Here is a 54,348-nt window from a genome sequence, read left to right as displayed (position 1 = left end):
GCACTGCCTTCTATGACTAACTTTGACACTGTTATTTTTGTTATTTACAATCATCTGCAGCCAGCAGAAGTTTTATGCTGACAGGCAAAGATGATATGCTGATATTAAGAATTCCAAGACAGCTGATATTTGAAATGCTATCTCACTTGCCTGTAAAGTCTTTCTTTATACAGAACTATTAAAATGTTAAACATATCAGGGTATTTTCTCAATGTAAGCAACTTGTCATAAGCTACTTGTGCACAACCACATTCATACAAACAATATGTTCAGTAGTGGTATCTGAAAGTTGTATCTCACTAGATATATCTACTTTGCATTTGTCTTGGTTGCTACTAAATATCACATTTGCATTTAGAAGTGCAGCTAGAGTTATAAAGGGATCACTGCATGCAGCGTCATGCAGGCAGTGCATGCAGGCAGTCTTTAAGAACGTGACCACGCAGGCTTTCCCCAACAATCTTCTACTCTGCTCTCTTCATACCTAGGCAAATCCAGGCATGGAAATGCTGTATCACACACATCAGCATGGGCAAAACTTGGTTCTCATTACAAGAAATGATGAACCAGAAGGAGAGAACCCAGTTTGAAGCTCAGATTCCAGAGTTCAAGATTTGCAGTTCAAAAAAAGGAAGAGTGTGTTTGAAAACAAATTTTCAAAAGTAGCTGTAGTCTTGAGCCAGACAGCTCTTGAAGTGTCACAACATTAAAATAAATTTGAAGAATGGGTACTATCAAACCAGAAGCTGATTTAATTTACAGTGTCTGTCTAGGCTAGTGTCATCTTCTCTCCTAAGGGACACACACATCACCACAGTGGACAATTGGGAAGTGAACTGCATTGCTAGAAAACTATCATATGCCAACAGTAATTAGCTGAGGTCCTGAAACACAAGGGATTTTTATCCCTTATGTGTTAGTTAACTAGAATCTTCTCACAAGCTATGTAAATATTTCTTTAAGTTTCCAAGGATAATTGGGCTGGAGGGTTCCACAGGCTATTTATACATTGTACAGTATTTAATGTGTGCTGTTTTCTTTTTTTTTTTTTTCCCTGTAGTCTGAATGTTCTTGTATCCTGTGAAAGAACAGATAGGAGGTTTCAATTCACTTCTCCACACTTTTTGCTTCTTTAGATATATTTTATGGCATTCCCTCCCACTTATTTCCTCTCTAAGCTAAACAATCCCAGCATTTCCAGCCTCTGCTTACCCAAAACTTCTCACCTGTAACTGCCTTTTTGAAGCTCCCAATTGGACTCACTTTTGTGCTGCCAACTATTTTGCAGACATACTCAACAGGATTCCAGAGGAGCAGAGTCCCTCAGCAGAACCCATGCTGTTTTGGCCTGCTCCTATCACATGAATCTTGACATTATACACTTCCTAAAATGAACTTTTATTCATTACCACAGCCTGGTCAGTTTAATTCTAAGACACCAATTCCTTCCTGACTGAAGAACTCATTAAAATAGCGGGGGCAATACCTGTTGACTTCACTGTTGTAGGGGCAAGCACTGATTTGGATTAGCTGTGGATGAAGCTGTTAATACAAGAACCTGCACTCACAAAATCTCTGAATGTTTTCCAAGTCTGCTGAAAATATCTGAAGATCTCGATAACAACTTTGCAACACTGCAGTTGGGGAATACATCCTCAGTAAGTGAGGAGAAAGGCTTGTGCACTCTTGCAAGTGTATGGGAGAACATGAAAGCAGTACACTAGACAGTAGTAGTCCTGGTTGTAAATTCTGTACTTTCTGTTGTCTCTGCAGACAACCAAGTACATTGTTGTCTTAATTACTGAATGCTATCTTCATGTCTTTATATTTAACACCCTTTTAGTAGAAAGGGTAACATATCTTCCAGGAAGAAGTTTTTTGCTGGGGTGAAAAATAGCCTCATAAAGCCATACCTTTCTGAAGACAAAGGATGTATGTGTCACAAGAGCGGCCAATCCATGAAGCACACTGAGCCAGCACCAAGACTTGGAAACCTTTTTCCAGACAAAGCCCTTAACAAAAGATTGTGTGTAAGCAACATAATCTACAGAGGAAAAACTTGCTACTTTTTTTTTTGCCACAACTGAGTTACATTTACTGAGCACTGCATGATTCCTTCCTTACAGAGGAGTAGCCTTTTTTGATCTTTGTCCCCTCAAAATACGTGCTGAAGTAGCTTCTTCCAGCTGGTGTCCTTATTCCATAACTTTTCTATTAAAGGGGCTCGTGAAGCTTTCTGAGTGGTCATCAAGAGTAAAGCGTTCACGGAGCAATTCTTGCTTTCTTATTAGCTCCTCTGTTGCAGCTTCAGGGGCCCAAATCTACAAAACAAAGGTATTTGTAGTTAATTTGGACATGACTTCCACAACTGAAGCATTAAGAAGATACTGTTAGCCAAACGCAGCTATGTTCTAGCACTCCTTTCCATCCTGAGACACAGACAAAAACTAGTGCAGCCTCCCAGTGGAAGATACCACAATGATTTGTGTACATATAAGCAGAGCATTCTTTTGTTGTCACTTCCAATCTATAACATGCCATGGGCTCAGACTAGGGATAATGTGGGAAAGAAGATCCAAAGCTAATTGTTTAGAATGACTGACTCGGGCCCAAGATCCTCAGAGTGGAAAATAGTAATTAGCTGTAGAGTCACTGGCAATGTAGCCTTATTCCCCTGAGACCACGGCAGAAAGTAGCACAAATCAGGGTTAGGGAAATGGTAAACAAACTCCAAATAAAACTTCTCTGTCAGCAATGGTTTTCTTTTCCTTTTTAAGAAGAAAGAAAAATATTTTAAAAATTACTTCTCTGTGATAATCTTTTTCTGTTTCTCAGTTATTTGTGAATGAGTATTAACAAGTCCCTGATACAAAAATTGTATTTCCAGTATTATAACTCTAGAAAGTAGATATTTAGTGTACTGTGATCCATTTAGTTCAGTAACTGTCACTGACATAAGTAATCATGTGATAACTAACTGAGAAGGCAAGTTAGAAGTTGGTGCTGATCCCATGCACAAGGACTCCTATTCTTTAAGTGTGGGAATGTAAAAATCCATACCATCAACGTAGTGGCATTTGTATTTTGCTGCAGGTCCACTTTAATCCTATTTTAAAACCTGATAAGAACTTGATTTCCATGACAATTCGTTTTATATAAATATATGTGTATATACTATATATAATACATATACCCATATATATGAGCTCTTTACTGTTGTTTTGTGGCAATCTCTCTAGCCTGTGTCACATCATCTATAAGCTAGTTGAATTGTGAAGTCATTTCATCAGATTGTTCTGGTTTTTGATCTACAGCAAGATCTAGCTTTAAATGAACGTGACACTGAGCTCATGTTTTGCTACTGTACATACTTTTCTGGGTTTAAATGCGATGTCATCTTTCTTGGTAGCACCACTGGTTATCAAAGAGTTCAGATAAATAACACTGTCCTTAAGAGAATGTGTTGTCTTTTCAAGAATGGATTTTTCTACAGCTGGCAGAGATACCTGTGAAGTCTGAAAGAGAAGATGTTATCAGTTATACAAATATATCACGTTCGGAAGCAAGGCACACATCCTGCACTTTCTGATACTTCTTTTCCCATCTATTTACTGTCAGTGTGTTTTTCTTTTTCTGTTCAGAATCTGTTTTTATTAAATCTGGTTGTTTGCGGGTTTTTTTTATAACCAAAAATTGTGAGGGGAAACCTTTTAAAAGGTAGAGGATGACTCTCCTTGGACGCTAAAACATTAACTGCTCTTTAAGACTCACAAGACAATTGCCTAGTACCGCAGGTGATTCCATCCTGTGCCAGGAAGTGAATAAATAAGCACCTAAGGCTGTCCTCGTCCTGCCTATGAAAGTCCTATACTATCCCTGACATACAAAACATTTTTGAAAGGGGGAAACTGACCAGTGGCTACTGGACATATTTACTACACCGTCCGGGGCAGGGCTGCTGACGGACACTTCCAGCAATGCAGATACAACTGCATTTTCTTTCTTAAGAGCATCTCGGGTCTGACTAACAAGTACTGCTGGTAAATCAGGAAGATCTCATCCCCAATAAGACAACCAGGATGTGGTCACGAATGCTGATGTCAGCTTGGGAACTAGGGCAATGGTGAGGTACTCGAGGCTCCCAGGGGTGCAGGAAAGGCATTCAGAAGTACAATGGCCAAACATCAGTGTGGGATTTGAGAATCAGGACTTGGCCAACAGTAGAAGAGGAAGGATGTGAGACAACCTGGGAAATGAGAAGTCAGCAAGCCTGATATCACCTCAGTGAGTTGGATTAGCAGAATAAAAAGACCTTTCTACTAATTCGAAGGGCCTTGGTCTTATCCTGTGAAGAAACAGCTGCTCCCTTTAAGAAATTACGGTTACCAGTTTTTCAGTATTTATCACAACAGAGCTAGATGATCATAAACTGAAGTTCATATAATTAACAAGCTAAAATTTCAACCGATGAACAAGTACTAGTACTGGCTTCTGAAAAGACTCACTTTAACAAAACTGCCTGATTTATAGCTGTAGAGAGACATGGATGGCAAATAAATGAAAGAAGCAAGCACTCTACTAACTATTTGCAAATCAATCCTTTGTTACCATCTCTCATACCTCTTTTTTCATGGCTTGTACCTCTACAGGCATCAGTGTAGAAGGTGACTTTGGCTTCACAACTTTCTCTGCTTTTTTTTCTGGTGATTTTGGCAAATTTTCCAGTTTATTTTGGAGCAGATCAATTATTCTAGAATCTGCAAATACTTTAGCAATATCAAGAGCATTCCTTCCTGTATTTAAAAAAACAAATACCTTTATAAGCCATGAAAATGGCAATTGTTATTGCAACTGGACAATGACACTACAGTCAACTGAATTTAATTAGGCCTCTCTTTTATTAACCATTCAGTGTGCCAGCAGCGTGCCTGACATTGGTGTGACAACTGGCAGTCATCAGCACTGCTTGCAGAAACAAGCCTTGACACCAAATATTGCAGGAATTCTTGGAGTGGTTGCTTTGCTCTTAATGTCCTGACATTTGCAGCTTAATATACTGGTCATGTAGGCTGTAATTTTGATCTTCGAGAGCTGCAAGCATTTAGCACTAGGAGATGGCCAGCATAGTACAAGGTTAGGAATGTAGGGCAAGTTATTGTAGGTATCTACCTCTTCCAGTGCCTGCTCTGTGGCTGGCAAGGAATCAAGGGAAAGCCCTGTGGTTTAAATAGTGCTGAACACCTTCAGTGCCTAAGAAAGGAAAAACTCCCCTGGATCTTATGAGGTGAGACCCTGTGGCTGTAAAGTAGTTGCGAGACTAAATTGCCATGTGAATTGGAACTTCATATGGCAACAGAAATGGAGAATACACATCCCTTCTACAGGCAGGGTTTCGCCTGTAAGGCATTTTGGGAAGGGAAGTCTTGTTACACAGCAATATTGCTTCCTATGTTACAGCAAGGGCTTAAAATGTGATAAATGTCAACTATTTAAATTACTCTGAATATAGAGGAAATAATACTGAATGAGGGATCTGCTGCAAGCAAATAACACTTCAATATCAGTTCAGATTTGTTTTTCTGTTAAATCAATTTTTTTTTTTCTTAGGGAGTAATATTTATGTGCTAAGCAGCAAGAAATTTTTTTTAACCAGCGCTGCCTGTGCATAAAAATAAGGGATTTAAATGGTAGCAGAGTACACACTGGCCACAACTAAAATCTAATTTTCCATTAAATAAGGTTAATAACTAGCTAGAATTTTTTTTCATTAAAGACACTTATAACTCTGTATTTATCCTGTGAGGGGCAATAGCCTCCTTAATCATGTAATTAATCATGTTACTTTATTTTCTAGATGCATAAACCCCAGGAAAGCTGAGTCCTTAGAATAGTGACTCCATACTGTAGAAAACTAATTGAACCTAACTCTTACTTTCATCCCGATCCTGACAGCAATCATAAATTCAGAACACTTCTCGAAGTGTTCCAAGAGCTTAGGTTTTTTAATAAAACATGTATACTCATAAGGAAATAGGCCTCTCCTTTTGGGGAGACATTGATATTTACCATTGCTGTTTGTCATTTGGATGTCAGCACCCGCACTGATTAAAAAACAGACTATATCCAATCTGCAGATCTCAATGGCTCTCATTAGTGGGGTTGCATTGCCTATTGCAGGTGCATCCACTGCCGCTCCAGCCTTCACTATCAGTTCAGCAACATCTATGTGTCCGTTATAGCAAGCGTGGTGGAGAGGAGTCCACATGAAATTGTCTGTTGCGTTTACATCAGCCCTACAAAAGAGTTAAGAAGAGCCGTGGCAGATGAAGCTAGCTACTAGATATGGTAACATCCACAGCTCCAAGTACAATCAACATTAACTGCCTGCTGCAATGGCATAGTCAATGTAAATAAATATTTTCATATTGCTACTGCTACTCTGAAACCATTTTAGTATCTGATATTCCATGACAAGCTATATATTAATTGTAAGGGTGTGCCTGGGTGGTGATCATATCCCTCTCTAAGCCAACACAGTGTTTTCTACATGGAGGTTTTCACAGGTGCAGAGAAAAATAGGCATTCAAACAGGTAAGTCCTGTAAAATGCTGCCAGTGTTTGTGCTCCAGCTTCACTGAGAACGGCAAGAAGCAGATTAAGGAATTGAAAAAAGAATGCTTCTGGGCCAAGAACAGGTGCTCTAAAACCCATGGCAAAATTGCCTACTGTCCAATTTACAAATGAGTTAGAGAAGGTCTATCTCATATAATCTGAGCATTTAAAACTTTTTCAGCCACTGTGCCACTGGACTAGATCCATTTCTGCTCCCAAGTTAAAACTGGCATGTTCTGGAGGATGCAAGGGCTAGTTTGGGGGAGATATTTGCAATGCACTGCCTTCGGATGAAGCTGAGGGGAAAAGCATTATCAGTCCTTTAGCAACTGGCTGCCTTGGGAGCTTTTGGGCTGGAGTGATGCAAAAGCAAGGCTTGGGGAACAAGAGCCACTAGAGCCCCTTGATGGTGTTAAAAGGGAAGAAATATGGTTCCCTCATATCTTTGAAGAAAGCACAGACCATGCCCAGATCTGCCATCTCCCACATATGCCATGCATGGGTTCAGAAGGGGTCAAAACCTCATGAGGAGATTCCCTAGTATTCAAGCAGAGTGAATTACTTTGCAGTGTATTTAAGACAGCCTAGAGGTCACGGTCCCATTTACTCTAGGGACAAAGAGCTGATGTCTTCCCAAAAGACATGGAGGGAGGGAGAAGGAAGAAAGATTATGAAGGAAGCTGCTTCCAGGGATAGCTTTTTTGCTCTTCAGATCAGATGGTTAATATTTAACTTGACCAAAAGAACAGATTTATCTGTTTTTCTTTTCCTGTTTAAATTTTTAATCTTTTCAGAACTCTGCCTTTGGTGAGATGTTAACACAGTAAATTCCCCCAACCTACCAGTTTTAACTTTGTTACCGTTGAGTTGCTTAGCCATTATGGTTTATTCATATGCAGTTTTAATTTCCTTTATATTTCTCATTAAACTAAGTGGTTCCAGTTATTCCGCTTTCACTCTCAACCCAGCCTCCATGCCTGTACTGATAGTCTGTCTGCCCCTGAATCCTTTTTGCTAACTTCATTCTATCAGAAACAAACTGATCTAAGGGAACAGAGACAACACAGCACTGACTTAAAAATTCTTCAGCATTTTCTCCTGATCAAGCATTGAATTTGCCTTTAGCCCAAATTTACTTTACTTCTGAGACTTTCTGGAACAAGATAGAAAGTAGATACCACCAATTCATGTTTAAACCTCAGCATTTTCTATAGCTCTGGATAAATGTTTTGGTTTCTATTTGATATGGATTTGTGATACCATACTGAAAAGGTTATATTGTAAAAAGTATTTGAACTCCCATGCCAAACTGAAAGTGTCTGAAAGTCCATGCTGTTGAAAGATGCAAAGCTAAACACTGTACTGGTAACTTTCCTCTCCATTTCTGATTTCTGTCAATTTAAAAATCTCAGAATTGGTACTATTTTTTTTTTAAACTAAGTTACTCCATTTCTAGGTCTAACTGTTAAATAAGATGAGATGTGATTCCAGTGCTGTCTAGTGAGGCTTGGCGAAAGCAGTAGAGATTAATTTGCTAACTCTTGCATCCTTATCTTTGGAAGACCTGAATGTACACATTTACACAGCTTTCCATATGCTCTAGGAATGTCCGTGTAATTACCAGGGTGTGTAAAGATCCGTGTGCTGTTAAGTCTTTGCAGGAACGGGAGCAACGACTACAGCCACTTATCCTGAGAAATGAATGTTAAAATGAATTCTAGCTATAGATAGAGAACAAAGCTAATGTGAATATATTTGAAAAATGTTCATTTAAGCGTTTATGTGAATGGCTGTAGGACTACAGCAATCTGACAATAAAAGAGATTATGCTATTACAGAAGTATGACTGAATCTTTCTTAAATTGCTTTCATTTTTAAGCTGCCGTTGAGATTTTTCACGAGTGTGTCTGTAGGCTACAAAATTGCTGAAGCACTTCTAAAGTGAGGAACAGACTAAAAAGCAGCACGCGCTTCTGGTGTAAATCCTGCTGCCTCAGCCTGCTGAGGCTGCAGAGAAAAATGATTAGAATGCTTATCCCCTTAAAACATTTGCATGCAAAGGCCCTGGCATGTGGAACAGGGAAGTCCAGGATTGCCTTGATGATTTCAGGCAAGTCACTTGAGCCTGATTTCCCCAAAATCATTCATCCGATTTTGAGAGTTCAGTTTTGAGGAGGCACTATTTGAGACGTGGGTATGAACTAATTGCAGTTCCAACAGACTGGATGTGTAGGTACTCTGCATCTGACCAAGATGTTGGCAGCCCAGACACCAAAAATTTCAGACGTGGAGAACCTCTTGGGTGTTTCTATTTCTCTGTTACTAAAATGTGAAAAATAATAAATTAACCCTCTGTAACTCAGGATCTTATGGAACTAAATTTAATACTAAATGTTACGTAAATAAAAGCCAAACCATAGTCTGTTGCATCCAAATGTTTACTGGAAATTTATGCTTTTCAAAGCCCTTCTAAAATAGCAATTTAAAAACAAATCTCTGAAATTATCTTACCCCTTTTCCAGAAGATACTGCACAACATCTATGTTCCCACTTGCACATGCAGCCATCAAAGGTGTTTTGTAATACTTATCTTTTATGTCTACTGGCACACCCTCCTCAAATGCTTTCTGTAGAGACAGAATGTCTCCTGCTCTGACAAGGTAGTTAATATTCATGTACATTTTCCTTGGCTCATCTATATACCAGGTACGGTCATCGTGCACAGGATGAGCAGATGGGTGGTCTCGGTTAAAATGGTAGCTCTCAGCAATGTTCTGAATAGCCTCAATCATGTACACAGGGAAGCCATCTTCCCTACGCGGACATGCGTTCTTTGGGATAACACAGATTGGCACAGGGATGGCGATGGCTCTTTTGCCTCTTTGTTTCTTTCCTTTCTTCCCCTTCTTCCCTTTCGGTCCAAAGGATGTTATAAGACAGCTTTTCTGCAGGTATTTAGAGCCTTTAAAAAATTCTTCAGTGTTGATTCCCTCAGGGTGAGATCCTCCGTGCATTTCAGCAATAGTTTGTATTTGTTCAATGTCCACAAAGGCACACTGCTTCTGAATAACTGATATAAAATCATCTTTAGCCACTGTCCCATCTCCTTGGTCAATGGCCTGAAACTCCTTGCGGAGGGCAGCCTGGTGCTCTAAGGACCAGTCGTACAGCCTCAGTGCCCAGCGGGGGTTGTCCTCCTTTGCCCCAGGCTTGGACTGTTTTATAAAGGCATTTTCAATTTTACGCAATTCTGCTGCTGCTGCTTTAAAACCGCCTTCCTTGGCAACAGCTCTTGGGGTCTTTGTTAACAAGTTTGTCCATGTAGGATCACAGCCTAAAAATATGGACACAATTTCACTGATAATGCAGTGGAATTCCTAATTATGTAATAGAAGAGACTTGTAATATACATGCAACTAATCGCCACAGGTCTACAATTCTATACTGCCTTAACTAGAAATAGCGATACTAGATGGAACCGCATCATTGATCCCAGACTGGAAGGTTAGTCACGTGTCCGTATTTGTTTCCCAAAGGGAGATTCATTGGGCAACCCATGCTTTACTTATCTGTCCACTCATGAATATGTATAGAAAGGCAGAAGTTCAGTAGAAACTTTGCATTTTTACTTGAAGTGGTGAGCAAGGTTAAGAAGAAACAAACTAAGATTAAAATATCCCTCAATGTTCTATACCCCAACCTTGCAGTTTGGTGATGGATCACTAGTTAAATGTTTGAATCACAAGAACAGAACACAGGATTTTGCATGGTCCTCTTGAATCAAAGCTTGAAGTGTTATGATCATCTGACTAAGAAAATGATCACAACTGCTTTGGAGTATGTTTCAATACCCATGGGCATGAAGTTTTCCCCATGACTATATAGAGATCTTTTTTTTAAATTATCAGCAAACCAAAAATTAACTTTCAGTTGGAAGTTTCAATACTATACATCTAAAAACAACTAAAACCAGAACCACTTAATACAGTCCAATTCTAAGTTATACAAACTTATGATGTTTCTGCTGCTTTCTTTGAGAAATGTTTTATCTCAGCCACATGAGTAGAAATAAGTCATAATGCCCTATGTTAGGCACTTATTAATGAGAATTACATTTGCCACATGATACTTGAGAGTCAAATCCTTCATAGGGAAGAGTAGCTGGAAAGCTGCCCAGCAGAAAAAGACCTGGGGGTGCTGGTTGACAGCCAGCTGAATATGTGCCAGCAGTGTGCCCAGGTGGCCAAGGCGGCCAACGGCATCCTGGCCTGGATCAGAAATAGTGTGGCCAGCAGGAGCAGGGAGGTGATTGTTCCCCTGTACTTGGCACCGGTGAGGCCGCACCTCGAGTACTGTGTTCAGTTTTGGGCCCCTCACTACAGGAAAGACATTGAGGTGCTGGAGCATGTCCAGAGAAGGGCAACGAAGCTGGTGAGGGGCCTGGAGCACAAGTCTTATGAGGAGTGGCTGGGGGAACTGGGGTTGTTTAGTCTGGAGGAAAGGAGGCCGAGGGGAGACCTTATCACTCTCTACAACTACCTGAAGGGGGGTTGTAGTGAGGTGGGTGTTGGTCTCTTCTGTCAGGTGACTGGTGATAGGATGAGAGGAAATGGCCTCAAGTTGCAGCAAGGGAGGTTTAGACTGGATATTAGGAAAAATTTCTTTACTGAAAGGATTGTCAGGCATTGGAACAGGCTGCTCAGGGAAGCAGTTGAGTCACCATCCCTGGAGGTATTCAAAAAGTGTGTAGACAAGGCACTTTCGGGACATGGTTTAGTGGGCATCGTTGACTGTTGGACTCAATGATCTTAAAGGTCTTTTCCAACCTAAACGATTCTATGATTCTATAGATGCCCAGATGAAATCTTTCCTTTAGCACCGAAATAGAATATACATGACAGTTGCAAAGTAACTTATTTTTAATGTACCTCTTTGTCCTATAAACTTGCAGCAATTTGCAAATCCTCCCTCTGCAGCGTAATGAAGTGGTGTGTTACCATTCATAGCAATCAGGCCCAAGTCTCCATTGTAAGCTGAAATAATCCTCAGAATCTAGAAAAAACAAGGTACCACCAAAAATCTTGTCTGTTTCTTAAGGAGGGGAAGTGTGAGAATGATTTACAAAGAAATGTAATATCATATATTCCCAGTTTATATAGTGAACTTCTCTCCCATGCCCAGCTGATCAATGTGTACGTAACGTTCAAGTTTTCTATAGTACTGTGCTTACTTAACTCAGGAAATAGAAACTTTGTTCAGTTGTAGACATCAAGGACAATCTTCACTCCTGCCAGCCTCCTGCAGGCCACTGTCTTAAAGTAACTGACACTGCATGCACAATCAAACTGCATCATTTTATATACTTTGAAGATGATATGGGGAATAAGGAAGAAAGTGCCTATCTGCAGCTGTTTGCGTCTGCCCTTTTTATAAGGGTAATGTTTCATCCATGTTACACAGCAGTGACATGCTACACGTTGAGAGAAACAAGCTCTCCATTAGAGCTGTTCAGCCAGCCACACTAGCACACACACTCAGAGGTACCTTGGCAAAAAAGGCTCTGCAAGTATGAGAGACATTCTATCACTGCTGGATTCCATTTGATACTTAAAAAGAAGCTCTTCTTGACTGCTGATTATTATGCTTTGATCAGCTGAGATACTGGACTCAAAATAAAAATACAGCAACAACAACAAACCCTAATAACAACAAAAAATAACACAGACTTGGCTTTGCAACAATGCTTTAGCACCACAAATGATGATACCTCAAAAAAGCCACCTTTGGCTGCAAAATGTGCAGCGCTGTGTCTTTCAAGGTCAAATAGGTTAACATCGACTCCTCTCCCAAGTAGACCACGCACCAGCTCGAGAACACCTTCTCTTGCTGCTTCCATTAAGGCTGCGCGACCCGTAGCCTGCAAGGTAGCAAGAAAGCAATTCAGAATGTTTCATACGGTAATTCAGGTTGGAACAATATGATCCGAAAATTGCAAGGTGGCATAAAACTGAAAGTCTCCTTTTTAGGTATTATTAAAAAAAGGACACAAGTCTAATAGTTTCAAAGACACTTGTAGGTAAACTTTAAGAATCTAGTTGTAATGCTGCTAAAATGTGTAGTCAAATCCCAGCAACTCAAGTACATTAGTAACTTGAATCCCCTGAATAGTCCCCATGAAAATCAATTCCTTAGTTAAGGAATTCCTTATTCTGTGTGCATGCTCTCATGCATGTTTACAAAATTTAACACAATACCACCTCTACCATGAAAGAGCATAAGGAGCTATGGCTGGAGAAGTGCTGCAGAGCAACTGGGGAATTTCACTACTGTTCTGAGAGGAAAAGTTCACATTCTAATACATTAGTGCTGCCTCTTTTTCTACATAATAGTGTATGTTTGTGATTAGCATTACCTATTTTCTTTATAATGGCTGACTTTGGTAGATCTGGTGACCTTCCCAAGAACAGAGCACATCTTGGATCAGGGATCACCTGCTATTAACATGTTGGCCCACAGCAACACTTAGAATATCTGACTTGCCACTCTACACAGGGGTAAAGAGAGCAGTGAGCTGTGGATCTGTTCCACTGAACCATACGTTCTTCCCCGGTATCTGTCTTTCTCTGGGTCTAGCAAACCATTCCCATTATGTGACCAGGTATGTGCCCATCATATTACAAAAAAATGCAGGTTTCTCATACTGCAGGTACACTGAGTGCATGAAGCGGACACGTGCCTGAGAAGATGAGATAAGGATTTCCAAACATTGTTTTTGCTATAACTACAAACCAGGAAGGATACTGCAAAACTAGGACCACAGCAAGAGCCATGGGTAGCTTTAAGGGAAAGCTTGAGCTCCTTGACTTGATCAACAGCACAGAGCTTCAGTCCTTCAGGTCTTTGTTAAATTGAGGAAGTAAACAAATAAATGACTAAGGCATACAAAAGAGAGAAAAGAGTTTCTTATGCCTTGTTCCTGCCTTGGTTCTCCATCAGGTTTTTCATGCTGGACCCACCTTTTAGTGAATATTATTTCAACTCTGAAAACCTTAGGGCATATCCAGGCAAAGTACAAATCAGCATTGCTCCACTGAAGTACAGTGAACTGCAACTCCTAAGAGCTGGCCCAGTTACATTTTGTTTTTGTAAAATACTTTCACTCTAATCTACAAAAATCTAAATCAGGATACGTGGTTCAAGCAGAAGACTTAAATCCCTGCTCCTACAAAAAAGGGTGGTAAAGAAAAGGGAATAGGCATGGCCACAGAGTTAGGCACTTGCCACTGCTTTATTATTTTAATGTGAGGATTTAAGGTCATTGTCCTGGTTTCAGCTGGGATAGAGTTAACTGTCTTCCTAGTAGCTGGTACAGTGCTATGTTTTGAGTTCAGTATGTGAAGAATGTTGATAACACTGATGTTTTCAGTTGTTGCTCAGTAGTGTTTAGTCTAAAGTCAAGGATTTTTCAGCTTCTCATGCCCAGCCAGCGAGAAAGCTGGAGGGGCACAAGAAGTTGGCACAGGATACAGCCAGGGCAGCTGACCCAAACTGGCCAATGGTGTATTCCATACCATGGGACATCACGTCTAGTTTAGGAACTGGGGAGTGGGGGGCGGGGAATTGCCGCTCGGGGACTAGCTGGGTGTCGATCGGCGGGTGATGAGCAATTGCACTGCGCATCATTTGTACATTCCAATCCTTTCATTATTGCTGTTTTCATTTTATTAGTGTTATCATTATCATTATTAGTTTCTTCTTTTCTGTTCTATTAAACCGTTCTTATCTCAACCCACGAGTTTTACCTCTTTTCCTGATTTTCTCCCCCATCCCACTGGGTGGGTGGGGGAGTGAGTGAGCGGCTGCGTGGTGCTTAGTTGCTGGCTGGGGTTAAACCACGACAGTCATATACTCTAGTCATCTGGTAACTATTCTAAACTCCTGTATAAATGTTTTTAGTTACAGAAATATTCATACTGGGTTTCTTGCATTGGGATTTGCTCCTCTTTCCAAGAAATTCAGACATATTTCTTTAATATCATGAGCTTGCTCACAGGCTTGTAGAAATACAGGCTTCCCATCAGTAGTACAGTTGTTAACATCTGCACCATAATCCAAGGCAATTTGCGTGCAGTGGTGGTGCCGCCTTGTAGGTAAAATGCAGTAAAACAAAACACCTGCAAAGAAAACCATCAGGGAATATGGTGCAATACTAAATTATTAGAAAGATTACTTGGGCTGTAAGCTTCACAGCTGAATGGACGAACTCCTTCAATAGAGACCCATTAACTTCTCTTAGGGTATATACATATACACGCAAAAAAGACTTCTAGTTTAGGGCATTTGAACTTGGGGAGTAAACCAGAATTTAATATGTGACAGGTCATGGGAGGAACACGATTCTCAATCACAAGTTATCTTTCAGCTATGTACTGGAGAGATCTATGATTTAAAGCCCTACACTGTTCAGGGAGAATTATTTTCATTTTCATCAAAGCTCTTATGGCCAATAGCTTCTGTTGAGCTGTAAGGATTACCCTCAACCATGGTTCCTCTCTACAGATTGGACACAACATATGTAGCAAGTGTGTAACACAGCAAGGGGTCATTTTATGGTATTTCTGGTCTGATAAGGTTCCTTTTACTTACCTTTCCCTTCATTATCGACAGCAGTCATGTCTGCTTTAGCTTTTGCTAATAAATCCAAAACCATCTCATGGCCTAGCTCAGCTGCCTTCATTGCTGGAGTACGTCCCATTTTGTCCTGGACATCTGGATGAGCTCCCTGTTCCAGCAAGAAGCTGCACATGTTGGTGTCATTTTTAATGCAGGCCAAATGAAGGGCACTATATCCTTCAATAGGCTCTGTGAAATTAATGAGATTTGGGAATCCATTCTGGACCAGCTTTTCTATTTGCTTCTTGTCTTTCTGGTGAATGCACTGAAGAAGTTTGTAGATCTGTAAGTTTAGAAGTCTGTTATCTACTGGTAACATCCTGGAATAATAAAAAATGGCTTCTTTCAAGGAAGTAATTTCTGTATAGGGAGAGAAGAAAGCTTGTAGACTCAGAGATGAGATTATAATTACATGCCAATAAGAACAAGAATCTAACTATGTTCAAGGCATGAAATTATCCACTTTAACTTGACAGAGCATAAGCTTTGAATGAATTTATCTCGTTTAGTATATACAGCACATATAGAGACTATATAAACATATGTAGCACCGTGAAAAATTGTTCTTTCTAGTCTTCAAGCTGTTCTGAAGAAGTCTCATTCAAGGTGAAAATTAAGTTAAGAAACTGTAAGGTAACTGCTTTCCATTCAAGGAACTGTTATAATCTACAATTACTTGGAAGCATAAGGGGGAGGCTGATCATCTGTCATTTTTGTACTTCAAAGGGAAAAAAACCCACAAGTCACGGTGTCCTCTGCACTTGCTGAAACATAAAATTGACACTAGCATCACCTCATCAGTACCTGAGCACATTCTGTTTTTTGGTAGCTGATGCATGAACTTCCTGCTGGAAGAGTAAATTGCATTTCTCTGCAGCAAAACCCTTGAGGAAAAAATGGTGCAGACAGTGGGGCACTGGCATGGAAAAAGGTTCCCCCAGGTGCTGCAACACATGCTTCTTGAGAAAAGTGCAGTGCAGTGTGAGAGACTGAAAGAGTTAATGTCTCAAAACATTGTGGTGGGGCAAGTTCTGCTTAAAGACAAACCCTGCACAGCAAGGAACCAAGGTGAAAAGCCCATCAGCTCAGATATCAGCAACAGGAGGGGGAGGGCGTGCTGGAGGGTGCGCAGCTCCCTGTTCTGATACAAAGATCAAACAATGGCCATGTCTGCAGGGAAGAAGTTACTCTACGAATGATCCCCAAGCCCAAAGGCTCACAAACTGCTCATTAACCTGACGAGTTCGGGTGCCTGCCCGAAGGAGGGGCAAGGATGATAAAAGGACACAAACTGAAGCCCCAGGCGCGCAAGCCCACCGGGACTGGACCCCTTGGCTGACTGGACACCTCGGCTGACTGAACCAACGCTAGACCCAGGACCGGTGAAATCTTTCTCTCTTCCTTTTCCTCTTTCTTCTTCTCTCTTTCCTTCTCCTTTTCCACAATCCCTACACCTCATCCGTTTCAAGATATAGACTAAGAGTAGATCCAGCTGCCCCTAGACCCTTCTCTGAGGAGGAGTCTGGAAAGCAAGGGGGTCTGCTCTGAACCTCGTGACTCAACGGGAGGGATCTCCTTATTCCCTGAATTGATGTATATGGTTACACAATTTACAGAAGTAGTCCTGTGCTAATTCCTGTTCGAGAAACCCTGCCACCTACTACCACACCTCCCTAGTTCAGTTTGCTTCTGTCATGAATAAAATCTTTAACTGATCGTTTGGTGTCCTTTCACCTTAATTTAGCCTGAGGGAATTTCGAATTAAACACGACTCCCTGGTCTGTCCAGTCTGGGTCCTGACATGCAGAAAACCAGCTTTGCATTTGCCTCAATTCTGATTTTTTTTTTAGGCTTTCTAGCCTCTTTTAGCTAGTCTCAGCACTTGTGGCTGGAGGGCCAAGCAAGGACCATTTCTGAAGCTCACTTAAGTGGATGGGAAGCTTCCTATCAGCTTCAGCCAGCCTTGGGTCAGCCTGTACTCCAAAAACAACAGTGTGCTTAGAGGATATGCAATAAAAAAATGTGGAGGAACAGCATCCCGTTAGGGAATACTTGGGCTTTCTGGTTGTTTTTTTATTAGCAATATAGCCTGTAAATGGCACCACTCAGCAATCTGCCTGGCTACTGCTGGGTGCTTTGTGGATGTCCAAGAAAATATGAGTTTTAAGAGAGATGCAGAAGCATGCACGATTCCAACAGACTTTTTGAGGCAACATCTCCCATTCTGGAAAGGAAGCCTGAAAGAAAACTGCAGGAAAAGTAGAAAAAAAATGAATGAAGGTTAATCATGTTTGGAATAGATAAAGAGCAGTAACTTTTGTACCACAGGTACAACATGCCAGTTGTAATTTCTGTAACTACTGTCTTTCATTCCTTTTGAAATTCTGTGGCCAGCCTATTTTTGAAACAACAGACACAGGGGTCAAGTTTACTGTTGACAGATTTCTGAGAACTGTCCGTCCCTCTTGTGTTTTCCCCCACTAAACAAGCTCCTTAGGACTCTCCCTGTGCATCTGGCCATGCTGCCTGAAGATACCTGCAGCCCTGAGACGGGTGCTATGTGCAAAACAACCCTGTTACACCATCTGACACATCTGACTGCCGCTGATCCCTCCTCTCCTGTAACAGTTAAAATAGCAGAGGTGTTTCAGGAGAGGAGTAAGGAAAAGGTAGGGAAAGGCCATACAATGCCCGGAGCCACTTAAAAGCTGCCCTTTCTAGTCTACGGAGCATTGCAAAAATGTTGTAAAATTATCATGTTTTGGTAGAAAAACTGTTGTTTTAACAGTTTTGACCAGCTCTACACCATGTTTTATTTCAATGGCATTATTATTAGAAGCTGCTCACTTGCAGAATTGTTTAAGTGGGCACTAAAATGCAAAGACTTTCTCTTTGCAATGAAAAGTGGTCAGAATAGGTCAGCTGCTCCCAGAGTTTGGGGGCTTTCTCCATTTAAATATGACATTGCTTAAATGCTAAATTCTTTTCTGTTTAGGTCTTGCACAACCCTCATTCTGATCATACACAAAGTATATTCTTACATTGCATGATGAAATCATTAAGTAGCAATAACTTAAATCTGTCACCTGTGGCTTGTTTATTCTCATCCCTACCATGTTGTGCTTCTTCTGGCATATTGTCCTGTGAAAGGGAATAAATGCACAGATTTTTTTTCTAGTGACAAGGTTTACAACTATAGTGGCACTCTAGTCCTAAAGTTTAAAACAGAGAAAAAAGGCTACTTCTGGGTAATGCTCTGGTAGAAGCAAAAACTAGAGACCCCTATGGAGTCTAGCTTTTAGAGCCTGAAATGTTAGGAAGTAATTTCTGAGCAAATCCTCAATACAGGAAGTTTTTCCTGGCTTCTGAGCCCGGGAAAGAAGTGGTGTAAACTCTGCAGGGGCTGTGGTGAGGAGCAGCAAGAAGGTACAACAGGGAAGGCTCTTACAGTACTTATACCACTGGAATTCAGCAAAATAAATGTTTTTAAAGATACTTAGATGGAGCTGACAAGCTTAAATGTTCTCTCATAGTCTTGTTCTGTTTCCAACCACTCTGCAGTAGTAAGGAACTTGGGTTTACTTCCAAAAACTGCACCCTTTCTTCCCACTGTTATTCATTATTCGCACCTGGATTTTGCACAGCATTTTTTCAGGAACTCATTTAGGATCAAAACTTGCCTTTTCTTCCCTTCTTTCTCCCCTCCTGAAGCTCCAAACACTGAAGAAATGACATTCTCCACGGAAATAGGTTAGTAATGCTACAGAACGTGAGCAGCATTGCAGTTGGTAGAAATCTGTTAGTAACATCGATGAAGGCACAAATGGATATCATATTCAATGCATATGGATTTGGATTTATTTTATGGATTATCCTTGAGATTCAGAACAGTGCGAGTGCTACCTCTTGCACAAACATTACACTCAGTCTCTGAAGTACAAGCATGCAGAATAAGCATGTCCCAGAATGCTGTGTTTTCCAGCAGGTAAGATGACACACTTGCAAAGCACGTCTGAATCTAAAAAGCGTCTTACACACCCAAGCAACTACCAGTTGTAAGTAAACACCTGCCATCACTGATGTTCTTGTTCCTGCCAGCATCCACAGCAGTGACACAGCAAAGGGGCAGGAGCGCAAGTGGCACATGCTGTCGCAGGAACAGCAGCAGCTTTGAGAGGCAACAAGAGAATCAGCAGCACTGGTGGGAAAGGCAGATGCGTGCTGCATGTGTTAGACACCACAGAATAGGGTTGAAAAACAACAAACCACATAATATTCTTGCAATGTCCCTGTATATATGTCCAATGATCATTTTAACTACACAATTAGGTATTACTTACTCCCTACAACCTTTGCATCATGCAGGACATGAGATTGACAGCATATCTTACTGCACACTTTCCTTTTTGCTCACAGGGTAATGTGTTACCCTCCATTAGAATTTTAGCCCCAATTTAGCCTGATCAGTTTTTCCTGGTGCTTTTGAGATGCTTATCATGATATTCTTTTAATACTTCACACACCTTAACGAAATTATTTCCGTAAACATAAGTGAAATTATTTTCATCACAATGGTGAAGTATATTGTTATCTCAATTCAACCACCAGTGAGATCCTACCAAGTTTAAAGTCTTCACTTCAAAGCATTAAGAACCAACAATTTACATGAAAACAACCATAATATTTTAACTGTGGCAGTTAATATTTCTTTGCAAAATTTCTTGAAAGTGACCGGATCAAGTTTCATTAGAAGTTTCTCCAGTAACAGAGTCAAAGACAGACAGGTGGGATAGAAAACTCTACCCAGAGTCAGGTATAGTTACAAGCAAGTGGAACTGGCTTCCATAATGAAAATATAACTACAGCATCCTGCAAATTTTCATTAAGTAACTATCACAACCTGTAACAGATCTTTTAATGGAAAATGAGGTATTGTTAACATGGCTTTGAGACAGTCATGCTCTGGGGAGGACTTCATGAAGCTATAATCATAAATCCCAAGCTTGTAACATCTTCTTAGGAACAATTTTATCTGTTGACAAACATCAACAGAATCGCGACCTTCATTCTGCCAGCCTGTATCATTGTTTTCGTTGAGAGCATGAACTCATTTCAAATTCAGATTAATCCTTTTCCCAGTACACCTCGTATTAAGAAAATAATTTTAATCAGATTCTTGTTTTCTCAGAAAGCTTTCCAAGCTGTGATTGAAGTACATTGGATAGAGGGGGAAGGTCTGGTGGCCAGTGCTTTCACTCCCTGGCTCTCTGTCAAAGCCTGGTGCCTGACTGCTGCTGGAAGCACTTGTGACTCCTTTTTTAAAGTTTTCAACATTTTTCAGTTTCAACATTTCAAGTTGAAAACATCCTTTTATCACTGTTCACAAACCAGTAAACAAAATTTTCATGTATTTTATCTTTAGTGAGAGAAAATAGCTTAGCACTTCCTAAATCTAATCCATTTGCACACTGGCCATAGAGATAAGCATGAGCCCTATATGCCAGTATAAAAGAAACCAATATAGTAACAGTGCCACACTGTATTTACAGCTTTATACAAATAATTGCACTGGCTTTTTGTCTGTGACTAATGTTTAATAGCAATGATGCAGCAAAATCCTCCTAAAACTGAATTCCAGTATAATGAATAGCCTATAATGCTGGGTTGTCTCTTTCAGACCTTCTTGATGCTAACTCTCCAGAAATGCTTTGCCTTGGGCTGAGGCATAGCTTAGTGCTGAGTGATGGTCACTTCCCTGGTGGTTCCTGTCTGAACTGAGCAGGTTTCAATCTCGTGTTGAGATCTCGGCCCAGATACAGCCCTCCAGGAAACTGGGCCCAGTTCTGAGTGCTTGTAAAGACAGTCCCAAGGTTATGGCTGGATTAGATCAAAAGATGTGCATTCTTTTGTCTTAGGTTTGCCTTGCAACTTCCAGTCACTTTAGCATTCATCCAAACTGGAATGTAATAGAGCCCAAGCGGCCAGCGGCAGGCAGTCCTCGGGGCCAGCCAACGCCTGGCAATCAGGTGTATGAGCAACACCTGGGGGGACAGAGGCTGAGAGGATGTTGCTCCTCAGCTAGGAGGAGAGCTCAGGCTCCCTGCAAGCCTCTGGACTGCTGGGGAGTTGGTGATAAGGTGCTGCTGCACCCAGGAGCAAGGAACAGGGTGAGCAAAAACTCCCACAGAGCTTGAAGTGCTCAGGGCCCTGGGGAAGCCATGTACAGGATAAATCTGGTGTTAGTTGACTTTTTCTGGGGTTGCAACAGAGGAATGGGTGGCCTGTAGAAGAGACTGGCTTTAACAGGAGAGAAACTGCTGGAAAGGGAATATGTTGAAGAGCTGGCGTCGACCCACACCATACTTGTGAGGACTTGCTTGTCTGATCATGCAGAAAGACAAACTGAGGTAATTTCCAGTCCGCCCTCCTCTGAGAGAGGTGCCAGGCATAAGGGGGGGTGCTGATGTCTAGAGCGGAGTGTTTCTTTTAGAAATCTGAAGCACAGCAGCCCTCTGGTGCTGCTCCTGCCGTGCCCCCCCGCCGCCCTCAGGTGGGCCCGCATCACACGCAGTGCCCTACACTTGCGTTCCTTGCCCAGGCGTGCTGCGAGGCTGGATTCACCCTTCACAACCCGCCGGCTCTACCCCAACCCCTCAGCAGCAGCTGGGGAGGCAGCGCCCCGTCCCGCCCCGCCTCGCCTCGCCTCACCCGCCCCGGCGGCGGCGGCCTGCGGCTGCCCACCGACCGCACCCGGACCCGTCAGGCACCCACCTGCAGAACCACGGGCCCCGAAAGCCCGGCGGGCGGCCGGATCCGCCCCCCGCTCCCCTTCTCTTCCCTCCCCTCCCGCCTCAGCGCCGGCTCTCGCCGCGCCCGCCGTTGCCGCCCGCCGCCTCCGTGGCAACGGGGCGCCGCCGTGCGCCTGTCCTGGCAACGGCGTCGCGCGGCGGGCGGTTGGGCGGGGGGAGACGGGGGAGGGGCGTGAGGCGTGAGGCGGCAGCTCCCCTCAGGGGCCAGGCAGCGGCGGGGTGCTGGGTACGGACGAGCGCCTTGCCGCCCTCTGTATGGCGGGGGGAGACGGGGCATGCAGCCGGGCCGCTGGTTTGCGGGCGGAGGTTGATGATGAGTGTCGGCGGGGAGGGAGAGAGCGGCCGCCGGGCTCGGTATAGCGATCCCCGGAGCGGGTGCGGGAGCCTGGCCCGTGCCGAGGGTCGCCGGGCTGTGTCGGCAACGCTGGGTGCGCCGACTTCCCCGTGTTGTCACTTGCCTTCCTGGGGGAAAAAGCATTCGGTGTCCTTATGCGGTGTCATGGGGAGGGAGTCGGATGTCACGGCCTTTGACTTTTTCTTACTGTTGAGTTACTTTCTTGCCAAACCTCTTCTCCCTCCTGCGGAAAGCAGTGCACTATAGTTGTTTCACCTCTGAATTTTACTAGAATCACTGGCCATGAAAATGGAATTACAAGGTCTGTGTATAAACCAACTTCATTGCCATCCCCAGAGGGTTTGTGTAGCGCTAAGATATAAATAAGGCATGTTAGACTTAAGTTGAAACATAATTGCTCATAGGCCTGACTGGAAGGAGAAACCTATTTATTAACAGAAAAGAAAAAAAAAATTAAAAAAAATTAGTGCCAACAAATGGGGAAAAACACTTAAAACTGCTTAAGCGAGTTGAAGCATGTAATTCTAGAAGGCAAACAGCACTAACACTGGGAACTCCCAAGCTCTCTGTGCTGCTTTTCTGTCCATTTCCTTTAGTGTCTGTATTGGGTTTGCATGGTAAGGTTTTCGTCGCGGGGGTGGGCTACAGGGGTGGCTTCTGTAGGAAGCTGCTAGAAGCTTCCCCTATGTCCCACGGAGCCAATACCAGCCGGCTCCAAGACAGACCCACCACTGGCCAAGGCTGAGCCCATCAGCGACAGTGGTAGTGCCTCTGAGATAACAGATTTAAGAAGGGGGAGAAAAAAAAAACCCTGTGCAACTGCAGCCAGAGACAAGAGTGAGAACATGTGAGAGGAACAACTCTGCAGACACCCAGGTCAATGAAGAAGCATGGGGAGGAGGTGGTCCAGCTGCTGGAGCAGAGATTCCCCTGCAGCCTGTAGGGAAGACCATGGTGAGGCAGGCTGTGCCCCTGCAGCCCATGGAGGTCCACGGTGGAGCAGATATCCACCTGCAGCCCATGGAAGACCCCACGCCGGGGCAGGCGGATGCCCGAAGGAGGCTGTGACCCTGTGGGAAGCCCGTGCTGGAGCAGGCTCCAGGCAGGACCTGTGGCCCTGTGGAGAGAGGAGCCCATGCTGGAGCAGGTTTGCTGGCAGGACTTGTGACCCTGCGGGGGACCCATGCTGGAGCAGCGTGTTCCTGAAGGACTGCATGCCGTGGAAGGGACCCATGCTGGAGCAGTTCACGAAGAACTGCAGCCTGTGGGAAGGACTCACTTTGGAGAAGTTCCTGGAGGACTGTCTCCTGTGGGAGGGACCCCACGCTGGAGCAGGGGAAGAGTGTGAGGAGTCCTCCCTCTGAGAAGGAAGGAGCAGCAGAAACGTGTGATGAACTGACCACAACCCCCATTCCCTGTCCCCCTGTGCCACTGGGGGGGAGGAGATAGAGAAAATCAGGAGTGAAGTTGAGCCCAGGAAGAAGGGAGAGGTGGGGGGAAGGTATATTAAGATTTAGTTTTTTATTTCTCCTTACCCTACTCTGATTTGATTGGTAATTAATTAAACTAATTTCCCCAAGTCGAGTCTGTTTTGCTCATGAGGGTAATTGGTGAGTGATCTCTCCCTGTCCTTATCTTGACCCGTGAACCTTTCATTATATATTCTCTCCCCTGTCCAGTTGAGGAGGGGAGCAACAGAGCGGCTTTGGTGGGCACCTGGCATCCAGCCAGGGTCAACCTACCACAGTGTCTAATTTCAGCCTCTGAGTGCTGCAGACCAACTGGCCGTTGGTGCTCCTGTTGGGCTCAGTAATCATGTATGGGATGATGGCCGGCTGCTACAGGGAGATTGTCTTGTACCTAGCCAAGACCGGCTGTTGTTATTTGCAAAACACCTCTAGCATTAGGAAGTTTAAGGGTAAAGTCGTTTTTTGACAGGAAATATCTTTTGCCAGGGAAGTGGTGATGCGCAGCTGGATGCATGTCCAACAGCATGGAAAGGCGAGCGCTGCAAGGCATGGGACTGTGTGGTGAGTCACAGCAACAGATAACATCATTTTAGCATAAAACATTTCATTATTTTCCCTGCAAGGAGTGTCATTTGTATAGTAGCTATTTCGTGCTAGCGCTTTGTAGTGTGAGTTGGCTGGATTATTAGTCTTGCGCTGTTCTGCTTTGGTTGATTGCTTTCCTCTTTGGAAAATATCTTGTGCATGCTCTTCTTTTCCTCCTTGGTGACACTAAATAGATGCTGCGGACATGGCACAGCAGATGTTTCCCTGCCTGTTTTGTGTAATATTTAAGATTTTTTGCTATTGCCACATACAAGGAGACGCATGTGTCCTGGCCTAAGGCCCAGGTGAATTCTCCTTTTTTCACTTTGTAGCATAGCACACATTAAATGTACATTAGAAAAGCTAGCACATATTAAATGCACGTTAGAAAAGCAAGTACATGTATCTTGAAATTTAGTCCAATGTGAAAATTACTGAAGACCCTGTCTGAAACACCTGCATGGCTTGACTCTGGAAATTGTGGAAACTCTGGAACCAGACCATAACAAGTGTGGGTACTTGGTATTTCACCCCAAGTGTGGATGCGTGCGCATGTGTGTTTGGGGAGGATATTTAGATTTTTATGCTTGACTTATTTTCTCAAGGTGATCATCTTTCTGTGAGCTTTTTGAGAGTGATAATGAGGACTCATGATTCAAGAAGCAAAACATCCTTTTTCAACAGCTGAACATCATACTGGGTGTTTCAAAGTACTGTGGCTTCAAATGCAGAGCATCTCTGCCTTGCTGGCTGCTGCTCTGGTATTAGGGTGCTGCAGCAACTCCAAAATAAATAGGATCAAGATCCTATTAGAGAAACTTACAGTATTCCCTGTCTTTAGAGATAAATAAAACTCACCAGAGAAAATCATTCCAAGGTCTGAAGCCTCAAGCTGTTGGGCTCTTTCTGGCTGACAGCTCAGTTTTGGGGGAGTGCCAGGCTAATGCAGGAATACAAGTAGGATGGTGGTGTTAAAAATGTAACTGACTGCACTAAGGAAAGAAAGGTGTATACTGCCCAGAGCTTTGAACATACCCTACAGCCTTGTAGCTGGAGATTACAGCTCCCAGAGCTGAACCTGGGAAACACATCACAGCACAAATCGAGACACGGTTTGGTACAGACCAGGGTGTCTGTACACCACCTGAGTCTTCATCTGAGGGCAGTGCTGTCCAGAGGTTTGTCACGGTATAAATTAGGGTGGCCTTGAGGCTGTTCTGTCCTGGATGCTCTAAGCATGCACCCTCCCCTCCCACACAGGGACATCTCTAGCAGCTCATGATCAGGAAGGAGCAATGTCTGCTCCTGGGACAATCCCAGACGTGTTCCACTGGCTTCACAGTTACCTGATGAATGCAATCTGTGGAGCCCTTAGCAGATAGGTTTTGCCCACCGTGTTGGCATCTGATAATGAGATAATCAGTGGTAAATCATTTCCTAACCAGGACTATTCCAAAGAACATTTATTACTGAGGAGCATATATGTTTTCCCCTTGTTTTACACACTCTTAACATTATCCTCAATTGCTTCTACAACATACGTGCTTCATCATGACAGGTAAAGCCCTCATTATCAATATGCTCACTTTACAGCTCCAAAATGGTCTAATTACACATGAAAAGATTTCACTGCTGAACAGCTGCTTCAAAGTGTTTGAAATATAAAGGCTGTGAAGTTTTGTTTGGTGCTAGCAGAAGGTGCCAGACTTGACAGCACTGCACAGTCCTGGTACGGAACAAGTGGAATAATATAGCTGTCATCCTCAGTATCACTTGCTGTCTTTGTGTTGTGCTGGTTTTTATCTGTTGATGTAAAAGCACAAGGGTGCTACGAACGTCCCACAGCCAACCTCTGGAAGGAGGCTGTGCATTGTAAGGATTCTTGTGCTGGTTGGCACTAGAGTCCTGCTGACATTGGAGGCAGCTGGGCTAGATGATAGCCTGACTTCAGGCTTGGGGATTGCATGGGGTTTACTTAAGCCTTTTACTGCGCAAGTAATTACTACTGTCACTCATCTCTCTGGATTCTGATGCTACTGCAAAAAATCTGCTGCATGGTGCATTACACCCAAAATCTCCTTGTTCAGATTTGCCAGCTTGGGGGAATGACACAAACTTACACACTTGGCTTATTCTGAAGGTTGTCCAGACTGTTTCAGCTAGCTATGAGTTACACTGAGTGAACTTCAGATGAAATGAGGGTGTTAATACTGCTAAGTGTCAATAAAACTCTCTGCCTAGCCCATCCATAGCACTGCAGTGGGAGCAAAGTGCTGCTGCAGCTGCTCAGGGTGTGTGTGTGTAACTGGTGGTGCTGTCCACAGCAACACTGACCGTTGAGTGCAGAGGTACAGCTCTTCTACCTGCTGGAACAGCCTGCGGCCCAGGCTGGGGAGTTGTCATGCGGGTGTTTCTCAAACTGCACCCTCTCAAGTTAGGGGAATAGTCTCCTTCTGGAAGGAACAATGAACTTCTGGAGATGATCTTTGTTTCACGCAGCAGCACAACCACCTCAAAACTATGCTGGTAGGTAATCTCTGCTGCTTCTTGTGTTACAGGTGTATTTCCTGGGCTCCTCTCCGTGTCTTTTTTGATGACACTGTATGAAGCTGTTAATATCACTCAGATCAATGCACAACTTACTAAACTGATTTAGCTTAACTCTTTTGCTCTTCTTTATAGTCTTTCTGTAATTGCTTACTGTCAGAAACATTGCTTGTTCTTTCTGCCAATTAATATGTGCTCTTAGGAATAAGACCTTGCATAGAAGAGAAAACCCATGAAGTAACTGATGGAAGCGCTTAGTAAGAAAGCCCCACAATGTCTGGAATTTACCTCCTGACCAAACCTCTGTAAAATCCATGTGCACATTCATACAGTTAGTAGAGTGCTCATAACCCAGGATGGTATCATGTCTGCTTATGTACTTTGTTAGGTCCCTGATACTGTGTCCCTGGAGAAGAGACTTGGGAGGAAACCTGCGTCTCTTTTGTGGTGGTTGTTTTCAAGGGAAAAATTAAAGTTCTCCCAAACTGTCAGCAGGGCTTATAAAAGACGAGTAGTGATAAAAGCTAATGTGTTCTGCCAAGAAGTTCTCTGTTGAATGCAATCTGAGATGAATGCTATATAGAAAAACAATCCCATGAAAGAGTCTGCAGCAGGTTAGCTGGGTATTGGGAGAGCAGCATTTCAGATTTAAGAGTAGTGTCAATATTTTTTTTTTCTCTTTTAATTTTGTCACCTAAGTTTTTCCTAAAACACCGTAACTGTTGCTTATTTTGGATGTTATAAACACAGGCTTCTTGTATGCATCTGCACTTTAACTTGACTTGAGGTAAGGGTGATTTCAGGGTTACTGGGTAAAAGGGAGGCACTCCTCAACCAACGATGTGGCTAAGTAGCAAAAGGGGTGATGGGGCAGTCCAACAATTGTGCACTTCCCAGCATATGCTCCCCAGGTACTGTGTGGGCCAGGATGAGGGCTCGGTCGGGTGAGATTTCCAGTGACACATAGGTGGGCATGAGTTCAGCTGAAGAGCTCACAGCTCTGGGGGTCCTTGGAGTTTGTCATTGACTTGGTTAGCAATATTTGTTCACTAAAAGCTTCCGTTACTAATCCCGAAACTTCCGTACCCTATGAGACCTGTGGAGGAGGGAGAGCTGCACCCCTTTCATCATAATTTCTTATGAGGGTCTCTTTCCTATTAAGCCCAGGGACTTTGAAACCATTCTTGCTCCTTTTTTTTTGGTTCACTTGTCTAACGCTGTGCCTTGGAGCCCAACTCAGTGGGACGATTCCAGATGACTTTCAGTGGGAGTGCATCACGCCTGTTAATAACTGAAATTCTGACTCTCTCTTGATTAGTTCTTTATATGCAGATCATAATATTAAAAAGCTGAGGGGGAAGACGAAAGATAATAATTTTGTAGCTATTTTTCAGTTAGCTTCCACGCTGACAGGTTAGACAGCAATGAAAATACAAACTGCCTTCATTTGTCCCATCTGTTCTCATCCAGCCTGTCACTGTATCCCATGTGAGATACTGCATACTGCAAGTTCTTAGTTTTCAAGATCAAGGAATAAATGTTCTGGAGTGTTGCTCATCTGATGTTACGTGAGGCTACTGAAATATTGATCACGTGCTTCACCACATACACAGCAAATAAATGAGGTATTTTCAGTTGGAAGCATTTCATGTCATTGGTATCTGGGAGGCAGCTCTTCTGGTGGTCATGGCTCTCAGCAAGAACTTATTGCTGTAGCTTTTAGAAATGCAAATAGAAGGGAGACGATGTAATGGAAAATGACATTGTCTCTGAGGCAGAGAGAAGCACATGTATCCTGGGCCTGATGGAGAAACATCTGGGTTTCAAAGCTGCTTGTTGAGTTCAGTGCCTACTTACTGTAAGGAAGGGTAATCTGCACAAAGAACAGCTAAGAGCATGAAAGCAACTCTTCCACAGCAATGTAAGGCTGCTGAAATCCCTGAGGTCAAGCAGGGGGAATTCCTATACAAGAAATCAGTTGGTTTAGTTGGAATAAGCCTTGTTCCTATTCCCTTGCTTGGCCCTGCTCAGCTGTGGTTAAATGAGGAGAGTGGATGATAATCATCCGAAAATCTTGTTGATGGGCACAGGAACAGGTGGGAGCCCTGGCTTGTCCTCTTACCAATGCCAGCTCCAGGGACGGGTCCACCATTTGGGAAGAGAAGAAAGATGTTCCAAAATCTAAAAAAGGTGCACTAAGATGGCTGTTCTACTGCTGAGTAGATCAGGAGAGGACCTGGAATAGTCAGTCTGTTTGGTCATCTCGCCTATGTTTCTGACTCAGACTGCCCAATTACCCACCACAAGAGAAAGTAACTCTTCTCAGTAATTAACTAAATATATTAGTAAAGACTTCCCAGGTATAGGATGGAATTTCTGGTTCAGACCAAAAAGTTAACTAGGTCAACTTACAGCAGAGTCTTCGGTTTGATATGGGAGAGCTGGCATGGGGGAGGCTAATGCTCCATGCTGCTGCCCTGTATCTACCAGTGTCACCACAGCTGATCTCAGCTATTCTGGGATCTTTTGGTCCCAGAGTTCTTGGATTTTGTGCCATGCCACAACCAAGCCAAATTTAAAACTGTGTATGTGTAAACCAGCAATCTTTTCCGCAACAGTTAGTAGGAGACTGCTAATGAAGCCACTGTGCTCAATTACTCTCATAGATACATGTTACTAAAGTTTTCCTGTGAATAGAATTTTTTTTTTTCATCAGACCTTATTCCCTGTAATAGTAGCAAAACCAGAGCTCCAGGCTGAATATGGTCTTTTGAAGCTACAGGTTGCTACTGCATACTGGTATCTGTCACCCTGGTGTTTAGCTCTCTGACTACACTTTAGGTTAACACATTGATTAATCCAGACATTAGATAAAGGATAGAGTTTATTTAGGATTGAATACTCATTTGTAAATGGAATATGCTACTTATTTTCTAAAGCCCATGACATATTGGCTTTGTTACAGAATTATCCAGAACACCTGAAAAAGTGCTGAACTGTAGTTAGCCAAGACACTTTCCATATTACAACTTTATTTGACTCCTCTTAACTTTTTACAGCCACTTAACTTCAAAGTATTTCAAGGTCTATCGCTCATTCCTAACTTTTCCATTAACCTCTTCCCATCACCCCTAATAAATTACTACTCAGGTTCCTACAAATAAGGTATTTTCATCTCTGTTGTAATGATTTCAGGTGTGCGGTTGCCTTGTGGGATATGCTCCATTTTGTCTCCATCATGTCCCTGACACAGTAACTTGGTATTTCTTAGGGGCATTAGATTGAGCCCTGGCTTTCACAGTGTAAAAAACTGCCCAGCTTGAGTCACTGAACAGTACCAACATAGGCTATGCAAGTTTTACTTTACTCAGAGCGTAAGACAAAACGGAATCCATCACAACGGTTGGGAATAAAGCACACACAAACACCAGTGCTTTTTCCTTCAGCTTTGCTACCATGTAGCGTGCCTTAGGTGCAGGAGATGTTAAAGCATCTACCATAGCATCTACAACTTCATTGCCATTTGTGCTTCCCTCACTGAGTATGCTGTTGAAAAAGTTTGCCCGCTCTTGAACATACTCTTTATTGTAAACTGCCTTTTCCTCTTCACTGAGTTCATTCCAAATCTCTTCGGCACTGACTGGTGGCTGAATTTTTGTAGAGCGTGCATAATTTCCTGGCTGAATAATACAGACCTAAAAGCAAGATGTAAAACTTATCAAGATGCAATCAGTCATTCTGAATTCAATTAAATACTATAGTCAGTAAAACAGATCAAAAGCTTTCTGCAGACAGATTTCTTCCAGAAAATGCTGTTTTGTTAAAATTTTAACCTTGAAAACTTGACTGAAATGAAATATATTCCCGTGAAATGTTTAAGATTGCAGAGGTGCTTTATTCTGACTTCCTCATTTTGCTCTGATGATAATGTTCGTGTTTTGACTACTCAGCATACCTTCATAGAATGCAATAGCGCATCTTTGATTTTTATAGAATGCTTAATGGTATAAATGTTTTGACAATACTGAGACAAAGCATTTCAGTATGACTTTGATGTCTCCAAAGTGGAGTACTTTGGATTTTTCACTCAGTGGCGAATCTTGCATTTGGTAATTTTTTGCCCCAATTTGGGACAAAAGGAGGATGTCAAAGAAAATTAGAAGGTCCTGGGGAAAGAAGTGCGGTTTTCCCCAAGTAGGTGTAATTAAAAGGAAAATAGGTGTTGTCAGCTAAGTACAGAGGGGACCAAAGGTCCTGGTTTAGGGCTCGCTGAAGTAATTAGCAAATTTCCACAGGCTTCTGTGCATGTAGATTTAAATTGAAAGCATGCAAATCTTTTGCTGCTCTGCCTGTTTTCTTTGCATGTGTTGTTGCTGCTGTTCTGCTAACTTCTGAGGCTTCTGGGGAATTTCAGAGCAGGCTGAGCACTCACAGTATGCACGCTTTTCCTCAGTTAGCAGCGGGCTCATTAAAACTATTTGTAGATATGCAACATTAAAAACTCTATGGCATTTAACCGACCTGATTTCTAAAGACTACAACACAAGGTGAGGAAAAACAGTGCTGAGCTGTGTAAGAAAGAGACCTGGGGATCTGAGAGGCGTTCTCTGCAAAGTCTGTGGTAATACAAAACCTTAATGTCTCCAATCTGCCACCCAGCCCGTCTACCAGAGGCTACCACCTGTGTGTCAGTACCAGTACATGCTTGCCTCTTGGCCTGCGTGGCAATCGGCACACTGCATACCGGAGGGGTTGAGGTGCGGGCGCTACATGTGGGGAGCAGGAAGGGATGCAGCTAAGCTCCAGCAGAGAAACGGCATGCATAGCTAGGGGCATCTTATGCTACCTCAGGTAGCTTTGTCACAGGGCATCTTTGGGAGCCCTCCCCTTTGGGTGCTATTTTCAAAAGTGTTTAGTATTAGCCAAACTAATGCCAATAGTAAACTTCCCACATTTATTTTAAACAAAGGGGTTTTGAAAACTTCGGGTTTTGGAGTTGGCTAGGAAAGAAGGAGAGATGATACTTTTTTTTTCCCTTCCTTGATTTTCTGTAGCCTTTCTAATGGAAGACACATACTTTGTTTCCTTTAGGCAGCCAGCTTGCCTGGCCAGAGTTCAGTGGGACAGAGCCATAGCTCCATCTGTTCCTTGCCACCTCTGGACGACTTTCTCCTGAAAGGACAAAGGGAACAACAGAGCAGGGGAGGGGAGCACAGGGAAGAGGGACCATGTATTCTGCAGGCTCTCTGCAGGGTAGGTTCTCAGGCAAATGCCAGCCAGTGTCTTGCATACAGTGAGAAACAGAAAAATAACTCTTACAGATATTCTGGAAATATTTGTCAGCCTGGCTCACTGTATTTTGTCCTGGGGCTATTCCAGGGGTGGGGGAAAAATCCCAAAACGACCAGAGTAGCTAACCTGTTAAACTAAGCTCTTCCATGCATTTGAGATTATCCTCAGCTAATCGGTTGAAATCCTCATCATGCTGTGTGGTATTAGGATGTGTAAAATCACTTGCATTTTATATCATTTTATATTTATCCAAGAGGGGTAGTTAATAGATGCATAGCTGTAATTTCTTCCAACACAAAGCTTACGAACAATGCTGTACATCTGTGTATGTAAAGAGTACACCAATGTAAATCCTCTAGGGAAGACTTTTAGTGTTTGAGAGGAGTGTTTCAGCAGTGGAGTGACTCCAAGGAAAAAACCTAGTCAAGCCACTTAGTGATCTAAGCTTCAGGTTTGACTATCAGTGTTGCTTAGACAGGGCACTAAGAGCACTCTTAGAGCCTCTTAGGTTAAGGGAATAAAAACATAATTACTCTGCAAAATACTGCCTCTTGCAGTGTAGCTGTTCCCACAAAAAGAAAGGAACTTTTAAGCACTCATGTTGTGAGATAAGAGGAAGAAAGAACCTCTCAGGTAGGTGACAAGCCTTCCTTCTTGCTGCACAGCACTCAGCGTCTGGGCTCTTTGCTCCCGCAGCCACACCAGAGAAAGTTTCAGTTACTTGGTACTGTGATGAGCTCTTCACAGAGCATGGCACTGCTCAGGCATGCCTGCCTCAGGAAGTTTCTCCACTGTAGAGGATGTGGAGAAAGGGTGGAAGTTGCAGTGTTGGCACAAAGAGAAGACATGCTATCCTACAGCTTCTCAGAACTGCAAACATCACCCAGGTCTGCTGTTCCCAGTGACTTCCAGCTGACTGATTAGCCACAGAGAAACCACCTCTTTCCAAGGGGAAGCTGCACCCATGGATTCAGCTCTGATCTTTATCTTTGTCATTTGGATGCATGGAGCTTACTTTGCACAAGAGCAGATATTATTTTGTATACACTTGTTCATCTTCCCTTGGCCAAAATTTCCACCCCCACACTGTTGTCTGGTATTCTTTGTGCAAGTCACTTGCTTCTTTCCCCACAAAAAGCTGCATTTCAGGAGTGAAACTTCTCTCTTTCTCATATGAAGATCAATGTTAGAAATAGCAGGAAGTTTCATACAACAGCTACTTGTTACATCACTTACCCGGACACCGAACTTCTTCATTTCCAGTCTCAGAGCATCACAAAATTTTTCAATAGCTGCCTTGGTCATGGAATAAATGCCATTTCCCAGAGAAAAATAGGCAATAATGCTGGACATGAAAACAATACGTCCTGGAAAGAAAATAGTGCAAATAACATAACTTCACTCTCGGTCTTTAACATAGAACAGATTTATCTGAGTCTTCTGAACTGCTAATAACATGGTATTTAGCATAATGCTGTTTTACTACATAGTATGCCAAAGGTGGGCTGTGTAACTGTGCAGTCCCAGCACAGAAGTGCACTCAGCTCTGTTAAGCAGAGAACTTCACACAAAACTGTTCCTTCCATCTAGTGACAGATACTGGACTGTACAAAGCATAACACATTCCCAACGTGCTGCTTATTCCTTCTGAGTCTGAGACAGGATGAAAGAGATGGAAACAAAGCAGTCCCCTAAAAACTTTAGACTGAAAAATAGTAATAGAAGACTATGCTAGTAATAGGAGAAGGACTGCAGAGGAGAGGAGCAGATGATTTTCCCTGCAGTGGATATATGACTACTAATAGCATTTTTTTCTGCACTAATGATGTCTCTGCACTGAGACCTGGCTCACAACTGTGTATCTAAAGTCAAAATCAGACTGTACAGTCATAAGATTCACCAGAGAAAGGTGACCTGACAAAATGTGTGCAGCGTTACGCTGCCTTGCTGTGATTTCCCTGATCTGTGCTGCTTTCTTCCCCTTTATAACTCTTGCAGAGTGCAGGCATGCCTTAAGTAGCAGAGATTTCTGATTTGAGGCACTGGGCTGTCATTAATTTCCATTGGTTACTTGTAAACTTCTATCACATAGTCATACCATAGAGTAAGAAATGTGTGAATGTGGATATGTGAATGTGGATATATAAATACCAGAGGTAAGAGAGAGAAGTGACCTCGTCACTAACAATACAGAGAACATAATTGTACTCCTATTGCTGCCACAGATGCAGATAACATATGGGCCCCAGGTCTGACCAAATGGGATAGGCCTGTATGGTATCAAAAGAGTATCATGGGAATGCAGTGAAATCTGTCATTCTGAATTAGGTTCCCTGCCTTCCTACACAGCATCTGGAATATAATCGTATATACAGTAACAGGAGAACAACTACCAGCTTGCTGATCAAGATGCTACATCAGCTGGCCAGCTGGAAAAGTTATGGGGAAATGTTGCTCCTCCCAAAGTAGGATGCTTAAATTCTAGGCTGGAGGGCAATACTTCCCTTTACAAGTATTAAGAATCTTGAAGTTTTTCTTGGAACAGGTGCTCATCCTAAAATGGCAGTAAGCCCCTTCCTTCAGAACACAGCTACTGGGTAAGTGATGGTAGGATAACCTCTGCCTCCTTTATCCAGTGCCTAAGTGATTTGGGGCACACGCCCAGCATGTGGGACACATCATCTAACTTCTCTCTTTGCCTAAGGTAATTGAAACCCAGCTTTCCCAGATGAATGCTCTAACATCCATAATTCAAGCTTTTCACTTGGAGAAGCCACTTGCTGCCCCCAAAACCATGAGCTTTAGCTGTCCTGGCTGTTCCTGCAAGGAAGGAGACAGGAAACCTAGGATTCTTCCTAGAAGGTCCCTGGCCTCCTCTCCTACATAGATGGGACTTGAAAATGGAGTGTAGGCAAGGCAGCATTGACAGCCAGGAGTAAGATGCAGAGCACTCTTTTGAGATAAGGTACTACATATGTGCAGCCATCCAGACCCAAATCTTCTAAAAGTTTATGTATGTGCTTAATATCATACACACAATTAGTCCCTTTCACTTCAAAGTAACCCCTTGCAATTCCTGAAGTCAGACAAGTGCTTCTGGTGGATCAGCATCACAGTTTTAGTAGTAAGTAGGATATCACAGAAAAAAAGTGATGCCTTCCCATGTAATGGCCTCATAACACATCCATTGTTTCACTGAGTATATGCAATAGCACATTCTTTCACAAAAACACATCCAGCTTGCAGTATTTAAAAGTTTCTTTCTTCTTGCATCAAAATATCATCAACCGAAGGCAACCAAGCAGAAAGAAGCAGAGTAGCCAAAAAGGGGATGCTTTTATCTTACCAACATTTTGTGTAACAGTGACATCTGGGGCTTCCAGATGAAACCTAGCCCTTACTGTGCTTGATGCTATATACATACAGAACAAATCCTCACTTTAAAGAGCTTACAACTTAAATAGACAAGCTAAGCAAAATGGGGAGAAAGGAAAAGGGTATCTTTTTTTCCCAGATACAGATGGGGACAGGTAGGGAACAAACTGCAAAGCAATTGAGACGTGCTGCAATGCTGTAGCGAGCTATTTGAACCATTTCTTCTCAGAAGAAAGGATAAAGCCCACACTTATGGAAGTCCATGCAAATACATTTATCCTATTGGATACCCACGGCTCTGTATGGCACTGTTTCACATACTTGAAGTTTCTTGCCCAAGGTCATAGAGAGGATCTTGCTACGCCTGGAACTGGAAGCTGGATGTCTCTAGTTCACCTCTGTAGGGTCATCCTTCCTCTCCTAATTGCCAAACAGTAAAATAGTAAAGCCTAAATAATAAGTTAAGCAGGAGTTTATTGGATCTTTGTGTTTTCTGATTGTCAGTCCTTAGAAATTCTTGCCTGGGCTTAATGATCTACTGTAAGCATTTTTTTCTCTCTTTTTTGAGTCAAACACTGAGATAATTCATTATTTGTAAATAGTTTTTTCTATGTTATTGTAAAGACAGAATCTCTAAGGGTATTTTTTTCCCCTTATGACTTTACCCTCTTTTCAGGATCAAGTTGCTCTTTCAGGCCACACAGAAGGAGGCTGTCATTTCAGTTCAATGAGACACAATTAAGGCTTCTTTTATAGATGCTACATTACCCTGATTATAGTAAGCTAATTATTCTACAACTCTAAATAACAGTGGATTAGCATTACCCTTGTATTTCCTTAGAAGGGGCAGAAATGCCAGGGTTGTCCTGATGCTCCCAAGGAGATTCACATCTGCAAATTTTTCATATTTCTCCATAGACAGCCACCCTGTCTCACCAAATGTTGATATTCCTGCATTGTTGACAAGTCCCCAGAAACCTATGGAAAAGAAATGTCTCAACAAGCATCTTTCACTGCAAAACAACCACCATTAGGTGACAGAACAACACTAGTGATTTGGACCCTCAGAAACAACATTTTCATTGTGTTATCTTTTTGTCTTTTCTGCTTATAAGTGCAGGCATGCTTTGTTTAATGAAGGAATGTAATCGTGGCCATTATCTGGACTATATAAGTCTCAGTGCTATTTAATAATCACTCACTTTATAGTTGTCTTAAGTTATTCATAAATAACATGATCAGGGAGACTACATCTTACTGCTGATGTGGTGTACCATGATATTTTAATTACTTTAATCCCACTGTGTGCTATGAGCAGCTTTGTGAAAATTATATTAAGCAGTCTAAAGGCTAAGGGGTAATATTTTCAAAGTGCCTGACTAATTTAGGAGCCTAAGTCTTGGCTCCTTTTCCAGGATTTGAGCTTCAATTCCTCCTGAAATCAGCCAGAATCGGGTACATGGGTGCAGCATTGGGTAAAGTAACCAAGTAAGGTCAGTGGCTACAGTATTTTTTTTTATATTTTGTACTCTTGGACAACTCTACTCCCCGCATAACAACAGGTTTTGGTGCTAAGGAGCCCAGCCCCCTGAAATGCAGTAAGATTCCAGCATTGACAAGCAGAAATTTATCAGCAGCAAAGCTTGTTCTGACACAACTCTCTGCCAGAATGTGCAAACACTTTAGCCCAAAGCCACAGAACACTTTGTGTGAGCACTGTGCAGTGCTAACAACCTCGACTGTTCAAAATGCTTTTTCATTGAAGTGTAGAGAGCTCACAGTTTGGAGCTGACATGCTGACTAAATGCTGATTAAGCCATGCTGACTTGTTCTTGCTTTCATAATGCATATCTGTAGATATACAGTAAAGCAGTGAGTGGGATAGCACTTTTGAAAACATTTCTGTTTCTGACCTCAAATCCTGACTAAGAGTATTTCTAGGGTGACCAGCAGTGTAACTAAGAAGTACATAGGGGTAGCCTGACTTGCACTGAAATAGCTAAGTTCGCAGCCTAGTTCTGCCAGCCTTGACAATTCTGCTTATGCTTTTTTTTTTTTAAAGAATTCTTGTATGTGTCTGACGCAAATGATTGTTTTGTCATGCCTTCTACAGGATCTCCAAGCCTAGGTTTCTGGTGAGGCAGAGTGGGTAACAGTGCCTCTCTTCCTTCCTCTGGACACAGTCTGGGGCATGGGTGTGATGCCAACCCAGCTGTAGCCTCCTGTACCCATGATGGCAAAGATATTCCCAGGGGACCTTTGGTCACCCTGGTGAAGGTGCTGCAGAAACCCTTGGGCTGAACTCTTTTCTTTCTGATCTTTTCTGACAAAGCTACTGCAATGATTTCATGGTATCTTGGCCCTTCCAGAGCCGTGCCAAGAACTCCTAATACAGGATTTCATTCACAACAATAGTTAAAGCTGAAAGAGACCATTTTTTGAATTAGTTTGTAAAGCTTTCCTAACATATATATATACACACTACTTTTATTATGTAATGAAATTGGTGTTTAAACAGAGAAACGAAGGTCTTTCAGTGAATGTCTCATTTGCAGAGCAAAACACTCAAAATAGGAATTTACCACACAGAACTTGGATAACTCTGTCCTCCAAAGGGAATAAATCATTATTCAGCAGTCTGTCACACAGCAATCCTTGACGCTGGACCTCTTATAACTTTAGATACAGACTGACTGCTCTTCTAGTAATGCAGCAGTTTCCTGTGTACTCACCTCTTTTCCACTGCCCCAAATGTTAGCAGACAGAGGAGAGGAAATGGACCAAAAAATTGGCGAGTGGAATTGGGCATCCTAGACTTCCTTCTTCCCCCTGTCATTACCCTGTTGTTCCAGGCCTTTCCATCATTCTGTGGCTTTATTTCTCCTTCTTAAAATAGAACTAGCCCCATGGGACTGACCTCCCAGTAAAATGCTTCAAGATCAATGGATTAGAGAGTCCTCTGTAAAAGCTAATTATCAACATTTTTGTATTTGCACATGATCTGACCTGCAGATGGACTGAGTAACTGCACACCCCATCTGTTTCTACTTAAGGCTGGAGGTCTCTGTATTCAGGTTTGTTTTCACATAAGCTAACTCTAATACAACACAAACCAAACCCTGGAATCACTGTAAAAGCTGTTCCCTGATCTTCTCAGTTTTACCTTTTCTAATTAAAAAAAAAAAAAAAAAGTCATTTTGCTTCTACCACTGCATCCTGCACAGCACAGCAAGGACACTTGACCCACATATCCCTGAATTCATTAGGGCTTCAGAAATGCAGCCATTAAACTTCAGACAGTTTATTTTCTTCCTCTTTCTCTAAATTGTGAAACACAGAATTTAGCTTGCAAGGCTTAAGTTTTCTCTCCAGCCATTTGCCTCATGCACTTCAAAGACTCCAGGTGGTTAGTGGTGAGGGCAGCCTGTGTGTATAAACAGGCAGACTTCACAGAATAATGGCTCCTTCTTTCTGTGCAGTGGCCAAATCAAAAGTCAAGAGGAGAAAAAACTGGCTTGAGTTAAACTGAAACCGACTTTTCTGAAGAAGAAGATTAAGTAAAACATAAAAAGAGATTTTGCTCAGGGTCAGCTCAAAACATTTTTTTGCCCTCAAGTGAAACATACTGTGTCTTAGAACATTTTGGCATTCCCAAATGGGAAATGTTCTGATATTTTCCCAAAATTTTCCTGCCACTTTGTTTAGTTGAATCTATTTGCAAAATTCTACCCAAATAACAAACAGTTCATTATTCCCTTATGCCACTTTTCCAGAAAATTTCCTACCTCCTGAGAAACAACCTGCCTAGCTATGTACTCAGGGTACTTTGAATCTGCTTTGGTCTTCCTTTCCTGAAATGTTTGTGGTAAAAATTAATGCTATAAACATGTATACAAAATATATTGTATATTTACTTAGACAAATGCAGCTCAGGTAGCCTGAGAAATATAGTCCTTAGATGGAAATCTAGAAGGATAAGGCACAATTAAGAATCAAACAGCTGAAGGAGAGAGACATCGCATTTCCTCAGAGTGTCCATGCACAGACACATTAGGAAAAAGCAGCTGTTTGATCTGGAAGGGAAAAATTACTCAGACTGTCAAAACAAAACTCAGTCCCAGCACAGTTTAGGAAGAGGGGTGTTAGACTATGCTATAGCAGGCAGGGAATAAGTAAACTGGAAGCAGAACTGGACGTCAAAGAGATTTTCACTGATCCCTGTGTTGGGAGAATGGATCCCGAGGACAAAGATTAAAAGATATAGCCAGGGATCTAAAGAATCACTTTAAGAAACCTAACTTAAGATTAGGGAGTTTTCAGAAGAACACTAGCTCTCACATAACCTGCCAGTTAATTTCTACTTCAAGACATGTTGACCAAAAGGCACATATCCAAAATCCTTATTTAGGCCCAAAAGATGCCTGATGTTTTTCCAGCAACTCTTAAAAGTCCTCCTCCTATTCAAGTCAATCAAGCTGTGTGCTTGCAAAACCTTTTGAAATCAGTCCGTTTCTATGTAGGTGCGTACACAGGTAATATCTGAATTCAGCCAGATTTTCTAAACTTGAACATATATTCTTGGTATCACTGATCTTTGGAGTTTCTCATCTAAACCTGACCCCATGCAAAAATGACAGGCTTTTTTCTGAAAGATTCCAATCCAATACTAAAGGAAACTAGCCAAAGGAGAGAGAGTGTGATTTGCCATATTCCTATTGAAAAATGAAGAAAGGGAACAAACCAATCTGTCTGTGGCAATGCAGTGTGTCCATTGGTAGCAGGCCAGCTGAGACTCTTGAGTTTTAGATACGTACATCCATAAGTCACCATCCTTTGCTTGGAATATTACGCTGTAGTTGTCTCCACTGCAAGGATGAGTCCATTTGTATAGGAAGTCTGGGCTAAAATATGGTACCATGGGCCTACTGGGTGGATTCCATCAATAGGAAATCTTAATTAAGTGGAGGACAGTACTTAATAACCTTCGAGTAGGAGGTAGGACTAAAACTAATATCCCTCCCTTCCAGCTAGCTACATGTCACCCACTCACAACAGGCAAGGAAAGGAAGAGAAATTCCTGTTTTAAATGGAACAGAATCAGAAAAATACTGAGGTTTGCCATAGAGCCTAAAAGAGTTGCAAATCAACATGCTCCAAAGTCCCGGTCTACTTCATATTGGCCTTAATGTGCAAGTGCAAGAAGTTTCTTCTTTCTAAGCAAGGACTCTAAATATTTTAGAAAGTCATCTTAATGGGTGCACAAGCTGTAAACACAAATAAAGAAAAAGAAAGGCATCAGAGCCAGCAGATTTTCAGGGAGGAATAGTTAGTTAGCTCTAGATAATGAGCTACGTACCATGGAAATGGATTTGCCATCCTTTTCAGATTGACATAATTTCACAGTCTAGAATAGAACAAACATTTACAAGGAAACAAACTATGAAGTGGCAGAATATCCAGCTAGGTGTGTCACCAGTAGTTTGGATTTCTACTCTTGCATAACAGAGAGAGAAGACAAGGTGGAGTTTGGGTTAGTTACTTCATGGTTATGGCATAACTAGGTGTAGGGAGTACTGTGTTTTATTCCTGAGATTTTATACATTTTTTGTACATTTTATGCTGAATAGTCTACTTAAAGCAGCAAGTCTTTTATCTTCTAGTCTTCTATAAGTTTACTTATCCTGGGCCCAGGAAAATGCCAGAGCACAGTATTCCTCCTTGACTCCCCTTGCCACCAGCAACTGCTGAGCGAGGCTTCTTGGACTCATTCTCCCCAGAACCAGGAAATTCTCATGCCTTTCCATGCACTGAACTGAGTCAGTGGGAGAATGTGACTCTCGCATCCAGTGGAGTCCACAATTAAGTGGTTAGGTTTTTCACTGTGTCTCTAGGCAAAAAATACAGGCTTTACAAGTGTAGAACTGCAGCCTCTTCAAACTTGGGTCTAGGTTTGAAGCAACTAAAATCTGCCGAAGAACGAGATTCAGGAGGGACTTGAGCTCTCTGAGCCTCTGTTCATTACCGGCTTCTTGTCTGGAGAGCCCTCTGTTGTAGATTGTACATTCTTCAGGACAGAGGCTCTCTTACTTTGTATACCAGGCCTAGAGCAAGAGTATGTGATGCTGACCGGGATCAACAGGCTTCATGGAAATACAAGCAGAAACAAGCGTTCTGCAAGTTTGAAAGGAGGAAAACAGTGTATAGAGACGTAATAAATGTAAGAAAACATGTATTTTCATCAACTACAAGAAAAGATTTAAGATAAAGGACAAAATTTTGGCTTATCAGTCAGGTTAAGATGACTTGGAAGACAGCATATCTGCCAAAAAGCCATACTTGTCTGAGATGCACAGTCCATTGAAAGGATGATACTGTAACTGTAAAGAATAAATATTTAATCTTTACCAGGATTTACCCTGAGGTCTTTAAACACAGCTTGCAAAAAGCAATTGTTGTTTAACTGCTTTCTCTCTCTTTTGGTACATCTTCTGAGGTTTAATTTGGAATCCATAGCCTTTGCACGCTTACCATTAAACCTGGAGATTGCTGAAATGGTTTCCTTGTGACTATTTTTGGAATGATATGGGAGTGTTTTAGTGATCTGAATTTAAAAGTCCAGCACACTGATGTGACGTACTTAAAATCATTGGTACCTGAGTGAAACTGATTATAGTAAAAATGGCACAAGAGAAGAGAGGGAATAATCCCTAAGCAAACACCTAGTGATTCCCAGAGATAGATGCCTCTTCTCTGTTTCCACAGGGAGTTGCTGAATAGAATTATCCCATTCCGAGGGAGGGGGATGGAGCGATAGACAGAGACAGAACTGTCCAACTGTACTTACAAGCTAAAAATGACATACAGAACACTGCCAGTAACTATTTAAAGGTGGATGTTTTCACAGCTTTTAAGGAAGATAATCTATGATCTACTATAACCTTTCAGCACAATCCACTGGCTTCCTACATCAGTTTGAATTGTTTGTGCAAAAGCAGATTTTTTTTCTGCCCAGTGCTTATTTAAAACAGTCTACTGGACTCACCACCTGCTCTTTGTTCTCCTTACTACAAATGTCCAACATGTACTTGATTTTCAGTTTGGTTAGTCCTCTGCTGTAGGCCCTGGATGCTGCTGTCTGTGATCCACTAGGGAAAATGTCCTAAGGTTTCACTACAGAGAGTTCCTTAACTGGTGGGACATCAAGGCACATGCTCCACTGCCCAGCCCTTGGGAACCTTTGGGTAGCAGATTAAATGTTCTGTGCAGTCACATACTTTTCTCATCTTCTAGGCACTTTCAGAACATAAATGCAATTACAAATGGTTCAGAATTCTCTTTCCTAATGAAAAAGAATTTCATTAAAAACAATCTTTGACCCAAATGTAAAAGAACTACAATTCCCATCTTTAACAAATAAATTGGTTAATATGAGAGCTAACCCTCAGTTGAATTGTTATATTGAAACTGTTTTTATAAAGTTAAAATACTGAAGAAAACACTGCTTCTATTTTCAGAGGTGCCAAGGACTCCTACTGAAGTCTTTTGCTTAAAGACTCTACATAAGTAGAATATCCTCACAGTTTCTTTACACCTGAGATAAAAATATTTATGCCCCTGTATTTTATAAATTATGAAGAAGACTTGTGGCATTTACTCCATTAACGTCAGACATTAATATAACTCCTTTACTCCTTTTTATTTCATAAACTTAGGAGGAAGATTACTTGATAATTGGAAGTTTTCCCAAATGGCATATGTGCTATCTGGCTCTATAAAATTACTTTTTCTTTTATGCCTTTGCAGAATACCCTCAAAACACTGCAGCAGAAGAGCTGACCAACAATGGAAAAAGGTTGCATAAAACGTGTGCTCTGTCTGTGCATGCCCAGCCCTGTGTCATGGGTGTGAAGGCCTGACTGAGAAGCCAGGAAAACCACTGTGCACACGTGTGCATGCCGCATTTCAACACCAGCTGTGGTAAAGTGTCTTTCCTGGCCCCTCCAGCAAGCCCTGACGTCTCTAGTGTGATGTGCCTTGATCGCGAGGCATGTCCACACGCCTATGAGCAGGAAGGAAAACCAGCAAGTTAGCGCTGAACTGTGGACTCCAGAGTCTACACGACAGCACGAACACAACCTTTGCACAAGCTGCCAGAATTACAGGATAAATTATCTGTAACCCACAGTTTCAGGTGACCCAGTCCTCATCGAGCCTATAAGGGCTTGTGTGAGCCATCTGCATTCTCTGCAGCTTGGGAAAGAGCCTGAGAGGGGAAGGCTCTGCCTTTTAATCAGATAAGGTCAACATCAACCATAAATACACGTACTTAATGAGCAGCGTCTAGGCTTTTTCTTACTCCGCTTCTCGTTTCATCCCCTTCCCAGCATGCTAATGAACCAGGCAGGCAGAGGCCTTGCATTTCATTGTCATTCTGCATGCGTTATTCTCCGTTTATATTCCCTCTGTGAGCAGAAACTGTTTGTCTGTAATTCTGAGAGAATCCTACTTCGGAGCCTGAGTAAGCCCGCTCTGAGCCAAGTGTATCCCCCAGCACTGGACTGGGTGACTCTTGCCCTGCAGCCAAAGTGGGAAAGGAGGTAACTGCGGTCCTCTTACCTGTGCTGTGCCACGCGTTCTGAGGGGATAACCCAGGATTTAGGTTGTCTGCAGCTATTCTGCAAGCTAAAGTCTATTCATTCCCCTGGGTGTACGCTCCCCATAGGGTGTGTAATTGGCAGATTTCTTTTTAAGTAACCCTTCCAGGGACTACCTTGACAAACCTCAAGTTGTACCGAAAAGCAGCTGGTTCGGCGCGGCAGCTGCCCTCTCTGCATTTCCTTGTTTATTCACCCTTTCACAAATCATGCCCGGAAATACATCACCTTCCCACCGCCTCCGATGCGCGCACGCTTGCTCTTCTCCGCTTTCCCTGCGGTTTCCTCCTGTGGGATACCTGCAGAGGGATCCCGGGGACCCCGCACTCGGGGATTTCCTCTTCTGGAAGAAAGGCGACGCTCACCCGGGCACGCTGAAGAGCGCACCCACTCTCTGCCGTCGGCATCTTTGGACAGGCGCCCAGTCTGCGTACCGCTTCGCCAAGCACCGACGCGTTTTTTTAACGCAAAACAGCGTTGCTATTACTGATGGCGGTCACAGCAATTAGCACCGTTAGTGACGGCGCTCCCCAGCCACAAGCCGTGACGGTGCGGCTGACCCCCTGGGGCAGCTCCCCGTCAGGAGCCCCGGGCGAACCGAGGGGCCGTTTCGGGGCTCCGCCGGCCCCGCCGCCCCCCGCCACGCCCGTCAGCCGCCCGGCCCGGGCCGCGCGGCAGGTGCGGCGGCGGATGGGGCCGGGGGCCGCTAACGGCCGGTAGCGGAGAGCGGGGCTCGCCCCGCCGGTCCCAAGGGCCGCCCCGCCGCGCCGCGCCGCGCCCGCCTCGCCTCACCTCGCTCGGGCAGGTGGCTCAGCACCAGCTCCTTGGCGGCCAGCACGTCGCGGGCGCGGGTGACATCGAGCCGCAGGACGCGCAGGCGGCCGGCGCCGGCGGCGGCCTCCCGCTGCAGCCGCCTCGCCCCCTCGCCGCCGGGGCAGAGGCAGCCGGCGAAGACGGTGAAGCCGAGGCGGTGGAGGCGGAGCGCCAGCAGGTGCCCGAAGCCGCTGTCGCAGCCGGTGATGAGCACGGCCCGGCCGGCCGGCTCCAGCGGCGCCGCCCCGCGCCGCCACAGCCGCCACAGCACCGGCAGCAGCAGGAGGAGAGGGGCCGCGGCCCACATGCTGCCCGCGCCGCCGCCGCGCCGTCTGGGCGGGAGGGAGGCCGCGGGGAGCGACCTGCCTGCCCGCCCGCCCCCGGGCAGCGGCGGCCCGCAGGCACCGCCCCCGCCCCGCGGCCCCCCGCGGGCTTGCGAGGGGCCCGGGGCCGGGCTTCGGCCGTGGGGAGGGGGGCCGGCGTCCTGGTGAAGCCCGGGGCTTGCTAGGGGTCTCTGCCCACCGGGGCGACGGGACGGGACACCTCTTTCCCCGCGCGCCTCTCGTGGCTTGTTTCGAAAAGAATAGCGCAGGCTGTAAGCGTCGTGCGGCGGCCTGTCAGCTGGATCCGCGCGGAAAAGAGGGAGCCGGCTTGTGCCGAAATCCAGCGCTGAAGTTAACCACGGACAGCTCAACCTGTCCGCTTAACGGGGTTTCGTACGGTCTCGTCACTACAGACTGGCCACAGGGCACGAAATGAAAGCACCGCGAGTATTTCTAGATCGGCGAGATGGGCATTGCTAATACAGCTGCATTATTATGTTATGTTACAGTATTAACTTGATGTGGGGGGTTTATGGCCCAGGTCTGTGTCTGCTATGCTGTATCAATGGTGCCTATAGACACTCCATGGTGGAGGAGGATGTCTGTTTCTTGTAGGCTAAAATGACAGTTACACATTGCTGAGCAAAGATCTCCGAGAGCTAAGATTACGGGAGAAATTTGATTAGGTGGTGTTTTCTGTGCCCTTTCTTTCATCGGAGAAGCTCTCCAAGCAGCTGTTGGAAGGGATAGTATGTCATATCTGCCTCCTCTGAGTAAAATGAAATGGTTGAAAGAACCAGATGCCTTTATTAATTGCGATTTAAAGTTGGCTTGTGAAAAATACAAAGGGGCCAGAGTCATTCATTGACATATACACAGCAGCAGAGGAAGCAGCAGGACTTAACATGCACAAGGGTGGTCCTAAATATTTGCTTAACCTGCATCACTGTAGCTCCAGTCAGCCTTGTGCACATTTAGTAGTTTGTCTTAAATAGCCCCTGTATCTTGTTGTGGCAGAGGGGTTTCAGAACTGGTGGTACCCTGCTGCCCATGAGTATCCAGAAATGGCACTGGTCCCTGGAATCAGCTATGTTTCACACTTGCGTGGGGATCCCTTTGCACTGACATAGAGTGTTTTGAATGACATTCTAAGGAGAAAGGGAATAATTATTGTTTAAAATCTCTTTTCCATGGGCTGAGGCATTCATGTGTCTTTACTCTTGTCGGCTGCCCATCTGTCTAGATTTATTTTAGCTTTAAATTCTTCAGTGCCCTCTCTTCTGCACTGCTCAGGTCTCCTGTAGGCATTGCATAATAGGACTTAAAGCCTCAAGTGGCTTGGAAAAGGAGGTTATGCTTTGCTGCTGGGAGACAAAGTAGGAAGTGGAATGGTTAAACCCAAAAGAAGATATCCAGATACTTGTCCTCAGTAGGATTTATTTGATCATGCTCCATCACATGGGGAGATACTGCCCTTTTTTAGCCTTCAAAAGATTACTCAGTCTTCTGCAACTACATGAGTCACAAAGCTTTGTCTTTACATTTAAAAAATATTATGCAACCCTCGAAATCATGAGAGTTGATAACAGCCTGTCCTCCAGCCAGCTTCCCTGTCTCATTCCCTCCAGCATAAAAAGATAGGCAGGGATTCCAGATTCACCTCCTCCACGCCTCCTACCCACCTCTCCTCCGCGTCTGCCAGTCTCTACTCTCAGCTTTCGTGTCCCGTTAATGATATGAAGATCACAGGCAGTGACAAAACCATTCTCCCAAAGAATAAAAGGTGACCCAACTAACCTCTGAATCTTATGCTGTCTCTATTCCAAATAAACTTCAAAAGATATTAAAAATATGGCACAGAAATGTGGCACACTCCCATCTGAGAAGAGGAGCAGTATGTTGTCAGAGCAACAGAATAATTTAGCTTGAAAGTTATGCATTAGAACTGTGTCCTTCACAGTTAGAAACAACTTCATGACTACCTAGTCCAGAAAATGAGGCCACTTGGGTCTACAGTGCAGACTATGTGCAGTAGAATTTTTCTATTTGTTGGAATGATTTTCCTCTGGGTTTGCATTATTTCATTCCTAACTCACATACATATATGTATGTCAACATACCTCATATGTCATTCAAGTCAGCTGTGGCTTTCCTGTAGCAAGTTTAAGCAAAGGTCTGGATTTTCAGGAAGGAGGTGAGGAGGCTGGTAATGATGAGTATATGAACAAGTCTGCACCTAGAACATGCCCAGGGATCTTCCACTTTTCCTGAGAGCCTTTCTGGGAACAGCAACCTGTGAAACTTATGCTTAAACCTTTTCTCTAGGTCACCCAGTATGTTTCACAGTGTGAAAAGTTTGCTTTTTGCAAAAGTTTGCAAAAAGTTTGCCATCCATTGTGTCTTGTTGGCTCAGACCCCAGACCATTTAGCGTGCCTCTTGCTATTGTACAGTGAATAGCACAGCATGCTGCTGACCTTAGCTAGGACTTTTTAATACTGGTACAGTGAAAATGACGCTTATCTAACAGAAAGAAACATGAAACTCATCTTGACCAGCCCATCTGGATAGAATTTCAGCAAAATACATTCCTGCCTTCTAATGCTAACACGCAAATGACACTGCTTGCTGCAACTATCCAAAAAGCTGAAATCGAATCTGCTTCTGCAAGCAAGCATTTCAGGACTGGGAAAACTAGCTTTCCAGGAAGAAAATTAAAATAGTATATTTTCAGTGCAGTTAGACAGCCAAAGGCATTCTGAACAGAAATGCTTGCAGTTTTTAGACCTGGCAAGCTGTGCGTCCTAGTTCAGGACTCAGGCAGTGAATGCTCTGCTGTGGTGTCAAAGGAAGAGAGCCAACTGAAGGTTGTCATTGCATGTAATTAGATAGGAGCAGTTGCATGTGGGCTGTGCATGGGGAATATCAAGTCTTTGAAGACTAAGCAGGATGTCTGGTTCTGTATAATGTGATGAGCTGTATTAAAATCTTATTGCATATTTTTAAAAACCCTGGACTCAGTTGACAAAATAGATTTAGGATGCCACGTGTATTGCTCAGTGTGTCATAAAAGGGAGATGGCTTCCTTTTAAAGGGCAAGGCAGGAATATCTCTACCTGTGAAATATTTTCAAATACTTGTAACTGTGTACAATGTCCAGTCTATTCCAGAGATGAAGTCTTCCATTTGTCAGAAGTTATTTTATCAAATCCCTAGGATTAAGTCATTTCTGGCAGTATTGGAGTAGTAGCAAACAAACAAAGGGAGATGGGAGGGAAATTCTCTTAGAAGCAGGAAAATCCACCTTCTCCTCTAACCTGATCCTCTTTAAACTGGAACACCCCTGGCTCAGGGACAGATATGTCACGGTTCAGCTGGTGTATCTTTGTGCATGGGCAGTGTGGAAAGTGAAAAGCCACCCTATACCTTCCAATTACTATATTCCAGAAACAAAAAAAATTAAACACTGTTTTGTCTCATTTCTAACTTGCAAGACAAATGTTGGATGATTCTGACTTGAAAATACACCAGAAAATGACCCAAAGGGAGTAAAAATGCTTAGACTGATTCTCCATACAGACTAATACCTATTTCTATCATGGAAGGATTACTGCAGTGTAGCAAATTGAGAGCTTCAAGTGGAGGTGGAGGATAAGGATGGGGGGAGATCAAGTTTCCTTTTCTTCCTGGTGACCAGAGCTAGACAGTGCTGAAATCAAAGTGATTTTCTTTTCAACTTAGCCATGCAATGCGGACGTAGTTAGATTCATCAGGTAGACTGTTTTGAACCTGAGGGTTACTGAAAAAGAGGCACAACATTATGAGATTAGGATTTATCTCTGGTTAAAAGTTAATTCAGTTTGAGAAAGAGCATATGTTTAAACACAGTGGCTCTTCCCGAGCATCTCCGTATGACGAAAAGCCCTTACTTTTGGACTGTTGGGAAATTCCAGTGGCGTCAAAGTAGGTACAAAATCAATTCAATGGTGATAAACTGATCCAGCATAAGCATTAGCAAATTTTAGAAGAATTTTACCCAAGCCCTAAATATCCCACTCCAAATCTGCCCAGAATTAACTTTCAGTAATTTTGATTAATATTGTATAATAAGTGCCTGAAAAAGCAGAGAACGCATTTACATTGATTTGACTTCAAATTCTCAAAATGCAAGAGGTGGAAATGTGAAATCTGACTCAAGTTGCTATATTCTAAAAGATCGGTAATAAAATACCAGGACCTTCCCTCCTTTCTGAGGACATAGCTTACCCCTCTAAGGTCAGGGTTCTCATGAAAGCACCAGGGTCCATTAGCAATTTTTAAGCTAGCTCTGATTGTTTCAAATCTGAACTAGAGCCGAAACTTTGTGAAGTCAATACAAAGATTTCCATTACTTTTGGATGCCTGATTGCACTCTATCGATGCAATGACGGAACAGCAGTAGCCTGGAGCTCATACAGTAACATAGGCAGTGGGGTTTTAGCTTTTGCTTAAGAAGTATGCTGAGCTTGCTGTTTCTGACCTTAGTATTCCACACTGGCACCTATAGATTTGCCTGTTAAAGCTCTTATTTTTATGGAAAATCTATCCCACCAACCATGTTACAAGCTGAACAACTCCATCATCTCTGCTCCTCTATAATCTTCCAAAGCCAGGGAACTGAAGGTTTGTGGTCTGCTTAGATCAACAGAGCAGAATATTGACAGTGCCGTGTTATGTGCACTTGGGAGTTGTTATTTCCAGGAAAATGCATGTGCCAGACGATGCCCACGAGATGGCAGCCTGTGCAGTAGAAAAATGGGCCTTGTTTATACCTGCAGGAAGAGAGCATTAGCCTGTACATGTGCCACCTTCCCTCTGCAGGCAAAACTGGCCTCTGCCCTGCAGCCCTGGCCAGCACACTCGGCACAAGATTTAAGCATTCAGATAATGACGTGCAGATGTACCAGCTCTCACCTGTGCCGCAGGATCTGATGGGGGGGAAGCCGGACAGATGCTGACAAGCATGGGAATGCCACAGAGAAACCAGGCGAGTTGGGATGTTTTAGAGGTATAGCAGGAAGGTTACATCCCTGAAAACAGTCTGGAGGGGGGGATGCAATGAAAGAGACCTAGGAGGCAGACAGCAAAAAAATAACTCGTGCTGTTTATTGGCAAAAGAGCTCTGAGTTTGCAGTGCAATAAATATACATGAGCACAGGAGGGTGCTGCTCTTTCTCTGACTTAGCATAAAGCACTATCTCTCTTCTCTGCTCCTTGGTGCCATCAACTTACAGGCTTCAGAAGGACATATGTTTGTTCATCCTGGTCAAAGACCTAGGTGAGGCTAGCAACCGAATAACCCCAGATGGCTACATCTTTCTAGAGTAAAGTAACATTCACGTGAATGGCAGATTGTGCTTTTAGGTGATGACCAGCCACAGCCATCAGCCTGCTGGATAAGCACACAGGTCTGTCAGCCTGCAAAATGGTGTCCTAAGGACTTAATGCTGGTACAGGTGAAGGTGTGGATAGTTTTACTGTCATTGCTTACTAGCTAAGGGCATAAATCAGAGGTCTGGTGCTTTAAGGTCCTATTGCCCTTGTGCTCAGTTGTTCAAGGACAACCCAGAACATGGCACGTAATTTGCCAGTTGGTCTGAACCGGAGGAGTCTAGACACCATTTTCTACTAGAAATAGGTCTGTGGAAATTACTCTGTGATTTTGTATTGAGTATCATTTGCCTCTCCTTAGCAGTATGCCAGCTGGTAGTGAGGGCACAAGGATGGGTAAGGAAGTGGAGGAGAAGTAGCCTAAGGGCTCAGAGCAAATCAGAGACCGAGTGTGACAGAGAAGCCTCGTTGCTTTGCTTACAAGTCTGAGTTGCCCCATGTGCAGGACAAGCTTAATACCCCCCCCCCCAAAAAAAAAAAAAGGAGAAGCCCAGAGGATGGAAATACGGGAAGGTTTGCATTTTTGCATTTTTTAAAATAGAAGTCAAAAGTCAACTCCATGGTAGAGTTGGAGGGGTGCAAGAGAGGGAGAGGTATTGTAGACAGTGGAAGGGCTTTTAATAGAAGAAACAGATACTGAAATTTGCTGCTAAGCCCACTGATGCAATTTGAGCCCTGCAGAGAATGATTCGAGAGTGAGCAACTACTACTCACCCACCTGCACCTGGTCCCAAACCTCACATTACGCAGAAGGAATTAATCAATAGGTCTGGTTTCCTCCTGGAATGTAAAAACCCACAGGAAAAAAGGCTTGGCTTCTCTGATATAGTTCAATCTCCAGCTGCTAGAAGTGCTGTCAAGCATGCTGTCTCTGAGCAACTGTGCAGGGTTACCTTCTTGGTAAGGCCCTTCAGTAAGCGAGACAGCACATAAGGCCAGTTTCTGGGCCCAGAGGGGGAAGTACATGGTTAGCAGGACCAGGTTTTTGTAGGTAACAGGATGTAAATGTTATTCTTCAGGGCAGTTTCTAACCCCTTTTCCCTGCCTCCTCATATAGTCCTACTTTTATGAGAAAATACAGGACCCATTTTTCAGAAGCTGTGCATTTACCCATACCCCTCAGCTGAGTAGTTTCCCTGACTCAAGATCTTTGCCTCCTCTAATGGTTGCATCACTGGTAAGAAACTGGAACTGCGCTATTACAGAAATATGGGGGCTCATCTTTCCAGCCTAGGCAGTGCGTAGGAGATCATTCGGACTGGCACCCTCCCAAGCACAATGTACTGAAATGTCACTCTGCTCCTGGGTGAAGCTTGGATTCTTCCCAGCTGGGATTCTTCCCAGCTTATCTTCTCCTTTGGCTTGCAGCATCTGTGCATCTTGCCCTCATCTCCTGGCATGCAGGTGCCCAAAGGTATAGAATAAAGTCCTCTTAATGCTGGGAAAGTGAAAATAGATGTATTTTAAATCCTAAAGTGCTGGGTTCTGCTTAGGTCCTTCTGCTTTCTTCTTGCCATCATGCAAATGCCCACTTTTTGAACGGGCCCCCAAATGAAAAGAAGAGGCTTTGGAGCAGCACAGTGAATGTTCAAGGCCTACTGACAGGACTCCAGCTGCTCAGAGCCTCTCTAAACTGGGTCATTTTTATTGCTCCTTATGGGGATGTCAAAACATAACTTTAAGCACTTGGATTTGGAAGTTCGGATTTAAGGTTTTAATTATAAAATTTGCATGTGGATTTTGGCCATTCCCTTCCTCTGGCATTTGTTTTTTATTTTTGGCAGATTTCCAAGGGTGCCAGAAGAACAGGGAACAGGAATTTGACTCAAATTCGGACAACGTGCCACAGAATGGCTCAGTTCTGAGTGATGTTTCTATCTCTGAAACCAGCTTCCTTTCTAGCAGAGCCCACCGGCATTGCTCTGACAGTGCACAGGGATGTCCACACAGTCATGTTTCAGATCAGTGAGAATCGAAGCCATTGCTCAGTTAGCAATGGGAGTGTTTTGAAGCGGAGTTCTTATCTGGCTTGCTGAAGAATATCGTGTTTCTGAAAGCTATATGTCACATGGAGGCTGTTAAATAATGAATGCCAGGATGCGTAGCTACGTGTTGACATACAAAAGGAGCTGTCTTCTGAGCGTCAACTTCTCTGCCTGGCAGCAGCAGTGGGACACAGTTTACCTAAATTTTCTCAGCTACTTTTTTTCTTTAAGTCAATAATAGCTTTTTCCTTTCTTTCATTAAATACCTTCTGATAAGTATTTATTTTCCTAAGGGAAATAGGAAGGACTTGAAAATTTCTGAAGAAAATGAGAAAAAAACCCTACCATGAACTGTAATTTTGTGTTCTACTTTCCAAACCATTTCATTTCCCCTCCTGAGCTGTCATTTGACATCTAAAGGAAAGGGGCTGGCAAAATCTGATTAAACCAGGCTCAAGTTTGGACAGTACAGCCTCAGAACCAACATTTGTCCCTAGCCCTGCAGGGTTTTAATCCTAGACATGGAAGAAATCAAAATCAGTTCTTTACCCTGTCACACCTGTACTACAAGGGAAGAGCAGAGATTTGGCAGAGGTCAACAGAGACCCAAATGCAGCTTCTTGAACTGGCTTTGTGCAGCCCTTTCCTGATTAAAAATACTCAGGGAGTGACTTTAAGTTACATCACAGAGTTTTGTCAGCACGGTCGTGAGCAAAGCAGTACTGCTCTATGCCCAACCTACTTCCCCTGGTCTCTCCTAACAAGCCCCTATCTTCCTTGCTGTGTTGTGTGATTATAATAAAAGTGGTTCTGGCCCCTATAGAGATGGCCCATCCCTCAGCAGGCAGATTCACTTGGCAGAGTTGAAGAATTGTTCGATGGTATCCTTAAGTAGGCTGGATTTTGTAGCAAACACAGAGGAATTAAGCACCAGCATAGAAGTCAGCATCTGCTTAAATACTCAGTATTCAGAATGCAGGTAAATTTAAAGGTGCTAAATTTTTGAAGTCAAAAGTCATTCTGAATGTTCATGAAGTTAATCATGAGCCAAGTGCTTTGTTGCACAGGGAGCTGAATAAAAAAAACCCAGCTTAATATTGCACAACAGGGTTTTTAGATTTGCTGGTTGCAATTCCAATTTTATTTTGTTGTTGTTGTTGTTCCATAAAATCATGTGTTAGCAATAAGATTTATACTAGGCCAGTTCCTTGGAGTATCTTATTGCCAACTCGTTTTCTCTTTTTTTTTAAGGAGTGAATTTATATACAAATGTAGCCATTTGTAAGCAACTAATATATTCAATAACATTTCCCTCTGTGGTACGTTTATGCTAGAAATCCAGAAATGAGAAACTCTGAAATGCCGAGACCCTAGAATGCTGTCTCCATTTGATTTCCTTCTAGCCTGAATTTTCATAAGTTACATTTG

General features: G+C 43.2%; 2 protein-coding genes across 4 annotated transcripts; both read right to left on the bottom strand.

Moving 5' to 3' along the window:
- Positions 1–1,969: 1,969 nt before the first annotated feature.
- ANKEF1 (ankyrin repeat and EF-hand domain containing 1) lies at positions 1,970–22,091 on the bottom strand. Of its 3 annotated transcripts, none has more exons than XM_052784080.1 (10): positions 22,057–22,091; positions 15,259–15,645; positions 14,587–14,786; positions 12,380–12,529; positions 11,541–11,664; positions 9,124–9,946; positions 6,067–6,293; positions 4,621–4,793; positions 3,372–3,515; positions 1,970–2,321 (listed from the first exon to the last, which is right to left on the bottom strand). In XM_052784080.1, exons 2-10 carry the CDS (start codon positions 15,602–15,604, stop codon positions 2,196–2,198), a joined length of 2,313 nt encoding a protein of 770 aa, XP_052640040.1. In that variant the 5' UTR covers positions 15,605–15,645; positions 22,057–22,091; the 3' UTR covers positions 1,970–2,195. The 3 variants fall into 3 exon arrangements, with proteins under 3 accessions (XP_052640040.1, XP_052640042.1, XP_052640041.1); XM_052784082.1 differs by lacking the exon at positions 22,057–22,091 and adding an exon at positions 19,353–19,879; XM_052784081.1 differs by lacking the exons at positions 14,587–14,786; positions 22,057–22,091 and having other exon boundaries at positions 15,259–15,391.
- A 7,825-nt stretch (positions 22,092–29,916) lies between these two features.
- LOC128140411 (D-beta-hydroxybutyrate dehydrogenase, mitochondrial-like) lies at positions 29,917–45,577 on the bottom strand. Its single transcript, XM_052784079.1, has 4 exons — positions 45,164–45,577; positions 36,543–36,695; positions 33,579–33,709; positions 29,917–30,745 (listed from the first exon to the last, which is right to left on the bottom strand). The coding sequence occupies exons 1-4, from the start codon at positions 45,489–45,491 to the stop codon at positions 30,398–30,400; spliced, it is 960 nt and encodes a 319-aa protein (XP_052640039.1). The 5' UTR covers positions 45,492–45,577; the 3' UTR covers positions 29,917–30,397.
- Positions 45,578–54,348: the final 8,771 nt, after the last annotated feature.

This window comes from Harpia harpyja, chromosome 4 (genome assembly GCF_026419915.1).
Source record: "Harpia harpyja isolate bHarHar1 chromosome 4, bHarHar1 primary haplotype, whole genome shotgun sequence".
NCBI classification, from domain to species: Eukaryota; Metazoa; Chordata; class Aves; order Accipitriformes; family Accipitridae; genus Harpia; species Harpia harpyja.
The sequence above is the reverse complement of the archived record's forward strand: the minus strand, read 5'-3'. Positions and strand labels throughout refer to the sequence as shown.

Coding starts and splice junctions, on each gene's coding strand:
- ANKEF1 (XM_052784082.1), bottom strand. CDS start 19,512: ATGCAGCACGCATCTGCCTTTCCCACCAGTGCTGCTGATTCTCTTGTT. Junction 11,665..12,379: donor CCAAAGGTGGCTTTTTTGAG/GTATCATCATTT, acceptor TGTTTTTTCTAG/ATTCTGAGGATTATTTCAGC. Junction 6,294..9,123: donor CAGTATCTTCTGGAAAAGGG/GTAAGATAATTT, acceptor ACTCTTTTGTAG/GGCTGATGTAAACGCAACAG.
- LOC128140411 (XM_052784079.1), bottom strand. CDS start 45,491: ATGTGGGCCGCGGCCCCTCTCCTCCTGCTGCTGCCGGTGCTGTGGCGG. Junction 36,696..45,163: donor GAGCCACCTGCCCGAGCGAG/GTGAGGCGAGGC, acceptor TCTTTTCCATAG/GTTTCTGGGGACTTGTCAAC. Junction 33,710..36,542: donor CCTTCTAAGGAAATACAAGG/GTAATGCTAATC, acceptor TTTTCTTTCCAG/GACGTATTGTTTTCATGTCC.